The sequence below is a fragment of the Andrographis paniculata genome, unplaced genomic scaffold (assembly GCF_009805555.1).
Source record: "Andrographis paniculata isolate CXL003 unplaced genomic scaffold, ASM980555v1 Contig35END, whole genome shotgun sequence".
NCBI classification, from domain to species: domain Eukaryota; kingdom Viridiplantae; phylum Streptophyta; class Magnoliopsida; order Lamiales; family Acanthaceae; genus Andrographis; species Andrographis paniculata.
The window spans coordinates 5,611,488-5,683,576 of NW_026137568.1; the positions used below are offsets into that span (position 1 = coordinate 5,611,488).

General features: G+C 35.7%; 2 protein-coding genes and 1 long non-coding RNA gene across 7 annotated transcripts; 1 reads left to right on the forward strand and 2 right to left on the reverse strand.

Annotated features, from left to right (window-relative positions):
- The first annotated feature begins 31,471 nt into the window (after nt 1–31,471).
- Nucleotides 31,472–31,954, forward strand: LOC127249176 (uncharacterized). The gene is made up of 3 exons (XM_051271872.1): nt 31,472–31,522; nt 31,610–31,766; nt 31,830–31,954. Exons 1-3 carry the CDS (start codon nt 31,472–31,474, stop codon nt 31,952–31,954), a joined length of 333 nt encoding a protein of 110 aa, XP_051127829.1.
- Nucleotides 31,955–38,453: 6,499 nt separating this feature from the next.
- LOC127249017 (uncharacterized) lies at nt 38,454–46,382 on the reverse strand. 5 transcript variants are annotated; one of them, XR_007838235.1, is made up of 6 exons: nt 46,072–46,382; nt 44,096–45,965; nt 41,319–41,387; nt 41,135–41,248; nt 40,586–40,634; nt 38,454–40,402 (listed from the first exon to the last, which is right to left on the reverse strand). It is a non-coding gene; the product is annotated as an uncharacterized LOC127249017 (long non-coding RNA). The 5 variants fall into 5 exon arrangements; XR_007838231.1 differs by having other exon boundaries at nt 44,096–44,242; nt 44,317–46,382; XR_007838234.1 differs by having other exon boundaries at nt 38,454–39,546; nt 40,278–40,402; nt 44,096–46,382.
- A 1,178-nt stretch (nt 46,383–47,560) lies between these two features.
- On the reverse strand, nt 47,561–49,304 carry LOC127249177 (uncharacterized). Its single transcript, XM_051271873.1, has 5 exons — nt 48,783–49,304; nt 48,605–48,736; nt 48,310–48,548; nt 48,048–48,240; nt 47,561–47,764 (listed from the first exon to the last, which is right to left on the reverse strand). The coding sequence occupies exons 1-5, from the start codon at nt 49,302–49,304 to the stop codon at nt 47,561–47,563; spliced, it is 1,290 nt and encodes a 429-aa protein (XP_051127830.1).
- Nucleotides 49,305–72,089: the final 22,785 nt, after the last annotated feature.

Below are 72,089 nucleotides of genomic sequence, written 5' to 3' on the forward strand. Positions count from 1 at the left end.
AATCATTAATGTAGTAATTTTTTCGTTTGTATGTCCGCCTTATTTCTAAAGGTAAAATACCTAAAGTGTCTCCCAAAACAACATTGCAATCGAAGGCGACGAAAAATAGAGAGAGAATACGATTGTTGGCAGAAAGAAAATTAAAAAAAAAAAATGCTCTATATTTATGTGTGGAAATGAATGTGCAGATTCTTATAAAACTTTTATAGTTATGATTTACGATTTCTCATAAAAGAAACAATTGTAAAAAAGTAAAGGAGAAAATAATTATAATTAAATTTCTATAAAAAAAATTCCTCAAAATAAAGTATTCATGCATATAATAATGATTATTCATTCAATATATGTGACATTCAGCCCACAAGTCACGTAAAGTTAGGCGTATCGGGATCGGAGACTAGTCTCACAGGTTAATACGAGTCTTTCCAATATATTTCTCTCCTCACTCACGCGCATCCTAGGAGACTTTCCAGAAGGTTACCCATTCTCAAATTACTCTAGGGTAAGCACACTTAACTCTAGTGTTGGATTTTAAGTCCAATTAGATCCACCCCATTGTAAACACAATTAAACCAACACAGCAACCCACATTAACCTTGGCCCTGGCCCATGTATCTGCGACCCAGTCTCATGACCCGAACCCGCCACTAGATCCGCATCCTTCAGTTGAGACTCAATCTAGCCCATCCGATCTAGGTGTTCCATCATGGCCATCCTTTCGTTTGTGCCCTAGATATAAAAAGAGGGTGAAGGGGTGGAGCCGTCATGACATGGTATCGGGTGGCCCGAACCCGAATATCGGCAGACCAATCGCGACCCGTACCCGATCAAAGACATTACTTTGTTTAGAGGTTGTGAGCCGTTGATTTTTAGATTAGTGTATAACCTAGATTAGATTAGGTCTTCTTAGCATATATTCCTTATATTCTACTTGTAAAACATGCATTCCATACATTTTCAGAGAAAGTAACTACCACTTTGAAGAAATTTCCTTCTTTTCGAAGAGATTCCAACAATCCATTAGAGTGATTCCAATCAACCGAGAGGGTTAATTTTTGAGTCTTCGGAATGCAGTTTACGTGAGGGATGGAAGAAGCATTCACAAGCCTCAAACATTTCGTTTGGATTCATGAAGGTGTTTGCTCGAGAAGAGTATTCATCGATTGATTCCAAATTATCCGCCGGTTCGTTATTCGATTCCGTAGTTGATTCTTCTCTTGAATTGAGATTAGATGTCATGGATTTGATCCTATCCAAATGATGGCGATGGTGATGGAGATGGTGATGACGTAGTGGTTGCTGAAAATAATGATGATGTTGTTGAGGAAGTTTGTGATGAAGATCCTTTAAGTTTAGTGGTGATGCGAGCCTTGGCATCTCTACCACATGAAGATGCAAACCGTAGGGAAGACGAACAACGAGAAAATTTGTTCCATTGTCATTGTAAGGTAGCGGGGCATACCACATCCATGATAGTTGATTTGGGTAGCTGCTCTAATGTTGTTAGTTCGTATATTGTAGAGAAGTTGTGTTTAAATACTACTGCTCATCCGAAGCCATATAGTTCATATTGAATGAGTGACAAAGGAGCTGTTCGTGTGGATAAGCAAGCAAGAGTGACGTTTTCCATTGGTGGATTCAGCGATGATGTGTTTTGTGACGTGTGTCCCATGACCGCATATCATCTTCTCTTGGGACGTCCTTGGCAATATGATCGGCGTGTCTTGTACAATGGGTATAAAAATCAAATATCCTTTTCTAAGAATGGTAAGAAGCGGAGCATTTCTTCCCTACCACCTGAGGTCGTACGTCGTGATGCTGAATACTTGCGTAGATCTATGCGTGATGTGGTGAAACAAAAGGGGGCTGCCACTACAGTTTCGGCGAAATCTTCGAGGGGAGACGACGGCAAAATATTGCTTAGTCTCAAAGAGCTCAACAAGAAAATTCGCCAAAACAGTAGCCAAGATGAGGGAAGTTATTTTATATTCTTTTACTAAAAGATATACTTGTGATAGATTTTGATTCATTTGCTCACTTGTCTCCTCCTTTTGTAGACTTGCTTAAGGAGTTTGAGGATGTCTTTCCGGATGATATACCGCCTGGATTACCACCGTTGCGAGACATCGAACATCGTGTTGATTTTGTACCAGGTGAATCAATTCCTAATAGGCCAGCTTAGAGGTGTAACTCGAAAGAAAGTGAAAAAATTCGGAGACAAGTCTAAGGGCTTCTTGATAAGCGATGGGTTCGAGAGTCTTTATCTCCTTGTGCTGTCCCTGTTCTTCTTGTTCCTAGAAAGGATAACTCATGGCGTATGTGTGTTGATTGCAGGGCTATCAATGCGATTACCGTAAAATACCGGTATCCAATCCCTCGATTGGATTATATGCTTGACGAATTACATGGAGCACAGGTGTTCACAAAGATTGATTTAAAAGGTGGCTACCACCAAATTCGTATGCAGCCGGGAGATGAGTGAAAAACAGCTTATAAAACCAAGTTTGGATTATACGAGTGGCTAGTCATGCCATTCGGATTGACAAATGCACCCAGCACTTTCATGCGATTGATGAACCATGTTTTGAGAGAATATATTGGAAAGTTTGTTATGGTATACTTTGATGACATACTTGTCTATAGTATGTGTTTTTGATGCATTAAGAAATGCTAAATTGTATGGTACATTAAAGAAATGCATATTCTGCACTAATGAAATTATTTTCCTCGGTTTTGCTGTAGGTGAAAATGGTCTTAAGATTGATGAAGCTAAGGTTGCAGCGATTCAAGAATGGGAAAAATCCGTGTAGCTGAAGTTCAGAGATTTCTTGGAATGTGCGGATTCTTTAGGCGTTTTGTCCCATATTTTAGTATGATAGCAGCCCCACTAACCTCCCTTTTGAAGAAGAATGTTCCGTTTAAGTGGGAGGCAAGTCATATGGCCGTTTTTTAGAAGCTTCAGGACAGCTTGATACATGCTCCAGCTTTGGCATTACCAAACTTTCAGCGGGCTTTTGAAGTACAGTGTGATGCTAGTGGAGTTGCAATAGGTGCCGTGTTGTTGCAAGAAGGACGCCCAATTGCATACTATAGTGAGAAGTTCCATGGGGCAGCTCTTAACTATTCGACATACGACAAGAAATTATATGCGGTTGTGCAGCCTTGAGAGTTTGGCAACATTACTTGCTGCCAAAGGAGTTTGTAATTCACACAGATCATGAGACCCTTAAGCATTTGCGTGCGCAACAACAACTCAGTAAGCGCCATGCTCAGTGGGTAAGCTTTATTGAACAATTTCTGTATGTTATTAAGTATAAAGAAGGGAAGGAGAACGTAGTTGCTGATGCACTCTCTCGGAGGTATGTTTTACTTAATCATACTCGTGCACATTTAGTTGGATTTGCCCATATCCGTGAGTTGTATGAGCATGATGTAGATTTTGGTGATATATTTAGGAGATGTGAAAAGCATGATTTTGATGATTATTATATGCATGATGGCTATTTGTTTTGTGGTGGTAAGTTGTGCATTCCCATATGTAGCATTAGGGATGTTTTGATTGAGGAGAGTCATGGTAGTCATATGCTTGGACATTTTGGAAGACATGCTACTTTTGATGTTCTTAGTGTTCATTTTTATTGGCCACATATACGTAAACATGTTGATTCTTTTGTGAATAAGTCTCTTGCTTGTAGAGTGGCAAAGAGTACTTTGAAGCCACATGGTATGTATACTCCTCTTCACACTCCGGAGGGACCTTGGTTGGACTTTTCTATGGATTTTATTCTTGGTTTACCTCGGACACCACATGCGAAAGATTTAATTTTTGTAGTGGTTGACAGGTTTTCCAAAACGGCGCACTTTATACCTTGTGCGAAGACAACGGATGCGAGTCATCTGGCGAAGTTGTTCTTCGGGGAGATTGTGAGATTACATGGGGTTCCAAAAACCATTGTTTCGAATCAGGATGTGAATTTTTATCCTATTTCTGGAAGAGTCTTTGGCATGAAATTGGGACGCGCTTACTTTTCTCTACCATATGTCAACCCCAAACGGATGGCCAAACGGAAGCTGTGAATCGCACGTTAGGTAATTTGTTACGTGCTATGGTAAATGATAGTGGGCGGACATGGGATGAATGCATTCCCATGTTGAATTTTCTTATAATAGACATGTTAGATCTACTACTCATTTGTCTCCATTTGAGGTTGTTTATGGTTTTAACCCCTTAACTCCTACGGATTTATTGCCACTACCTAGTAGTGAGCATTTGAATTATAGTGGCAGGGATCGTGCTACATCAATTAAGGAGCTTCATGCCAAAGTACGGAAGAATATTGACAAGGCGGCCGCGACATATGCACGATATGCTAATCGAGGAAGGAAGCATGTGATATTTGAACCCGGTGATTGGGTGTGGGTGCACTTGCTTAAAGAACGTTTCCCGGGGCTGCGGCATGGGAAACTTTCCCCTCATGGATCTGGACCATATCGTGTATTGGAGCACATTTATGACAATGCCTACCACATTGCACTTCCGGAGAGTTTGGTGTGAACGCAACCTTCAATGTTGCCGACTTGAGTCTATTTGATCATGCCGATGATATTTCTACTGTGGTGGAGCCTAGCCTTGAGGACAAGGCAGCCGAAGGGGGAGAGGATGACATGGTATCGGGTGACCCGAACCTGAATATCGGCGGACCAATCGCGACCCGTACCCGATCAAAGACATTACTTTGTTTAGAGGTTGTGGGCCATTGATTTTTAGATTAGATGTATGGCCCAGATTAGATTAGGCCTTCTTAGCACATATTCCTTATATTCTACTTGTAAAACATGCATTCCATACATTTTCAGAGAAAGTAGCTACCACTTTGAAGAAGTTTCCTTCTTTTCGGAGAGATTCCAACCATCCATTGGAGTGATTCCAATCAACTGAGAGGGTTAATTTTTGAGCCTTTGGAATGCAGCTTACGTGAGAGATGGAAGAAGCATTCACAAGCCTCAAACAGTTCGTGTGGATTCATGAAGGTTTTTGCTCGAGAGGAGTATTCGTCGATTGATTCCAAATTATCCGCCGGTTCGTTTATTTGATTCCGTAGTTGATTCTTCTCTTGAATTGGGATTAGATGTTATTGATTTGATCATATCCATGTCACGTCATTGGAAAATATATACATTCACACTCTTCACTATAATTTCTCTCACTACGCTCTCATCTCTCTCGCCCTTTCTCCTCCTCTGCGACAACTGTTCCAGCGATCCTTTCCGGTGGTGCCTTCCTCCTGTATATGTAGAGCCCCTTGGCGTGTTCTTCTTACCCCTGTGTTGTTTCGAGCTGCAAAGGGCTCGTCCTAACGTTGTAGGCTTTTGATTGGTTCCGGTTTGTGTCGATCTGCCTTGTTCTTGATTGTGAGAGAATTTTGTCATAATTGTTAGGGTTTCGGGCTGGTTTGTGTGTGTTCGTCGCATGTTGGTTGTTATTGTGTGTCGATTTTTTATTTTTTGAGAAAGCTGGGGGCTGAGCCAACAAACTAAATCTCAGTCTAAGATTTTTTACAGTTTTTCGTTAATAAAATCTCATTTCCGATCCTTAAATTTCATTACAAGTGGTATCACAGCTTTTGGTGAAGATTCTCTTTACAAAGTTATCTTTATTTTGTTTTTGTAAATATTTAGGTTTAAATCTTTAAGATCTAAAAGGATACGGTAGAATCGGCCTATTTTTTAAGTGTATGATTCTTTTCCTTTTAGATCTTTGTCAAAATCGGCTCATTGTGTTTCGTTCCTTGTTTTTAGCCTTGGTTGAGTTTTTTCTTTCATGAAATCGGCTTTACTCTTTAATTTCGTAAGGATCTGCTCAAAACCAAAGCGATCCGTAAAAAATCGAAAGGATCCGGTTTAATCGAACTTGTTATATTGTGTTTGGTTCTTTTCCTTTGATTTTGTGTCTAAATCAGCCCGTTGAGTTTCAATCTGTGCTGATATAGGCGCGGTTGTACTGTTAATGTTGGATTTGGACTTAATCGCTACTGTTTTGTGTAGATCGGTTAAGTTTGAGTCCATTTCGGTTAGAACGGTTCAAAATTGTTTTTGATTTGGTAAAAACCGATTTTGTCCGTTGTTATTTAAAAAAAATAAACCGTAAAAATTTTTGTTTCGCCTTATTTTTGTTTAGATATGTGCTTGTTGGGTTAAAATCTAAAAGTTTTTCCAAAATCTTTAAAGTTTTGTTAAAACTGTTCAAGATCTTGAAAATCGAAACTATTTTTTGGGTTAAAATATTTAAATCCAAAATTTCTTTTCAATGATATTGTGATGCGAACTTGCCAAGGATGACAGTTCGGATTGAATTCCACAGGAATAAGTAATACAATATTGAAGATTTGGATAGAATAAGGGATGGATGGATATATATATATATCTATATTAATGGGGATAAACTAGATTTTCTTGAATTGAAAGGTAGTCGGGAAGGCAATACGAGAGATCAAGCTCACGTCTCACAATCCTTTAAACAAGCTGACAATACAAGGTAAGGCAAGAATAGTTCCAGTACTATTCGAGAGGTTACGAGTTGTTTCAAATAACTCGAAAAAACTCGATTTTGGGATATGAAGATGTAACCAAATCACTCAAGATTACACTTCAAAATGCACAAGAATCGCTCTTGAAATAAAAACCAGTTTATAAAATATCTTTGTTGAATGAATAATTCTTACAATGATAATCATGGGACCTTTTATAGGGGAACCATGGAAATTTAAAATAAGAAAGTACACTCTTAAAGGAAATAAAATTATATAGGGGATATTTATTATAATTAGCCTTATTTAGTATTATTGACCCATAATTCATGGCAATCCCATGATTATTGGTAATCCCTTGATCTATGGAATTCCTTCATTTAGGGGATATTGATTCATGGTATCCTTCCAATTAGGGATAGTAATTTAGGGGAGGTCCAATGCCTTGTAAGGTGTTCCTAGCCTTATGGTCCTTGGGACTTGTGGTCCAATTCCAGAAGAATACATAGTATATTTTGATCATCGGTGTAGAGTTCAGCAGTGGCATCCATTTGAAGTTTGGCACACTTTGTAATTGCCAATTGAAATTTACGGGCTCGGCTCCTAGTGATTGGTCCAGGAGGAATTATGATTGGGTCTGATTCCATCATGATGGTCACATCATCCCCCCTCTCTTGAAAAGGTTGTTTCATCAACCTCTCGTCACCTATATCAAACGGAGACAGGTCAGCAACATTAAATGTAGCATGGACATTATAATCACCTAGGAGGTCTAGTTTGTAGGCATTATCGTTGATGCGTTCAACCAATTGAAAAGGACCATCGCCTCGTGGGGACAACTTAGACTTCCGTTGTGCCAAAAATCTCTCTTTTCGTAAGTGAAGCCACACCCAATCACCGGGTTGGAAGACAATCTTCTTGTGATAACGCAGTTTTGGCATTCCGCGCATTGGTGGCGTCAATTTCCTTTTGTATTGTCTTGTGAAGCGACTGAATCTTCTGTGCCTGATCCCTGAAATTAACATTTTGTCGCTCACTACAAGGTAGTGGCAATAGGTCAACTGGAGAAAGTGGATTGAAGCTGTACACTACTTCAAAAGGGGGCATGTTAGTAACACTATGAATAGCTCGATTATATGCAAACTCAATATGAGGGAGACAACTTTCGCAACTACGCAAATTCTTTTTGATAATACACCTAAGGAGGGTGCCTAGGGTGCGATTTGTTACTTCCATTTGACCATCTGTTTGTGGGTGATATGAGGTAGCAAAGAGAAGTTTCGTCCCTAATTTTCCCCAAAATTTTTCCAGAAAAAGCTCAAGAATTTAGTGTCCTTATTAGATACAATCGTACGGGGAATTCCATACATTCTAACTGCTTCTTTGAAAAACAAATTAGCAATATACATTGTGTCATTCGTTTTATTGCAAGGAATAAAATGGGACATTTTTGAAAAGATTTCAACAACAACCATGATAGAGTCCTTACCTCTTTTTGTACGAGGTAGCCCCAAAATGAAGTCTAGACTCAAATCTACCCAAGGTGTGTCGGGTATAGGCATGGGCGTATATAAACCATGTGGTAGCATTGTGGATTTGGCTTGTCTATATGTAATGCAACGTGTAATTTGTTTATCCACGTCTGCACGCATCCCTGGCCAATAAAATTTTTCCTGAAAAAGTTTAAGACTTTTGGTGGCTCCAAAATGCCCCATGAGTCCACCTTTATGGATTTCGTGAGTTAAACAGTCCGAATAGAACCTTGTGGAATACACAACTGGTTAGCCTTATACAAATAGCCTTCATGAAAATAGAAATTTTTAAATCCAGTGTTGGCACACTTATTGAAGATGTAATAAAAATCTTTATCCTTTGTATACAATGATTTTACATATGAAAACCCTAGCAATTGAGAAGTCAAAATAGTAAGAATGTGAGTGCACCTAGAGAGTGCGTCAGCTACGACATTATTCTTTCCCTTCTTATATTTTATCACATAAAGGAATGTATCAACAAAAGCAATCCATCTGGCATGCCTCTTATTTAGTTTAGCCTGAGTTTTTATATGCTTAAGGGACTTATGATCTGAGTGGATAACAAATTCCTTTGGCAAAAGATAATATTGCCATACCTGAAGTGCACGAACCAAGGCATATAACTCCTTGCCGTAAGTTTGTTAGTTCAAGGCAGCGCCACCTAGCTTCTCGCTGAAGTATGCAATAGGTTGGCGATTTTGCATTAGAACGGCTCCAATACCCATACCTGAAGCATCACATTCAAGTTCAAATATTAGTTCAAAGTTCGGGAGTTTAAGAATTGGAGCATGAGTTAACAAATATTTCAGCTTGTCGAAGGCTTGTTGTTGCGCTTCTCCCCAACTAAACAGTTCATCCTTGCGAATAACAACAGTGAGAGGGGCTGCAATAGTGCTGAAATCACGAATAAACCTTTGGTAGAATCCTACAAAGCCATGGAAATTACGAACTTCACGAACAGTAGTAGGGACAGGCCACTCCTGGATGGCTCTGATCTTCTCCTCATCGACTTGTATTCCCTATGCGCTAACAACATAGCCAAGGAATAAACAACTAAAAACACAAAATGCACATTTTTTAACATTTGCATATAGTTTGTTTTGCAGCAATAAAGTGAAAATTTCTCTCACATGATTAATGTATGCAGACAAGTCCTTACTATAGATCAAGATGTCATCAAAGTAAACAACCACAAACTTTCCTATACAAGATCTAAGAACATGATTCATCAATCTCATAAAGGTACTAGGGGCATTAATTAAGCCAAAAGGCATGACAGTCCACTCATACAACCCTAGCTTAGTTTTGAAAGCAGTTTTCCACTCATCTCTTTCTCTCATCCTTATCTGATGGTAACCACTTTTAAGATCAATTTTTGTAAAAAGAGTAGCACCTTGAAGTTCATCAAGCATATCATCTAATCTAGGAATATGATGTCTATACTTAATGGTAATCGCATTTATTGCTCTACAATCTACACACATACGCCACTGGCTATCCTTCTTTGGAACGAGGAGTACCGGTACAGAACATGGACTAAGGCTCTCACGCACCCAACCTTTATCTAACAAGTTTTGGATTTGCCTTTGGATCTCTTTGGTCTCATCTGGGTTGGCCCTATATGCCGGCCTATTAGGCAATTGAGCGCCAGGTATGAAATCAATCTGATGTTCAATACCACGGACTGGAGGCAACTCGCTTGGTAGTTCCTTGGGTAATACATCAGAAAATTCCTGCAAAATAGGATAGAACTCTAGAGGCAGGTTAGATTGCAAATCATAAGCTGTAAAGAAATTAAACTTACAAAGAAAAATGTAAATCCTATCACTCTCATCCTCTCCAATGGATCTAATATCCTTTCGAGTGAGAAATATGGCCTAGTCAATGTTCCTCCCCATTTGGGAAAGGGTATCTTTGGTAGGTACTCCCTTACTTTTCTCTCATTTTTCTAAGGGGATCACTCTTGGAACTTGCAATGAGGCGGTTGTAGACGAACTTGCCATGGAATTTATGTCTGCCTCTTGTACGGGGTTTTGAGTTCCTGCTGTTTTTGAGACGTTCTTCATAGCCATCATTTCTTGAACATGGTTTCTTTGTATCACTTCCTGATCCATATGGGCTTCTTGTGGGGTAAGGGGAGTCAAAGTGATCTTTTTGCCTCCATGTGTGAGTGTAAAAGTATTTTCCTTCCCAAAGTAGGTGACACTTCAATCGAATTGCCAAGGCCGTCAAAGTAGTATGTGGCAAGCCTGCATCGACACAACATCGCAGACAACTTGGTCCATATAACCACAAATTTGGAAGGTTACCTCAACTTGTTTATTTATTTGTAGTTCCCCATTATTGGTCAACCACTGCAATCGATAAGGTCGCGGATGGGGCTTGGTGACAAGGTTGGAATTTTTGACCAATGTCTCACTAATCACATTGGTGCAGCTTCCGTTATCAATTATCATCCTGCAAATCTTGCCTTCGGTTTTGCAACGATAGTGGAAGATATTCTCCCTTTGCATTTGGGTTGGTTCCTCCTTTTGAAATGTACTAAGAGACCGCAGAGTTACCACCGTGATTTTGGAACATTCATCATCTTCTGCAGCAGTACTTTCCTCACATTCAAGAATTTTCTCACCGTCTACATATCCTTCATCATCGGTGATGACTTCACCCGCACCGTCAAGATCATGGTCTTCTTGTTCGGACACTCAGAGGCATAGTGCCCTTTCCCTTGACACCAAAAATAGGTAATTTCACGGTTTCGGGGATTCTTGCCATTGACATATTCCTTTTGGGGGTTTCGAGTTGTGCCAGCATGCGCAACACCTTTTCCTCTGTCAACATTAGAAAATTTATTGAAATTAGTATTGGGAATACCTCGGGGCTCCAGGATAGTTTGGGTGGACCGGGGTGGTGGTCGATCGAAAGAATCAGCTCGCCCCCTTCACTTGCGGTGTTTCTCCAATAAAATCAAAGGTTTGAGCAATTCCAACAAGTCAACATACGGGTGTAGCTCTAGAGTATCCCTCAAATCTCGGTTGATTCCACTCATGAATCGAGCCATGGTTGCTTCAGGGTCCTCCACAATATCAGCCCGCATCATGGCTGTTTCAAGCTCTTGTAATACTCCTTTACACTTCTATTACCTTGAGACATTTTTTGAACTCGTTCATGCAGCTCCCTCCTATACCAGGATGGTACGAATCATTTTCTTATAGCCTTTTTTAGCCCATCCCATGTGATGATCCGGGCCTTCCCTTCTCGCCTTCGTTTCGTACTCAGTTGTTCCCACCAATTAAGGGCATAGTCGGTGAACTCCATTACAACAATTCTCGTCCATTGCTCATCATCATATGTAGAGCAATCTCAAATCAACTCCATCTTTCTCTCCCAATAATGATAAACATCCAGGTCATAATTCTCATTCAAAGAAGGGATGTTGATCTTCAAGTTCCTCATAGGATCTTGATTTCGGTTGTCTCTATTATGAGGGGGTGGCTCCCATTCTTTATCAAAATTTTCAGAAGAGTCTTCCCTACTTCGGTGTATAGATTCCGCCTTGCAGATCGACTAGCATCAAAAGCGGGTCAGCCTGCTGACACTCAGTTGTCAAGTCCCAAATAGATTGAGCAAGATCAGCCAACATCGAGTATACGGTGTGCATCTCGTCAGTAAGTCGCTACGTGAATCATGCTTCCAATGCTTTGGATAGCGTTGCGATTTGAGGATTAGGGCGCTCGTCTGGGTGTCCTTCACCTGCCGTCAAAGAAAAAATGTAAACTAACAAGGGTATATCCTCACACAGGTTTCTCTTCTCTTGAATCGCGCTCTCCGGTATGTAATGATCTCACCACAAACACTCTTTCACTCCGCTCGTGTTTCACTCATTTAAATAAAACTGGTAACGACCCAATGCAATTCCCAAATCAAGAAATTTCAAGTAAAAATCACAAGTAATTAGACCTTTAGATAATCAAATAGAAATAGGAGAAATATTATAAACATTAATTTTTTTTTTTTTGGAAAGAAGTAGCAATGGATAAGAATGAAAATAAAAATATTAAATAAAGAAAATTAAGAAAAAATGAATGGACAAAGAGAAAAGGGATAAGAATATATGGAAATATATATTAATGTTATGTAGAAAAGGAAACAAAATATTCTCAAGCCATTTTTTTTCAACTTTTTTTTTCTACATCTTTTTTTTTTTTTTCGGAATTTCTTTTTTCTTTCAGATTTTTTTTTGCCTTTTTTTTTTTTTTTTTGTTTTTCAAATATGAACCGTGATATCAATCAAGAGATTGTATCAACTAGCTCTAATACCAGATGATGTGAACTTGCCAAGGATGACAGTTTGGATCGAATTCCACAGGAATAAGTAATAACAATATTGGAGATTTGGATAGAACAAGGGATGGATGGATAGATATATATATCTACATTAATGGGGATAAGCTGGACTTTCTTGAATTGAGAGGTAGTCAAGAAGACAACACGAGAGATCAAGTTCACGTCTCACAATCCTCTAAACAAGATGACAATACAAGCTAAGGCAAGAATAGTTCCAGTACTATTCGAGAGGCCGCAACTTGTTTCAAATCACTCGAAACAACTCGATTTGGGGATATGAAGATGTAACTGAATCACTCAAGATTAAACTTCAAAATGCACAAGAATCGCTCTTAAAATAAAAACCAGTTTATAAAATATCTTTGTTGAATGAATAATTCTTACAATGATAATCATGGGACCTTTTATAGGGGAACCATGGAAGTTTAAAACAAGAAAGTACACTCTTAAAGGAAATAAAATCATATATGGGATATTTATTATAATTAGCCTTATTTAGTATTATTGACCCATAATTCATGGCAATCCCATGATTATTGGTAATCCCTTGATCTATGGAATTCCTTCATTTAGGGGATATTGATTCATAAGATCCCTTCAATTAGGGATAGTAATTTAGGGGAGGTCCAATACCTTGTAAGGTGCTCCTGGCCTTATGGTCTTTGGGACTTGTGGTCCAATTCCAGAAGAATGCATGGTCTATTTTGATCCTCGGTGTAGAGTTCAACAGTGACATCCATTTGAAGTTTGGCACACTTTGTAATTGCCAATTGAAATTTACGGGCTCGGCTTCTAGTGATTGATTCAGGAGGAATTATGATTGGGTCCGATTCCATCATGATGGTCACATCATCTTGTTAAAAATGTTTATGTGGCCTTTTATTGTCTCTCTTCATGAGTTTCGGCGACTCTAACTTTGGTTAGAGGAGAAACATTATCTCTGTTTTGTTATTTTTTGGCTAACCCCTGTTCTTGAAAAAAATAGGTTATTTGTATATTTTCTAGTATTGTTGTAGGAAATATATTATTGTTCTGCTTCGAGGGTAAACTATATAACCCTAACTATTATATTATTTTTCTTTAGTTTAATATCCGTATTTAAATTCCGTCCAATCAATTGTAAAGGCTATTGTGATACCAAGGTTGCAAAACTCCGATCCTTACTCTTGTGAGTGATTCTCGAGTACCTTCGGTGGCATAATCACGAATGAATGTTGTAACATATAGACTTTACCTTGAGTTTTATATTTGTCTGTGATTGCAATATTTTGTGATATATTTGTTATTGTGTTTGATTGCTATGTTTGTTTTATGTGAATTGATGTTGATGTGTTGTGAGTTTGGTGTTTGTTTGGTTCTCAATTTGTTTTAAAATAATCTGTAATTTTTTATAAACTGTTGTTTACAATACTGTTTTTTTTTTCAAAAAAAAAAACAAATAGTTTTTGCCAAACAAATTGTGTTTTTTGAATTTCTTTAATAAAACTGTTTTTGAAATTGATAATCATGGCTGGGCAAACATTTTTTAATATCCAACCATTTGATGAAAAAATTGATTTTGCTATTTGGAAACAAAAAATGAGAGGTATACTTGTTACTAAAAAATTAATCAAGGTTGTGGAGCCGGATCAAGCAACTTCAGTCCCTCTCGAAAAGAGGACTGGGTTGGATGAAATGACTTTGTCTTGTATAATTCTAAATTTAGCTGATCATGTAATTCGTAAGGTTGATAAACAAGAATCTACTGTGGAATTGTGGAATAAATTGGATGAATTATATACTCAAACTTCTTTACCTAGTAGTCTTTATTTGTTAGAAAAGTTCTTTAGTTTTAAACTTGATCAATCTAAAACTATTGATGAAAATCTTGATATTTTTCAAAAATTAATTCAAGATATTAAGCTTACTGGTGATAAGAATATAGATTATTATAATGCTATAACTCTTTTGAATGTTATTCCAAATGCATATTCTTATGTAAAACCAGCAATTAAATATGAGCGTGATTTTGTGACGTTATATGTGGTTATTAATGATTTGAAAAGTAAATAATAAGATTTGAATGTAAATAAATCTAATAAATCTGGTGAGGTTATGTTTATCAGGAGTAGGTCTTCTTTTAGATATAATAGGAAATATAATTCTGGAAATTCCGATAATAAAATAAAAAATCAGAATAATAATAATAAAAATCGAAATAGATCTAAAAATCCTAATAAAAAATAAAAGAGATGTTATAATTGTGGTAATATTTCACACTTTATTAGAAATTGCCCTAAGAAACGTAATAATAATAATAATAATAATAATAATAATAATAATAATAATAATAATAATAACGGTAATAAAAATAATAGTAATGCAGCATGTGAGCTAGCCAATATGATTGTTATTTATAATGATTTAGGGAACGTGTTTGTTGTTTGTCCAGATTTAAATTTAAATTTTTTGAGTGCTATTGAATGGATAGTTGATTCTGCTTGCACATGTCATATGACACATCTGAAGAATATTTTTTCTAAATTTAAGATTTAACACATTGTTATGTGACTATGGCTAATAAACGTGTGTGTAAAGTTGAAGGAATTGGTGTTGTTAATTTGAAATTTAAATATGAAAATGTACTAAAATTGCATTATGTGAGATATGTGCCTGGATTGTCTAATAATTTGTTGTAATGTGTTAGATTATCTACTTTAGGTTTAGAAGAAAAGTGGGGTTTAAATTGCATGAAAATAACAAAAGGTCTTTAATGATTTTTAGGGCAGAATTGAAAAATGACTTATATGTAACCTCTGTTGTACCTGGGAATGTATGTTTTGAAATTGATAATTTTGAATTATGGCATTAGAGGTTAGGTCATCTTAGCAATAATGGCTTGAAAATTCTGCATGAATCTGGTTATTTGGAAAATAAGAAATTTTATGTTGTTATTTTTTGTAGTATATGCAAACTTGAAAAAGTAAATAAAATTCAATTTTCGTAAAAAATCCCTGAAAATGTTATTTCTTCAAAAAGAATTATGGAATGTATACATATAGGTATATGTGAACCTTCTAATGAACCTACTCATGGTGGGAGTAGATATATCTTAATCGTAGTTAACGATTTTTCTATAAAAAATTGGATTTTCTTATTAAAAAATAAATTGGATTTGTTCAAAACTTTCAAGAATTGGAAAATTCAAATTGAAGTTGAAACTGGCAGAAAAATTAAATGCATTAAAATTGATAATAGTTTGAATTTTTTTAACACCTAGTTCAATAAATTTTGTGTGCAAAATTGTATGAAATTTGAGTTTGTCCCCATAACACCTCAATCTATTGGGGTGGTTGAGAGGCTAAACCGGACTCTTTTGGAGAAAGTTAGAAGTGTTTTGATTTTATCCGGTTTATCTAGAAAATTTTGGGGTGAAGCCGTTGTAACGGCAACTTATCTTTTAAATTGAACAACCTCTATCCCCCTTAATGGTGAAATTCCTGAAAGTAAGTGGTTGGGTAGATTAGTCGACATATCTAATGTTCGTATGTTTGGGTGTCTTGTTGTGATACATATTTGCATTGATGAATTTGAAATGAAAACTGAAAATTGTGTTTTCTTAGGTTATGGTGTTACGGGGTATAGATTGTGGTTAAGTTCTAGACTCGGTTTTAAAACTATTATTAGTAATAATGTGACATTTAATGAATGTTGCATGCCATGTTTGAATATTGGGGAATCTAAATTGGTTGATTCTGAAACTGTTGAAATCAATACAGATTTTTGAATATAGGAAATAAGGTGGAACGTAATTTGATTTAGATAGAAAATGGAGAAATCAAAACTGTAAAATCTGATTTTAGTTTTGAATGTACTGATATTCAACATGTTTTCTGTGAATCCAAAAATGTGCAATTTGTTGACATTGGAATTGCTAAGACTGATTCTGTAATTAACTGTAGTGTTGCTGAAAATATGTCTGTTCTAAGAAACGAAAATTCAGTGGTTGAGAGAGTGAGAGATTGTGATTTTAATTGTGATGATATTAATTCTATTTCTGATGAAAATTGTTTTCAATCTGCTGAAATTGTGCAAATTGATGTTGAAACTGAAAATATCAAATTTGAGAGAGAAATTAATACTGTTTTTTATAGTGTTCAAAATGAGTTGGAGTTTGCTTTATACAGTGAAACTGATATTTTCGTTGGTGATTTTTTACTTTTATCTGTTGCTAGCCAGCCTATTGTGAGTAAATCTGAAAATACAGTTTCTGAAATTAAAAGTAATGTTGGACTTGTTTCAAATAATAGTAATAAAATTGAAAATTACCTATTGGTAATTTTGATTCATCTTCTTTACCTAGAGGTATGTTTGAGAACTTAGATGTGGATAAATCTATGAGTGATAGGAAATTATTTAATCCCGAAATTAAGTCTAAATATTTAGTGTTAAAAGAAGATAAGAGCTCATTAGTCAATAATAATTGTTTGAAAACAATTCCTAAAGTTTGCTATTGGCTTCTTTGTGTTATGTTATCATTGGTTGTGAATGATATGAAACTTGTAAAGGTTGCTATTGTTTTGTTTGTATATTGTGTGCTACATGTTTTGCTTATATAACACATTTACAATGTAATGTAGTTCTGTCAATGTTTGGATTTGAATGTATTCCTGCTGTTGTAGATAAAATATTGAAAAATTAATAAATTTGTATCTTGTTGAAAAATAATATGTTTTGATACGTTTGATTAGCTATTTTCTACATGTGTGTAGATGGTAGACTAAATTAATGTATCTTAGAGTAACTCGGTTTAATATATATATATATTTTTTTGCAGGTAAGTAATTCAAATCCATGGGTGATGATAAACCCAGCTACTCAAACTGAAAATCAGGTGGAGAATTTGTTGGATTTTAAGTCCAATTAGATCCACCCCATTATAAACACAATTAAACCAACACTGCAACCCACATTAACCTTGGCTCTGGCCAATGTATCTGAAACCACCACTGGATCTGCGACCCGGTCTCATGACCCGAACCCGTCACTGGATCCGCATCCTTTCTTTGAGACTTAATCCAGTCCGTCCAATCTAGGTGTCCATCGTGGTTGTCCATTCGTTTGTGCCCTAGATATAAAAGGAGGGTGAAGGGGTGGAGCTGTCATTGGAAGATATATACATTCTGTAATGCTCCGATTTCGGAGTGTATAATATAATATTATTATAATAAATAAATATTTTTATAATATTTTTGGATCAAGAAATTAATATTCTGGAATAAATTTTATTTCTATTTTTGTATATTGGTTATAATTATAGAGATTGTTAAACAGATACATATTGATAAAAATAAAGATAAATATAAATGAGAATAAATATAAAATATAATATATAATTTAATAATATAATATAATATAATAAATAAAGAAGATAAAGATTGTTTATAAAATAATAATAATAATAATAATAATATAATATAATATAATATAAATATATTTATTAAGGAAGAAACAAGCAAAGTTTACCTGCGAAGAAAAGCAGAAGAAAGAAACGCAGAGGATAAATGAAAGAAAAAAGGAAACAAAAGATAGAAAAAAAATCTATCTGTTCGATTTTGATTTCGACTTCGGTATTGTATTTCTTGTTATACGTAGAATTTAGTTATGGATTTTAATATGAACTTAAATATTGAAGATAGTAAATTAGAAATTCTTCAAAACTTCATAATTGGCTATTTTGTTATTTATTCGACTAATTTCTTTAGCTAATAGTCTATTCGTAGTCCTAGCATTATATTTTGAGAATTTCGTATTGATCTGAGCTGAATTGAAAATGGCTGTGCTGCACCTGCCTGTTTATTCATATCTTTAACTATTTTTAATTTAATAATTGGACGATATAAATATTATGAGGTATAAGAGTTTTATAGCTAGAATATTGTATTCTACTAAATATAAAAGTTTAAAGTCCAACGAGCTAATTATATAAATTAGCTTTTGAATAAGCAGGTAGCTCCTATCAATAAACATATAGCTCATCTAATTTGAGTAAAAAATAGAGCAGTTGTACGTTGGAGGAGATTTGGGTGAGATTGCAAAAGTTAGGGAGTGTCGATGAGAGGTAAGCAGTAAGAAATTAAATCTAATTTTAAGAAATTAGGTATGGATGTTGCATGCGATTCTGATTAATATGTTAATGTGATATTGTGTGAATCATTTTGTCAGTGCATGTATATATTTATATATATATATATGAGCGTATGCATGTGGGAGACTTCACGGTTTATGATATTTGATATACGTATTTGATCGCGTTGGTGAATTTATGAAAAGGAGGATAGGTGAGCTGTCTCACCAGCCCTTTTCGGTAAATTCACTTATTTGACATGTTGCACACATATTGCACGGTTTATCGGATATATTTTATGGATCTATCATTTAGTCACCGTGTGCAGTAGTGGTAGGCGAGGGCATCATCTGGGGTTAGGATATTCGACCGTGATGTACCGTAACACTTTGATGATAGTGGACGATAGTAGTCGGATAATTGGGTGACTTAGTCGCACGGTCATTCAGGGATTAGACCCATTGTAGTTGAAATGTATTTGGTCTAATCATTTGTGCCGGTGTTGTTCCACTCATTACAGTAGCTACTAGTGAGATCTACCGGTAGTTTAGGATCATATGCCATACTCCAAACGTGATCCCGTTAGGGTGCGCGAGGAGGAGTAGAGTTTCAGGGTTTCCTTTGAGTGATTCCAGGTTGCACAGATTCTACTACATTACACGGGATAGCGCTAGTCAGTGGGGGTCCTATCTTCGTTATCACAGACTATGGGACGTCTTATGGTTAATAGCGACAACATTCTGCTATCCATGTATTGATTGTGGGAGTCGTATGGTGGGTATATGGAAGTGACCGGATGACCGTTATATTGTTATGGGTTTATCAGGTCCTTCCTTGAGCCGAGGATTTTTCGGCTATTTATTGATGATGGTTTAGTGAGCTTGTTATTATGGGGCCGAGGTTATTCCGGCTGCTCACTTAGACAGATGTAGTAAGCCTATTATTATGGAGCCAAGGTTATTCCGGCTGCTCACTTCGATGGATGTATATATATGCATGTGCATTGTTGTTGAGTTTGATATCGTTGTTGCATCATTTCACTATTGGCATGTCATGGCACGTATTTTATGATTGACGGAGATTAGACTTTATTTTAAAAGGTATGACATGACATATTTATGTTAGTTCTTAAAATGGATTTAATACTAGACTGCTTTTAAGAAAAATATTTGGTTCAGGTATGCATGGCACCTCCGGGACAGGGGACGTATCGGGATATAGAAAGACGGACTGAGTGGGTGAACTTACATCTATTACAGTATATGTAAATTTCTAACCGGAAAAACCTCTTTTTTAGAAGTGTGTTTTGTAAATATTCATAAATCAAATTTTGTTATATAATAATGTGCTTTTATGGTTAATTTTGGCCTTAACACTATATTGTGGGCCCCGAAGTAGGAGGTGACGACCTCATAATGCGGTGTGGCGGTAGCATTTCCAGTATAAGCCAACTAGGGGTGTTACACATTCACACTCTTCACTATAATTTCTCTCACTACGCTCTACGCTCTCTTGCCCTTTCTCCTCCTCTGCGATAACTGTTCCGGCAATCCTTTCCGGTGGTGCCTTCCTCATGTATTTGTGGAGTCCCTTGGTGTGTTCTTCTTCCTCATGTGTTGTTTCGAGCTGCAAATGGCTCGTCCCAACGTTGTAGGCTTTCGATTGGTTCCGTTTTGTGTCGATCTGCCTTGTTTTTGCTTGTGGGGGAATTTTGTTGTAATCGTTAGGGTTTCGGGCCGGTTTATGTGTGTTCATCACGTGTTGGTTGTTATTGTGTGTCGATTTTGTATTTTCTGAGAAAGTTGGGGGCTGAGCCTACAAACTAAATCTCAGTCTAAGATTTTTTACAGTTTTTTTTTAATAAAATCTCATTTCCGATCCTTAAATTTCATTACATCTAGAATTATTTCAACGGGGTTTCCGAAAAGGAATGTGTACATTGTTGACATAAATTGTCTATTCAATCAATTTAAGCTATATTCAAACTTGGATAACTCGGGGGGTATTACATCCTCCCCCACTCAAGAATGTAACGTTCACGTTGCACCCCAATGATCGCCAACTGCTAGGCCCGTCCAACTGTGACACCCCGACCACAAGCCACGCGAAGCCGAGCGTGTCAGGATCGTAGACTGGCCCCATAGGTCAACACGAGTCCTTCCTGTGCACTTCTGTCCACACTCACGTGCACCCCAATCTACGATCCCGACACGCTTGGCTTCGCGTGGCTTGCGGATCGGGGTATCACAATATAAATAAGGTTTTATACGAATTTTCTATCCAACCCATAAGTCCATAGCTCAAGCCCAGCACTTGATTCAATAACTCAAATGACAAATTCTAGAATAAAACTCTAGTTTCAATTCAATTCAATCCAACCCAATCCAAGACAAGATAGGACATAGCTCAAGTCAGTATGTTACAATGCGACATAGTTTGATCCGATGTGCGTGTGCATGCATGGGATTATCACAAGTTACCATTTAACTCATCTATTTTCTTTTTGAATGACTGGAATTGTATTTTGAGAAGATAATTGTTAATCTACACAATCCATAAATTTAGTCTCCATTATTTAATTTATAAGAATCAATATATTTCGTTTAATATTTTATTTTTCGAATTCCCTCAAAATAGAAATTTTGACAATGTCGTATATGAGTGAAAATAGTCGGTGCGATTGAATGCAAAAATACGCTTCTTCTCAGTTAGATGTTATTGTATAGAAAAACTTAATTTATGACTTTGAATCAATCCTTTTCAATACAATGGAATATGCAGATGAACTAGTAAACTTTTATTTTTAAACTATTCCACCACAATATATATCAAGACAATATTATTGATTAATAATACTCCACTTCTCGCACGTTTTCATGTTTATTTCTATGTTAGGCCATCAATAACACATATCTTTACAAGTGTTTCATTGAAGCTACACTTACTTAACAGTTGTATAGGCAACCTCTGCTCGCCTGTCGCACAGCTGCAAAATAAAATATCAATTCCTACGTCCCACAATATGCAGTATAGCAGTAGTGAGTAGGGTCGTCTCCGCAGAGAAACAGTAATAATATTGAATATTCGGCTATTTATAATTATACTATATATATTGGGGGGGAATTTGATTATCACACTAAATAAGGAAGAATAAAATTTACTCAATAAACACAAGTTAACTAGAATGCAAAATTAGCGGTTTACCAAATATAATTAAACTCTAGCATAGGCATGAATTTTTTTATTCGGGATATGAAATTTGATCATCGACTAAAAGTCAAATTCATCGATTAGTTGGATAAATTGGTTATAGTTGATCTACACACATTCACAACCAATATTTCCTTACTTTTTCGATAGCTAAGGTACGACCGTTAGCTATTTCTCTAATCGGGAAAAAAGCCTAAGTACGACCGTAGTTTTCTAACTCGACAGTAGTAAAAACTAGAAAAGCCCAATTCAATTTAACAAGTTCCTACGAGGATTTTTTTAAAATTGATTTTAATTCTTCCCTAGAGTGTTCTTCTCTAGGTTGCTACGCCAATTGGAAAATTATACAATTACGTATGCCAATCCTCAATATAGCTATGAAATCCTAAATTGATACGTGCGCAATAATCAATTCAAGATTTCTAAACTCATCAATTAGAAGAATTAAAAATACCCAACATCGATGAACACCAATTTTAATCGAAACCAAGTCTCACAATTTCAATCCCGAACATCAATTCATACCTACACTAGAAATGAAACTACTCGCAATCCATAGCAATTAAAAACATAAAATAAATCAAAGAGTTCATCAAGCCTTCAAGTTTAAAAATCGGCAACAAACCAATTCTAGAAATGAAGAAAAAAGTGCACGGAAGTTCTTCTGCGTTGCTCTCCAAAGTTCCCGTACGTAGTATTCTTCCTTCGCTTCTCTTCTCTTTCAGAAATGGGTTGTAGGTTAGATCGTGGTAGAGAACGTGGTAGTCCTCTTCTTTTCTCCTCTTCAATTGACAAAATCGTGTCTGTTCAAGTCCATCCCAAGATCCCCTTTGCACTTTAAACCAAACAATTCTAAAATTGTTAATTAATCCCGGAGGACCTCTTTGTAATTTTTATTTTTTCTGCATCACGCCTAAGGACTTCCTGCATTCTGCTTTTCTCTCCAATATGCCCAAAATTTGTCAACTCCACAACGTCTTGTAGAAAGTTGAAAAACACATCATTAGGAGCATATATACAAAATTTGCATCCAAAAACCGTCTAAAATATAGCAAAATATTTATTTAATATCACATATATCAACCTCCTTTAAGTATCTTGTTATATTATATCATCGAATGGTTATGAGTCATCAGAAGTCCAAAATCTAAGTCTACATCATATAAAGGTTTATAAACCTTAAGGCTGTGTTCCTTTGGCCATTTTTTTTCCCACTCTCACTGTTGAGTGACTGTGAAAATGAAATGTGGCGCCAAACATACTCTACGGAGCAATTTCTGCATGTTGGGGAATAGGTTTGACCCACTTTTTTCTCTCTCCTAATTTTATTCACCACGTCCATCCAATATCTCTACATTCATCATTTTCTCTCTCTTAGTTTTATTAATCACACATTCATCCGCATTATCATGTTTTGGTGGCTCTATTTCTCTGTCAGTGATATAATTTTTCGTCCAAAAATAATCATAAGTTGTAATATTATTTTATTATTTTTATATAATTAATAATATTGATAATTTTAAAATAAATTTAATAATATAATGATTAAAAATTTATTATATATATTTAAATTTTTAAATATTATATAGTTATAAAAAATAGATGCTAACATTTTATAGAGAATAAAATTATTTATAATACAAATAAATAAATTTTATAATTAACCGTAAATTAATTTTACAAAAGAAGTAAAGTTTTAAATATAGATAAGATTATTTATATTTTTAAGAAGAGAGATAGAAATAAAAGAAGTTTGAGTGAGTCCTTGATTTTATAATATTATATGTTATTTAGGTAATTAAGTTGATTTATAAGAATGTTTTAATTTAGTAGATTCTACCGAAAATATAAATGTGTTAATTATTATTGACATTCGAAAATGAAAATGATGTCAAATGTGATAGGACGGATGGATGGAGTAATCTATTAAAAATTATTATATATTTATAAAAAGATATACTACTAATATTAATAAATAATTATTTATAATACATCAAAATAATAATAATAGTATTATTTTTTATATTCATATTTGAACTTTTGTAATTTTTTATTATTTAATTATATATAATTTACTATGTCAATATTTGTTATTTTAATTCAAATTTTAATTTAACTATTTATTAAATTTAATTAAAAAATTTTGCATTATTATTTTTCTCTTTCTATTTAATTGAAATTATTTTTTATTAAATTATAAATTTACGTAAATCAATCATTACATATCAAATCATTATTTATCAAAACTCCTCAAACTCAAATAAAATTTACTAAGACAAAGTAACGGAACTTTCCAAAATTACAAAAAAATTCAAACTCAAACCAAAACCAAAACCAAATCAAATCTTCTCAAACCAACCCCAAAGAAATACGCCGTCGTATGTATTGCAATACAATTCGTATAGTATTTCATTTTCCACTCAATGAATGATAGATATATCGTTTTTGTATAGTATTTTTATCATTTTCCAGTCAATGAAATGATAGATATATCTTCCAAGCAGTGCAATACAATTCGTTAGTATTTGTTAAAAATATAAGACTTCCTATTAGTTTTGCATATTTTTCTTGAGTCACAAAGTCACCTATATTTTTGTTGAATTTGACACTCGGGTCAAATTGAGTTTTTATTAATTAGATTAGAGACCATCATAGACATTGAATTAGATTACAGATGTAGTAGCTTAAATTACATAATACTATATCTTCATATTTTATTAAAAATACAAAGAACATTAGTTTTTTCTCTTATATAAAATAGATTTGTGTAATCATAAAATTTGCATAATATAGTTTTTTATTCAAAAGTAAAGATAACTAAGAATTGAATAACCATAACCATTGTGAGATTCGTAATATAATCTTCACTAAAAAAAAATCGTATAATTAACTGCAATATTTTTAACTACAAAATATGTTTGTAGTTAAAACATGTTATTCAGCAATAAAAATTATTTTCGTCGCTAAAAATAAATTGTGTCTACAAAATTAATTTTGTCGGTAAAATTCTTTTACTATAAAATCCTATTTTCATATAAAAAGAGTTTTAACTACAAAATCATCTTTTATAGCTAATTTTGTTTTACTAAAACAATCATGCATATTTTGTTTCAAATATTCTTTTGTTATGAATTTATTTTCAAAACAAAAGAGCTTTAGTGATGAAATTATATTTTTGTAACTACATCTCTCTTTTTTTTTTTTTTTTTTTTTTTTTAACTTTCATTGCAAAAAATTTATTTTTCATTATGAAAGGCAAATTATCACCAAACACCTTTACCAACATGATATAGACAATGAAACTCATTTAGTTGCAAATACCTTTTTACTACGAATTCATTTACCTTTTACTATAAAATGTTTTGTAAGTAAGTTTTTACTTTTTTGTAATGTCTATTAATAAAAATCAATAAATAAAAAACTATTGACAATTTTTTCTCCAATTTCATTTAAGAAACTAAGGGGCTGTTTGGTTAATGGACTTTTTTGGTGGGATTGAGATTTCACAGTAGGATTTATATGTGATGTGATTTATTATATTTAGGATTTGGAATCTCATATTATGTTTGGTTGGTAAAATGTGGTGGGATTTATATTTCGTGGATTTCGATTTTTTGTATTCTAAATGACATAATTGTCCTCTTATGAATTTTATTTATTTTGACAAATTAAAACCTCTAATTCATTATTAATATAAATTGAAAAGATATCAATAATTTTATAGGATGACAATAGATTCGCGTAAACTCGAGACCCGACCGAGCCCGACCTATTTATTTGAAGTTGAGTTCAATTATTTGAATATTAGGCCTGGATCGGGATCATGATCAGGGTAATATAATAATAATATATTAACCATACATATCAAAAAATAATTTCGAATAATATAATTATATTGAAAATATATTTTTTTGAGTTTAACGTATTCATTATTTTATTATAATATTTTTCTAATAAAATATATAAATTTTAATATACTATACATTGGATTCAGTACATGTGTAATTTTAAATTAAAATTTAAGAATTGTAAAAAAAATAATAGATTTTTCGGATCCATCAAGTCTTACCAGGTATATTCTCGGTCGGATCTAATATAAACGGATCCAATTTGAATCTCGTATTTAACAATATATATTTGGGATGAATATCAGTTCCGACTGAACCCGACTTATGGTCGTCCCTATAATTTTATAATTCAAATAAAATCTATAATAAATAATAATTTAAACAATAAATTTATTAATTTATTTAAAAAATATTGTACAATAAAAAATAATATAAATTTAATTAAGTATATAATTCAAATAATAATTAATGTTAAAATTATTTAATTTTTTATATAAATATAATACTATTATTTTTTTTATAAGAGGATATAAATATAAAATTTAAAATTTCAAGAATAGGATTTAAAAGTAACAGGGTATCCCCATTACACAAAAAAAAATCCCTTATTTGTAGGATTTTAGACCCCTTTTTCAAATCCCATCATTTTAAATTCCACCCTTTTTTTCTTAACCAAACATGAATTTTATAGGATTTTAAAATCCAAATCCCATCAAATCCCATCAAATCCTTGACCCAAACAGTCCCTAAGTGATTTTTTTCATTTAACAACTTTATATTTGCGTACAAATTAATATTTAAAATTTTTAATATATTTTTCTATTCGCAAAAGTAAATGAAATAGATAATATCGAAGTCTTTTTCTCAATCTTGTCTAAAAAAAAGCATGATGATCTTCGAAACGTATATGTATAATAGACTGGACAAAATGAGTATTCAACATAAATTTTATGTTAATATAATAAAATTTTATTAAAAAAAAATAAAAAATAGATGTTATGTACATTCAATTTATTTACTATACAGTTTTACAATTACCGATAAAAATATATCATTTTTTCTATCAACTGATATACAATAGTTATAATATTTATAAAGCTAAAACACAAAAAATAAATAAATAAAGGTGAAGTAAACAAACCTTATATATTGGCCTTATAAAATATATTCGGATTACATTTATCTTGGACTCTTTAGGGTGTAGAAATTTAAAAATGAAAAATAAAGAAGTAGAAAGCAACATGGTTACGTTAAGTTATTGATGAGGTGTAATGCAAATTGCAAAGCAGTGCATGTCAATCTATCCGTCTGTCTGATAATTCTTTATTATGATATTCTATGCATACTAATTAAATAATTTGACGTGTAGAACATGAAGCTTCAAGGATTCAACATTTCAGTATGGTAGCAGGTAATAATCTCACTTTCATGCTGTCTTGTAAAAAAGGTGTTTGGTTCAAATACATATACCTTTTTCTTGTTCCGGTTACCATAGTGATTGATTCGATTAACAAATATTTATATAAAATAATAGCAAATATTGATATAATATATAACATATATTAAAATAGCACATTATATAATTACATACAATAAAATATATCTTGAATTCGGAAAATTATATTATGAATTCAGCACAATTGCAATTTAATACAATCATAAAAAATCTATAACAAGAAGTAGCAAATACTAATACAATACACATTAGATAATACAACATATGCTATATCCCTTGTGAAGATTTGCCAATTATGATATATGCGATATTAGACAAATATTTTGTTATATTTTAGACGGTTTTTGGATGCAAATTTTGTATATATGCTCCTAATAATGTGTTTTTGAACTTTCTACTAGACGTTGAGGAGTTGGCAAATTTTGGGCATATTGGAGAGAAAAGCACAACGTAAGAAGTCCTTAAGCGTGATCACGAGCAGAAAAAAATAAAAATTGCAAAAAGGTCCTCCGGGGTTAATTAGCAATTTTACAATTGTTTGGTTTAAAGTGCAAAGGGGATCTTAGGTGGACTTGAAGAGACACGATTTTCAATTGAAGAGGAGAAGAGAGGAGACTACTACGTTCACTACCACGATCTCAGCTACAATCCATTTTTCTGAAGGGGAAGAGAAGCGAAGGAAAAACACTACGGAAGGGGAACTTTGGAGAGCAACGCAGAAGAACTTCCGGGCACCCTTTTTCTTCATTTCTAGAATTGGTTTGTTGTCGATTTTTAAACTTGAAGGCATGATGAACTCTTTAATTTATTTTATATTTTTAATTGCTATGGATTGCGAGTAGTTTCATTTCTAGTGTAGGTATGAATTGATTTTCGGGATTGAAATTGTGAGACTTGGTTTCGATTAAAATTGGGGTTCATCGATGTTGGTATTTTTAATTCTTCTAATTGATGAGTTTAGAAATCTTGAATTGATTATTGCGCACGTATCAATTTAGGATTTCATGGCTATATTGGGGATTGGTATACGTAATTGTGTAATTTTCCAATTGGCGTAGCAACCTAGAGAAGAACACTCTAGGGAAGAATTAAGATCAATTTTAGACAAATCCTCGTAGGAGCTTGTTAAATTGAATTGGGCCTTTCTAGTTTTTACTGCTGTCGAGTTAGAAAACTACGGTCGTACCTAGGATTCTTTCCCGATTAGAGAAATAGCTAACGGTCGTACCTTAGCTATCGAAAAAATAAGGAAAGGTTGGTTGTGAACACGTGTAGATCAACTTTAACCAATTTATCCGACTAGTCGATGAATTTGAATTTTAGTCGATGATCAAATTTCATATCCCGAATGAAAAATTCATGCCTATGCTAGAGTTTAATCATCTTTGGTAATCTACCGTGCATTTTATTTTATTTTATTTGGTTAAGGGAATTTATTTTCTTTTATTTTAGTATGATGAATTTAACCCCCCCCCCCCATTATATGTATATAGTATAATTTTAGATAACCGAATATTCAATATTATTATTGTTCCCTGCGGAGACGACCCTACTCATCGAACTACTACATTTTGCAAGTTTTTTTTGTGGTGTAGGAACTGATACTTTATTTTGCAGCTTTGACGAGGCTAGCAATTTTGGCGCCGTTGCCGGGGAATAGTAATTTGATTTTTGATATTTGGTTGTTTCTTTTATTTATTTAGCTATAATTTTTGCTTAATGGTTTATGCCTCGAACTAGTCGTACAGGTCAATTAATCTTTGATTCAGAGATTGAAAGAACTGCACGTCGTTTGCGGAAAGAAGCTAAAGAGCGAAAGAGGGCCGAGAAAGAAGTTGAGTCACTGGGACTTAACTTTGCTATCCAACTAGCGGATAGCTCTAGTTCCGACGAGGGTGAAGAGCATAAGGAAGTTGAAGAAGTTTTGATAAATCCAATGACACAAAGAACCTTGAGGGAGCTAGCTGCTTCCGACTTAATTCAACATCCTTTGTGTATTACTTTTCCTGCTATAGCCGATAATACGGCATTTGAACTTAATTATGGACTAATTCATTTATTGTTGTCTTTTCATGGCTTGGCAGGGGAGGAACCACACAAGCACTTGCAGGAATTCGATGTGGTATGTACGAGTATGAAACCTCCGAGAGTCACTGAGGATCAAATAAAGCTCCAGGCTTTTCCATTCTCTTTGAAGGATGCAGCTAAAGATTGGTTGTTTAACTTGCCGATCACATGGATGGATATGAAGCGGCAAATTTCTTGAGAAGTTCTTTCCGGCATCCCAAGCTGCGAATTTTTGAAAAGAGATTTGTGGCATCAAACAAGCATCAGGGCAGTCCTTATACGGGTATTGGGATAGATTCAATAAATGAATTGCTCGATGTCCCCAACATCAAATTTCTGAACAACTTTTAATCCAATATTTCTATGAAGGACTAACTTCTATTGAGAGGAGGATCATCGATGCTGCCAGTGGAGGCGCTTTAATGAATAAGACTCCGAGAGAAGCTTGGGAATTGTTGAATGATATGGCCATGAACTCTCAACAATTTGGGCCGAGGGATGTCGTGGGAGTGAAAGAAGCTGTTGAGGTAAGTTCTCCTATGCAACAACAATTGAATAAGCTAACTGCTTTTGTGAGGAAACTTGCTGTAGGTAATGCTCAAGTGAATCCGTGTGGAATTTGTGGGAGTGTTGAGCATCCCACGGATGCTTGTCCCACACTAAGAGAAGAAGTGGAAGTGAATGTTGCAGGTTTTGCACCAAGAAGGGCCTATGATCCATATTCAAACACATACAATCCGAGATGGCGAGACCACCCCAATTTTCGATATGGGAATCAGAATCAGCAATCCTTTGGTCAACCACAACCACTGGTTTTTCAACCACAAGCACAGCAGCAGCAACAAAGGACTATGCACCAAGCTCCCGTTCCTGGTAACTCTTTGCATGATATGGTGAAAAAAATTGCCTCTAATGTTTTGCAATTTCAGCAAGAGACGAGAACAAGCATAAAGAACTTGGAAGATCAGATGTCTCAAGTCGTGAAAGAGGTCCATGAGATGAAAGAAAAGGAAAAAGGCAAGCTGCCAGCTCAAACCCACATGAACCCGAGCAATGTTAGTTCAATGATCTTGCGGAGTGGTAAAGAACTGAAGGGTTCGAAGGTGATTACTGAAAAAGAGAGAGTTTTGAAGAGGAGATTGAGAAGGAGATTGAGCATGAAGTGAACAAGACTACTGATCAGGTAATTTCTGATCCTCCTATTCAATCAAATGCTAATGTTGCTTCATTTCCTCACATGTTAGCAAAATCGGCTAAAAGCGATAAAGATAAGGTGATCATGGAGATGTTTAAGAAAGTGGAGCTAAGCATTCCTTTGCTTGACGCAATTAAGCAAGTCCCCCGTTATGCTAAATTTCTGAAGGAGTTGTGTACTAAGAAGCAGAAGTTGAGAGGGGACGAAAAGGTGCTAGCTGAAGAGACTGTGTCCGCTGTGCTGCAAAGGAAATTGCCACAAAAGTGCGGAGATCCAGGTATGTTTGTAGTCCCGTGCAAAATAGGTAAGATGGAAATTAAAAGGGCTATGTTAGATTAGGAGCAGCTATAAATGTTATGCCTAAGTCTATTTTTAAATCTTTGAACATTGGGCCTTTGAAAGAAACGGGGATAATAATTCAACTTGCCGATAGAACCAATGCTTACCCTGAAGGGATAATTGAGGATGTTCTTATGCAAGTGAATGAGTTAATATTCCCTGTTGATTTCTGTGTTCTAGATATGCATGATGACAATTCACCTAATCCCTCCCCCATTTTGCTTGGACGGCCTTTTATGTGCACCTCACAAACAAAGATTGATGTTAAAACAGGGACACTGACTATGGAGTTCGAAGGTGTAAAAGTTCATTTTAATATTTTTTATGCAATAGGATATCCTGTGGAGCGTAATACTTTGTGTTGTGTAGATTTTCTTACTCAAAATGTGCAGGAAGTCTTTGACTTGACTGGAAAGGATGAATTGGAGGTTGCACTCACAAACTGCTTGGACATGAACTATATGGATGAATTTCCCATAAGTGGTGCAAATGATTCTAGCTTTGCAATCTCTGCCGCATGAACCATTAAGGTATGTTGTTGTTAATTCAGTTTTAGCAAAATCTGATAAGGGGTTGTTGCCATCTGTTGTGCAGGCACCGGTTTTGGAGATGAAACCATTGCCCTCGAACTTGAAATATGCCTTTTTAGGAGTTGGAGAGACATTACCGGTGATCATATCTGCTGCACTGTCTCCTAGTCAAGAGAAGAAGTTGATCCGAATATTGAGAGAGCACAAGGAGGCTATTGAATGGACATTAGCTGAGATCAAGGGCATTAGCCCATTTTGGAGAAAATGGTGAGGCCGGATAGGAAGGATTGGAGTTTACGCTTAGAGAATGCGTTATGGGCATACAGAACTGCATACAAAACTCCACTGGGGATGTCGCCCTACAGGTTAGTCTTTGGTAAGGCTTGCCATTTACCTGTTGAACTTGAACATAGGGCTTTTTGGGCGATTAAACAGTGTAACATGAATTACAGTTGCAAGAGTTTGAGGAGATTCGAAACGAAGCTTACGAGAATGCTATGATTTATAAAGAGAAAAGTAAGAAATTTCATGATCATAATATTTTGAGGAAAGAATTCAAAGTTGACCAAAAAGTTTTGCTCTATCATTCTCGACTTAAATTGTTTCCAGGTAAGCTTCGCTCTCGATGGATAGGTCCATTTTTTATTAATAACGTTTTTCGGTATGGTGCAGTTGAGATTCAAAGTCTAAGCACGGAAAAGAGGTTTGTTGTGAATGGGCATTGTCTTAAACTTTACTATGAGGGGTTCCAGAGCAAAGAAGTGGAGTGCGTAGTTCTCTTTGAGCCGCGTGACTAGCTTAAAAGATGTTGTGTCGAGCCAACGACAATAAACAAAGGCGCTTCTTGGGAGGCAACCCAAGTGTTTTAATTTTATTTTGTGTTTTTAGTTTTGTTGTGTTTCGGAGTCAATTTCATGCCTTGTTTTTGGTGTTTTGATGACAGGTGAAATTTTTGTGGTTGAGTGGAGCAGAATGGGAATGATTCTTAGGCGTGGCCACGCATCCAGTGTGTTGTGATTGACGAGAGGGAGAAATTTTTAAAGAAATCAGAAAGTACAACTTCTTTAGGCGTGATCACGCCTAATGAAGTCTTATATTCTGAAAAATTGTGCAAAGAGGATTTATTTTTGGGGAAACTATAATTATTATTATATTTATTATTATTATTATTAAATTTAATATTACTATATTTATTTTTATTTCTGTAATAAATATTATAATAGCTATTAATTTTATTTTATTTTTATATATATATACTCGTTATATTTTTATAAATATTTATTATTATTATTATTATTTTTTTGTTTAATTTTATTTATTTATTTATATATTTTGTTTCTATATTTATTTTTATTATAGTTAGTATATTTATTTTTATTATTATATTTATTACTATATCTATAATTATAATTATTATGATATTTATTACTATATTTATTATTGTTTCAATAATTTCAATTATTATTTTTAGTAATAAAGTCCTAATTATTTTTTTTCATTTCCATATTGCTATAATAGTTATACGTTATTGCTATATTTATTATTATTATTATTATTATTATTTTTATTATTATTATATTTATTATTATTATTATTACACCCAATTAACCCTAATTCTTTATTCTCTTTACTCTCACCCTCTCGATTCAAACCTCATTCCCTTATTCTCTCGCAGAAGCCGCAGCCGTTGCTCCTCCGCCAGTCGAGACGTCGGTCCGTGAAGTCGCAGTTCGCCACCCCTAAGCCGTTGCCCAGCCGCTGTCCATCTGTCCGATTCCGGTCAGCCAATCCAGCGCGCCTCCTTCGCCAAGTCGACGCGCTGAAGCCGCCTGCCAGTAGCAGTTTCCTCCGTCGTGCGCTGCTCCCAATCTCAAACTACTGCTATACGGTTGTTCTACGCTGTCGCTGACGATCAGCCGCGAGTCACCGGTGAAAATTTCAGGGAAGTCATTTACTCTTAATCGCATTCTCTTGAGAAACCTCTATCGATTATTGCCTAGATATGATATAAAATAAGTTGATGATATAAAATTTTAAAATTTGGGCAATTTTCGTAGAGGTTGTTTGATGCAATGGATAAATTGATGCATATCGATTATTGGGTGATTGATATTGCCAAATAATGTTTGAATGTTTTTGTGAAATTGTTTTTGGTGTTGGGGTTAATTGAGGACTTGTTATTTAGTTGTTGAATTTTTTGACGTGCAGGCATTATGACTAAATTGCGGGCATCGGATTCGGTTCCCGCAAAGGTTCCAATAGCTACGAGGTCGTCGACTATTTCAAAGACGAGAGGATGCAAAAGAACAAAGGAACAGGCATTGAGGGAACGGACATCTTCTCAGTTGCAGGGTAGAGATGCGGGTAATACAATGCCCACAATTCCAGTCGATTTTCCTACTTCTGCACCCACCAATGCACGGGCACGAAAAGGTAACTCAGTTCAAGTGTTGCCTTCAACTCAAGTTGGGGACCATTTACATTCTTTCACACCCGAGGAACAGACAAGGTACGAATTTTTGTGCGCTAAGAGCATTTTCTCGGGTAAGTGCATTCACGTTGAAACACTTGAGAAGTTAGGCATTAAAGATGTTGTTTTTTATTATATATCTAGCATTGGTTGGAGTTTTTTATTTACTTATCAACAACTTGGTTTCATTGAACTTGCCCTCAGGTTCTTCTCTACATTTGTGTTGGACTTGCCTAAACAATTTGATGTAATGCAACCTGATGAATTAGATTCCGTTTGCTTGGTAAAGTGTTTAAGCTTTCTTTAACAGAATTTAATTTACATTTAGGTTTTGTGACTTCCGAGGAGCTTGAGGATGATTCTTTCAGTACCGCTGCATGTGCATTTGTTGAGCCCTTTTCTCTTTCAGTCGAGAAATTATGGAGTGAATTTTCTTTGGATGGAAAAATTTGTTTTAAAAAAATATGTCTGCCCGTAGACTGAAGGACCCCACCCTTCGTTATATTCAGCGTTTCATTGCTTCATTTATATCCGGGCGTAGGGGTACCTCCAGTATTGTTACTAAAATTGAATTTTTCTTTCTATGGTGCATGACTAGTGGCATTCGGGTTAATCTTGGGTACTGGTTGGCTGTGCAGTTTAGTGAAGTTTTTAAGAAAAAAAGAGATTTGATTGGTGCCTCGTTTATAACTACTCTTGCTATTAGTTTGGGTGTTCTCCCTAGTATTGATGCTTCTGTTATTTCTAGGAGGCGCCTCCATAAAGTGGGACCAATCGAGTACTTGGATATGGTGGTATTGTTCCGCATGGGTATGGTAGTGAAAGATGATGCTGGATATCGCCTTGTTAATCGGTGGCATCGGCCGTCCCATCGGGATGTAGTCCAGTTTGATGATGACCGAGAGGAACTCCCTATCGCTACTGCTACTGAGGATGGTGCTCTTGCGGGCTCTGCCACTTGCTCTACTTTACAGGCGTTGGCATCTTATGTTAAAATACTGAAGGAGGATAATAATGACCTTCGTGGCAAGCTTGATGAGATTTTAGCCGGACAAGCGACTCTAAAATGACAGTTAGACTCCATTGAAAAGCTTTTGCGCGCCCGTCACCGGTCCTAAGCGGGCCGGTCGCCCCCACCTATTCCAGGAAAGTTTCTTTTCTCCTTTCTTTTATTTCATCTTTGTTCTTGCAATAGGGACATTGCCTCAATTAAGTGTGGGGGGAGATTAGAACTTTTGATGCTCTATAATGCTTTATTTTGATATACTTCCCTGCATGTCCTCTTGTGTATGTCGAGCTGAGATTGTTGTGCTTTACTTAGTTCATTAGGATCTTGCCATGTTTGTTGATGAAGTTAGATGACGAGTGTGCTTAACCTTATAACAAAGAACCCTTAAGTGAGTTATTTGAGCCTTATTTGAGAAAATTCACTCATACATATCATATATGCTCAAATATTTTTTGATTGTGTGAACATATGTTGTATTTGACTACCTAGAACTTGCTTGCTTATGCTTATTGACTCCGCGTTTATTGAGAATTAATGGGATTATAATGATAAGGCACTAGGTTTACCCTTGTTGGCCTTAATTTTATACTTCCACCCCTATTATCCCCTAGTGAACCAAAGTTTGAGCTTAATGTTATTATCCTATTTTTCTTGGTTTATATTTAACCCGAGCCGATATGCCTTTTTCTTGGAATAAGCCGAATGTTTACTTGAACCCATGGGAATTCGAGGGATTGTTCTTTGATTCATTACATTAGATTATTTAGAGTTGCATATCATCAGTATATTATTCGATAGTTGCGTTTGAAAATTCTCATATATGTGGCACAATTATAAATTTATATATGTTTTTGCCAAAAGTATTTCATTGACCAACCTCCTATTAAAAAAAACACTAAAAAAAAAGGAGGTTGTGTAAAAAAAAAAAGGAAAAAAAAATATTCCGAGTCCTAAAAAAAACAAAAAAAGGACTCGTGAAAAGAAAAGTGAGTATGATGTAGTCTTGCATTGATCAAATCTTGGGAAGTATTGTGTTGTTCTTGTTATGTTGTTCTTATATCATACGTGTGTGCGACTTGCGTTCATTTTGATGTGATGAATTGATAGATTAATTCCTCGGTCCCATTAGCCACTAATATTCCTTTTCCTACCCGAACCAAAGCCCCATTACAACCCTTTTATTAAGACCTTTGATTATGAACATTGATTTCTTGATGAATTGTGGAGTTGATTTGATTTGCTTGCAAGCCTATGGGGTTCGTCGTTTACTTCATGTGGATTGAGTGAATATAGCCTAAACACTTGAGGATGAGAGCTTTTACTTATATACATTCCTCATTTAGTGAGGTTAGTTGGTTCTTGCATGCTTTGAATTCGACGTAGTTGGCGGCATGGTTGAGTGACTTTTGCGCTAGTGAGTATTTCAATTCTTAGTTTGGATATATGCTTGAGGACAAGCATGGGATAGGTGTGGGGGAGTTGATATATACGATATTAGACAAATATTTTGTTATATTTTAGACGGTTTTTGGATGCGAATTTTGTATATATGCTCCTAATAATATGTTTTTGAACTTTCTACTAGGCGTTGAGGAGTTGGAAAATTTTGGGCATATTGGAGAGAAAAGCAGAACGCAAGAAGTCCTTAAGCGTGATCACGAAGCAGAAAAAATGAAAATTGCAAAAAGGTCCTCCGGGGTTAATTAGCAATTTTACAATTGTTTGGTTTAAAGTGCAAAGGGGATCTTAGGTGGACTTGAAGAGACACGATTTTCAATTGAAGAGGAGAAGAGAGGGGACTACCACGTTCACTACCACGATCTCACCTACAACCCATTTTTCTGAAGGAGAAGAGAAGCGAAGGAAAAACACTACGGAAAGGGGAACTTTAGAGAGCAACACAGAAGAACTTCCGGGCACCCTTTTTCTTCATTTCTAGAATTGGTTTGTTGTCGATTTTTAAACGTGAAGGCATGATGAAATCTTTGATTTATTTTATATTTTTAATTGCTATGGATTGCGAGTAGTTTAATTTCTAGTGTATGTATGAATTGATTTTCGGGATTGAAATTGTGAGACTTGGTTTCGATTAAAATTGGTGTTCATCGATGTTGGGTATTTTTAATTTTTCTAATTGATGAGTTTAGAAATCTTGAATTGATTATTGCGCACGTATCAATTTAGGATTTCATAGCTATATTGGGGATTGGCATACATAATTGTGTAATTTTCCAATTGGTGTAGCAACCTAGAGAAGAACACTCTAGGGAAGAATTAAGATCAATTTTAGACAAATCCTCGTAGGAACTTGTTAAATTGAATTGGGTCTTTCTAGTTTTTACTGCTGTCGAGTTAGAAAACTACGGTCGTACCTAAGATTCTTTCCCGATTAGAGAAATAGCTAACGGTCGTACCTTAGCTATCGAAAAAGTAAAGAAAGGTTGGTTGTGAACGCGTGTAGATCAACTTTAACCAATTTATCCAACTAGTCGATGAATTTGACTTTTAGTCGATGATCAAATTTCATATCCCAAATGAAAAATTCATGCCTATGTTAGAGTTTAATCATTTTGGTAATCTACCGTGCATTTTATTTTATTTTATTTAGTTGAGCGAATTTATTTTCTCTTATTTTAGTGTGATGAATTCATCCCCCCCCCCATTATATGTATATAGTATAATTTTAGATAACCGAATATTCAATATTATTATTGTTCCCTGCGGAGACGACCCTACTCACCGAACCACTGCATTTTGCAAGTTTTTTTTGTGGTGTAGGAACTGATACTTTATTTTGCAGCTTTGACGAGGCTAGCAAATTTTGTCAAACTATAATGTCTTAACTTGGTAATATCATACACTACTAAAAAAATGACTATTTCTAGCGGTTTGAATTCGCTACAAATGCCCATTTTTTGTAACAAAGCTATTTTTGACGATTTTGTTGCGGATTTGTGTCGGTATATTTACTCGAGTAACGGAAGGTTTGTCTCGCAACAAATGTCGTAACAAAAAATTGGTGGTCAACGCGCGTGAGGAGGCTTTTCGTTGCGGTTTTTTGTGCGTGACAAAAACTAGAATTCTTTTTGTAACGAAAAATAGCCGTAACAAATAATGCGGTCCAAATATTTTCTAACAATTACATTATTTTTTTGTAACGGTATTTGTTATGGTTTCTTATTTGAGACAAAAATAAAATTATATTTGTAACGAAACATAATCATGACAAATGATGTAGTGCAAATATTTTCTGGCATTCACAATTTGTTTTGTAGCGATATTTGTAACATCTTTCTGCAACAAAAAATATACCGCCCTGTAGTTAACATAATTTTTTGTTACAACATCTATTTCATGACAATTAATATACAATTTGTTTTTCCATATTCCCTCCGAAAATCAGTATTAAACCTATAAAACGAGAATGATCCAACCAAATTCGAAGATATCTCATAATCAGTTACGCTAACAATCGTGTCAACTACACATAGGACTACATAAAATGCAAACAAGGAAAAACTTATACACAAAATGATCAATCTAGTAAGCCCGAAAGGCATAGTATAGAAAATATGCAAGACATCAATCCATGTCCAAACATATACATGATAAGCGGATGCTTATGCAGGGAAAAAAGTATAGGGGGGAACTTGGATATGACGAACTAGCTGCAATTAATAAATAAGTTCTATAGGAATTTAATTATGAAATAAATTATGAATATATAAACAAGTGAATCTTAGAAAGAAAGCATAAAATAAACACACAAACAAAGGGTAACGGAAGAAATCTAAATACAGTAGATAAATATGTGTTATGCCCCACAATTATACAAACAACAATACACATTAAACATTATGCAAAAACTTAAAATTTCATGGCTATTACGTATTAAAAATGCAAACGAATCTAGGTTGGGGACGAAAAGCATGATCTCTCACCATGTTTTTTCAAGCCACGAGACCCAATCTACATAAAAGTGTTTGCAACTATTAACAACATTCTTATGGGTTAAAGATGTATAAGCAAAGACCATGCTAATTTACAGAATTTTAAATATTACTTTAAAACCCCATCACATATTCATGTAAACTAATCATAAGTGGTTCATGGACCTTACTCCTCGGCATCTCTAACCTTCTTTCGGTGCGGCTAATTCCCTACAATGCATGGAACAATTAATTGCATAAAGTACAGCAGCAGACAACATGACAATTATAGTATTGATTACATATATAGCTAAGCTAGGCTAAGGATTAAAACTGAAGCTAAAATGACAAAGCTGAATCGTAATATACGAAGACAACGACAGGTAAGCTAATCTAAACTAAACTTATCTTTAAAATCTACCATAGTAATCTAATCCCATATTGCAATGCTAATGCTAGCAGGAATTCACATTACACTAAGAAAAGCAGCCCGGAAACAAATTAACTTAAATAAAATTAATGATGAAATCACAACAAACTTCCCTTATATTTTGTTCATCCTCGAACAACTTCGCCCAACATCAAGGACGAGCTACAATTAACCCAAACAGCAAATCGTTACTAGATTTTAGTTCTTCCCGAAGAAAAATGCAACCAGCAGCAGCCAAAAGGCCATTTAACCGAAAGAGGAAAAAAAAATCAGCGCAAGACAGCAGCTAAAGCTAATTCCAACATCAACCTAAGTAAAGCACATCTCAATCGTTAGGCCTAGCATAATCTACACTAATCGCAGATAAGAACAAGCTGGAAACCAATATATTACACAACAATTCAAAATGCATGTAAAAAATATCAAAGACTCATTAGGATAATTGTTAAGAACACAAACCAACGAAATATTAAGTTAAGGAATCAAGAAATTCAATAAGGCGAACTTCCCTGGCTCCATAACAACGACCATATTGATAGCATCCTAGGCTCCTGAAAATTCTCAAGTTAGCAACAAAATTTGGAATAGCAAATATCTCTCCTCACACTTAGTAAGAAATTAACAAAGCATATATACTATGAACATGCAATCAAATTGTATCAAAGTTCAATAGCAACTACAATAATTAACCTTCTTTTATGTCAAGCAACCAAAACAAGAGAAAATTTATAGATCAATCAAGACTTTACCAAGCAAGGAGTTGAAACCACAAGGAATTCTATCAAAGGCAAGCACTATACATAACTGGAATATAAGCTAAATGATCTAACTAGGCGTTGCTCACTACTTCGATAAAAGTTAAAAAGCAAAGCTGACATCCTTAATCACTGGCTCGATCTCAGAGATGGCAGCACAACTTAGAAGAAAATGATAAGGAAGACGGGAAGGATAAGAAGAAAAATAAAAAAGAAAGAAGAAAAAAAGTGGACATAAATTTGAAAAATATAACCAAGATGTAGTAAGAAAAAGGATATTCCATCCAACATCCTTAATCACAGGCTCGATCTCCGAATACATAAAAGCTATCATCTGACAATTCAAAAACTCAAAATTTTGAAATCATTCACAGAAAATAGAGAATTGATTCATTTCTAGCCTTATTGGTATGGGAATAGCATCAAATTAAAGGATATTTAGATATCTTGTTTATAGGGTTTTTTATTTTTCTATAAGAAATGATAAATAACCAATTATAAGTCTCTAACCCTAGATAAATACTCACCTCATCACTCCATACCCGAGCTGTTAAGTTCTGAACTATCTGTGGGAGTCCAAGGTCCACGATCTGAGCACCAAATGTCCTTCGTGTTGCAAATTCATAAGAGTTAAGATGACCACCCTAACAACCTGCAGTTCAACATTCAAGTTATTCAGTTCCCAGTGGAAGATTAGTAATATGTATAGTCCATACTCAAAATACAGCTGATATCAAAAGTCTTTCAAGATTGGGAGATTTTTTTTAATTAAATTGAACCATGAAAAAAACAACCTTAAAACTATAAGTTCACCATAACAAACACTATAGCTTACTTTTTCCTTCGTGGAACCTTTAACCACTTCAATCAACTGTGGAAAGCACCTAGAAGTAGCCATACAAGAACAAATGAGTTCATTATTTATGTGTTTAATTGCTACTTACAATCAAACACCATGATACAAAAACATGTGCAATAGTGGTGGCTACGGTTTGATTTATCCCATGCACATTGGTTATTTGGGCACAAGATTTTGCATCATAACATGATCAACAAAGGGGCATGGCATTAAATGTTCATCAATAAGTAGTTACCAATGCTCTAGAGAACATATATTTCTTGATCTTTATTTTCTAAGAAATTCAATAGTACGTTCTGTCAAATGAAGCCTTTGAGGTCTCGGTTCTAGTAAAACTAATACCATACAAGAAAATAACACCATATATAAGCCTCACTTGAACTTCACTTGGTTCTAGTAAAACTAAAACTATACAAGAAAATAAGACCATATATAAGCCTCCTTTGAACTTTAGAATATAAATACAATATGCCATTTCTGATCTCATAGAAGAGAACTAATACATTTAAGAGCACAAAAACAAACCTATGAACATAAACATTCAACCAATCGTTTCAAAACATCATCTATAGTTTGATCTTCTTCTTTGAACCTGATGCCTCATTAGCAATGGCACCATCATGAGCTTTGGGTCTTCCACTGGAAATGTAGAAACAAGAATGGTATGTAAATCATATCTAACTAATAAGATATAAATAGAGAGACATACCTCGCTATTAAAAAAAAAAGTATTTTACAGCTCTTCTCTTGTATAAACCAATTACCTTTAGAGATCAACCTGCAGAGTAAAAAGGATGAGCATGCAATGGTTATTATACGAAAGAAAAACACCTTAACACACACAAAAAAAAATGCCAATTTGCTGATCATCCTTAAATGTACAAAATTACTTAAAATTTGAGATATTGAAATGCAAGTTGAATGCATATCAACTATAATAACTCAAACATATTTATAATATTTATTTGTTGTCTATAATCGATAATTTGTGGCCCTAATATAGTGTGCTGATTTGGGAAAGTACATCTAAGAGACCTGAATGAACAACAATAGATATAACATGCAACAATAAGTTAATGAAGATCATTGGCTTAGGAAAAGGCTCATATATGTCCTTATCAACAATGGTCTTATCATGAAAAAACATAGCTCTTTTAGAGTTTGCTGCCATTGAAAAAGCACAAGAAACGAAAGACATTAGTCACTTGAAATGTAAAAGCAAATGAAAATTAAATCCAAATTTGAAAGTTGTATGGTATGAATACGGGTGAGTTGTGAGATTACATTCTAATAGTAAAAGCAACAACAGAAGGCAAGCATGTTGGTGTCCCTATTGAGAGTTGACATTTATGTACCACCTATCATCTATATTTTTTTGATTTTATTTCTAATTGGTGAACAACTTTTGAATTTTTGAACTTCTACTTTCTTACTACTACAATTATTTTGTGCAGTCCCTTACTCCTAGTGTAGTAAAAATATGGAAATGGTATAAGAGTTGTCTCTCTCCCATTCCCAGGACAAGAATACAAACTTTACAATCAGGGTGTTGTCACACATCAATAATTTATCTTACTTTATTAAATCACCCCAACAAAATAAATAAAGAAATAAATTAGTATTCCTCAATTCTAGCAACTCTGTAAATACTTAGAATGCAAATCTTTTTCGCTGCAATTGAAAATGTGTTATGGCACAATGTGAGATCACCATTAACATATGCGTAAATAGTACACCGCTTTAGCAATATGGAATTGGTTTTCTCATCTGATTTTTCCTTAAGCCTCTAGATGAATGGAAACATTATCACGATCATAGTTCTTCTATGGTTATTCCAAGATACAAAGGCTGTCAAAATATGGCCAGCAACCTAACTTTGCTATGTTTACATACACATTTATTTTAATTTTGACGCTATTCGTAAACATTAACTTTATCTCTATGAAATGACTATCTCTTTTCACAAAACATCACATTAAATATAAAAAGTTTCCAAATGTTCAAAATTCTAACAATTTCTATCTAAGATAGCCAAATATTTGATGAATAGAATTGATTTCAATATAAGAATAAAAGCAGCATATATGTAACTAACTTCTAATGGTCAAAAGAATGAATAAAAAATAATAAGAAGGTATACATGTAGAACAACATGGAATCAAACAATTCCAGTGCAAATCAAAACAATATTCATAAATGAATCAACAACCACATCGGACTCTAAGATCACCACATTCCTTCCACATCAAAAAGCATCAGACAATCGAAAATTCAGTCAAATAAACTAAAAATAAAATCATAGCAAAAAGCCCCAACTACCATAAGAAAATGAATTCGATTTTAAAGTCTTTGTAGTTCATTCTTTACCTCTTCAAATTAAGCTGAAGCCTGGAATTAATCCACGCAAGAAGTTTATTTTTCCTCAGAAAATGCGCACTATCCATCATACCATTATTCAACGCCATTATTCAGAATTTGGACCATAAAGCTAAGTTGTACAAATGAAATTTCCCTGTGCAGATTCAATAATCTGTTTCCACAATATCAAAATTTAAGATTATGGTGAAAATCCAAATATTATCAAAATTGCACGCGTGTCGCACTGCTGCAAAATAAAGTATCATTTCCTACGCCACAAAAGTTTTGAAAATGCAGTAGTTCGGTGAGTAGAGTCATGTCCGCAGGAAACATAAATGATTTGAACACTTGGTTGAATATAGTTATACTAATATATATATATAATGGGGGGGGTTTTGATTTATCACACTAAATAAGAAGAAAATAAATTCACTCAACTAAATAAAATAAAATAAAATTCAAGGTTGATTACCAAAGATGATTGAACTCTAGCATAGACATGAATTTTCTGTTCGAGATATAAATTTTGTTTATCGACTAAAAATCAAGTTCATTGACTAGTTGGATAAATTTGTTATAGTTTATCTACACGCGTTCACAATCAACCTTTCCTAACTTTGTCGATAGCTAAGGTACGACCGTTAGCTATTTCCCTAATCGAGTGAGAATCCTAGGAAAAAACCGTAGTTTTATTGACTTGACAGCTTTAAGTACTAGAAAAGCCTAATCCAATTTAACAAAATTCCTACGTGGATTTGTTTAAAATTAATTCTAATTCTTCCCTAGAGTACTCCTCTAGGTTGCTACACCAATTGGAAAATTACACAATTACGGGTGTCAATCTCCAACTTAGCTACGAAATCTCAAATCAATATGTGCGCAATAATCAATTTAAGATTTCTAAACTTATAAATTACAAGAATTAGAAATACCCAATATCGATGAACACGAAATTAAACAAAATCAAGTCTCACAAATTCAATCCCAAACATCAATTCACACCTACGCTAAAAATGAAATTACTCAGAATTCATAGAAATTGAAAATATAAAACAATTGAAACAGTTCATCATGTCTTCAATTCTTTAGAAATAGATAAAGAAGAACAATACAATAATAGAAGAGCACCCCGAAAAGTCGTCTGCAATCCTCTTCCAAGTTCTCCTCTCTTCCGTGCTCTTTTTTCTTCCCTTCAAGAAAAATAATGTCGTGGTAAAATGTGGTAGTCCCCTCCTCTTCCCCTCTTCAATTGTAAATCATGTGTCTCTTGATTCTCTATCCCAAGATCCTCTTTTAAATAGATCCCCTTTGCAATTAAATCTCAAATACTTTTTATATTGCCAATTTACCTCGGAGGGCCTTTTTGCAAATTCCACATTTCCCACATTGTGTTATGTGATCACGCCTACAGTCTTCGTGCGTTATGCTCATTGTCTCCCAAATACACCCCAAAACTTGTCAACTCCATGAAACCTATTACGCAATCAAAAATACACCATGAATAGCATATATACAAAATTCTGCATTAAAAGAGTTGCCCAAAATATAGCAAAATAGTATCATATATAGCACATATCAATTCCCCCACACCTATTCCATGCTTGTGCTCAAGCATATGTCCAAACCAAGAATTGAGATACTCACTAGCGCAAAAGTCACTTAGTTGTGTCATCAATTACATCAGATTCAAAGCATGAAAGAACCAACTAACCTCACCAAAATGTGGAATGTATACAATGTAAAGCTCTCATCCTCATGTGTTTAGGCTATATTCACTCAATGCACATGAAGTAAATGAAGAATCACATAGGCTTGCAAGCAAATCAAATCAACTCCACAATTCATCAAGAAATTAACGTTCATATCAAAGTTCTTAATTAAAGGTTGTGATGGGGCCATGATTGGGGTAGGAAAGAGGATATTAACGGGTAATGGGACCGAGTAATTAATCTATCAATTCATCACATCACAATGAGTGCAAGTCGCATATATGAATGAACAAGAACAACAAAATATTTCACAAGTGATGATCAATGCAATACAAGAACATACTTTCTTTCTTTTACACGAGTCTTTTTTTTTTAAGGACTCGTAATATTTCATTTTTTTCCTTTCATTTTTTTCTTTTTTCAGCCCCTTTTCATTATTTTTTCTTTAAGGGGCTAGATAATGAGATACTTTTGGAAAAAATATATATGAATTTATAACCGTGCCACAATATGAATACTCTCAAATACAACTTCGGAATAATATCGTATAATGAATGCAACTCTAAATAATCTAATGTAATGAATCAAAGAACAATTCCTCAAGTTCCCATGGGTTCAAGTAAGTGTTTAGCTTAATCTAATAAAAGGGCTTATCGGCTTGGGGTTAAATATAAACCAAGAAAAATAAGATAATAACATTAAGCTCAAACTTGGTTCACTAAGGGATAATATAGGTGAAGATATGAAATTAAGGCCAACACGGGCTAGTGCCTTATCATTTTAATCCCATCAATTCTCAAGAAATGCGGAGTAAATAAACATAAGCAAGCAAGTTCTAGGTAGTCAAATACAACATATGTTCACACAATCCAAGAAAAATTGAGCATATATGATATGTATGAGTGAATTTGCTCAAATAAGGCCCAAATAACTCACTTAAGGGTTCTTTGTTAAAACGCTAAACACATTCGTCATCTAACTTCATCAACAAACACGGAAAGATCCTAATGAACTAAGTAAGCACAACAACCTCGACTCAAAATACACAAGAGGACATGTAGGGAAGTTATCAAAATAAAGCATTATATTGCATCAAAAGTTCTAATCTCCCCACCACACCTAATTCAGGAAATGTCCTTATTGCAAGAAATAAAGATTAAACAAAAGGGGCAGAGAAAATAAACTTTCCTGGAATAGGTTGGGGTGACCGGCCACTGAGAAAGAGACCCAAGACTCGCATTGGTCGGGGCAGTAGGAGGGATCCGACTTTTGCACCTTCCCCATCGCGCCTTTACACAAAATAATTCACAATCAAATTACAATTCCTCAATAAATTCCAACACCAAAAACAATTTCACAAGAAACATTCAAATGTTAGTCGAAAATCTCAATCACCCAATAATCTCTCCCAATAATCTATATGCATCCATTTATCGATTCCATCAAAGAACCTCTACAAAAATCGCCCAAATTAAAATTCTTCATCATCAACTGATTTTATATAATATCTAGGCAATAATCGATAGAGGCTACTCAAGAGAATGCAATATAGATTAAGAGTAGAAGAAGAACTCCCTGAAGAATCAATCCGAAGGAGAATCTCGGTTGTGGAGGGAGTTCGCGGACCGGCGGCGGTTCAGAAAAGGCGGGGCAGCTGCGATTGCGATTGAAACGGGGAGAGAGAAAGAAGGAGAGGATGCGGCTAATTGTTAGTGAGTGGGGGAAAGAGAAAAAAGAATTAGAGTTTAAAGGGTATAATAATAATTATAATAATAACTATAATAATAATAATAATAAATATAGTAATAATAATAATAACATAATAGTAATAATAAATATGTAATAAATATGGAAATAAAAAAATAAAATTTAATTACTATAATAATAATTATAATTATAGAAACAATAATAAATATAGTAATAATAAATTTAATAATTATAGTAATAAATATCATAATAATTATAATTATAGACGTAGTAATAAATATAATAATAATAAAAATAAATATAGTAACTATAATAATAATAAATATAGAAACAAAAATATATATATATAATAAACAAAAGATTTAATAGCTATAATAATAATTATTATTATAGAAATATAGTAATATTAAATTTAATAATAATAATAATAATAATTATTATAATAATAATAAATATAGCAATTCCAAGTAAACCCTCTTTTTGTGCAATTTCAGAATGTAAGGCTTGATTAGGCATGAGCACGCCCAATAAAATTTTACGTTCTGATTTTTTTATAAATTTTTCCCTCTCATCAATCACAACACACTGGATGTGTGGTCACGCCTAAGAACTTTGTCCATTCTGCTCATACAACCATGAATTTGTTACCTTCATCAAAAAACCAAAAATCAAGGCACGAGGCTGACTCACAAACACAACAAAACTCAAAGCACACAAAATAAAATTAAAACACTTGGGTTGCCTCCCAAGAAGCGTCTTTGTTTTTTGTCGTTGGCTCGACACGACATCTCTTAAGCTAATCACGCGGCTCAAAAAGAGCTACGCACTCCATTTTCTTACTCTGGAACCCCTCATAGTAAAGTTTAAGACGATGTTTATTCACAACAAGCTTTTTATCAGTGCTCAAACTTTATATCTTAACTGCACCACACGGAAACACATTAGTAACCACAAATGGACCTTTCCAACGGGAACGAAACTTACTCAGAAAAATATTAAGATGAGAATGACGAAGCAAAACCTTTTTGCCAACCTTAAAATCTTTCCTCAAAATATTTGAATTATGAATTTTCTTACTATCTCTTTTATAAATCCTAGCATTCTCGAAAGCCTTGTATAGAATCTCCTCCAACTCTTGCAATTGCAATTTTCTTTTTTCTCCAACTTCAAAGACTTCCTACACATTTTCATCAAGGACATCTACACAATACAAAACGTAAGGTTCCACGGGATCATTCGATTCATCAAAAATATTGATATGAACCATTACACCTTCGAATTCCATGGTAAGTGTCCCTGTTCTAACATCAATTTTGTGTGTGCATAAAAGGGCATCCAACCAAAATTGGTGAAAGATTAGGAGAATTTTCATCATGCATATCTAAAACATAGAAATCAACAGGGAATATTAACTCATTCACTTGCACAAGAACAACCTCAATTATCCCTTCGGGGTAAGCGTAAGTTCTATCAATTATTTGAATCACTATTCATGTTTCTTTCTAAGGCTCTATGTTCAAAGAGTTAAAAATAGATTTATGCATAATATTTATAGCAGCACCCAAATCTAGCATAGCTCTTTTAATATTCATCTTTCCTATTTTGCAAGGGACTACAAACATACATGGATCTCCATATTTTTGTGGCAATTTCCTTTGCAACACCGCAGACACAATCTCTCCAGCTAGCAACTTTTCATCCCCTCTCAACTTTTTCTTCTTAGTACACAGCTTCTTTAGGAATTTTGCATAATGGGGGACTTGCTTAATTGCGTCAAGCAAAGGAATGCTTAGCTGCACTTTCTTAAACATCTCCATGATCTCCTTGTCCTTGCCACTCTTAGCCAGTTTTGCTAACCTGTGAGAAAATGAAGCAATATTAGAATTTGATTGAATAGGAGGTTTAGAATTCAGCTAATCAGTTAACTTGTTCGCTTCTTGCTCGATCTCCTTCTCAATCTCCTCTTCGGCTTTCTCTTTTTGTGCAACAACCTTCGGACCCTCCAACTCCTTACCACTATGCAAGATCATTGAACTAACATTTTTCGGGTTGATATGGGTTTGAGCGGGTAGCTTGCCTCTCTCCCTTTCTTTCATTTCACGCACTTCTTTCACGACTTGAGACATCTGATCTTCCAAGCTTTTTATACTATTTCTCGTCTCTTGCTGAAATTGCAAAAAATTAGAGGTAATTGATTTCACTATATCATGCAAAGAGTTACCAGGACTAGGAGCTTGGGGCATGGTCCATTGTTGCTGCTGCTGCATAGGTGGTTGGAATCCCGGTGGTTGCTACTGTCCAAAGGATTGCTGATTCTGATTTCTATATTGAAAATCGGGGTGGTCTCGCCATCCTGGATTGTATGTGTTGGAATAAGGGTCATAAGCTCTTCTTTGTACAAATCTTGCAACATTCATTTCCACCTCTCGTGTCAATGTAGGACAAGCATCTGTATGATGCTCAACACTCGCACAAATCCCACATGGTTTCACTTGAGCGTTCCCTACTGCAAGTTTTCTCACATAAGCAGTTGACTCATTCAGTTGTTGTTGTGTAGGAGAACTTACCCCGATAACTTCTTTCACTCCCACGGCATCCCTTGGCCCAAATTGTTGAGAGTTCATAGCCATGTCATTCAGCAATTCCCAAGCTTCTCTCGGAGTCTTGTTCATGAGAGCTCCTCCACTAGCAGCATCGATTATCCTCATGTCAATAGAAGTTAGTCCTTCATAGAAATATTGGATTATAAGTTGCTCAGAAATCTGATGTTGCGGACATCTAGAAATTAACTTATTAAATCGATTCCAATACTCGTATAAAGACTCCCCTGACCCTTGTTTGATGCCACAGATGTCTTTTCGCAAATTCGCAGCCCAGGATACAGAAAAGAACCTTTCGAGGAACTTGCGCTTCATATCCATCAAAGTGGTCACACTCCTGGCTAGCAAGTTGAACAACCAATCTTTGGTTGCATCTTTCAAGGAGAATGGAAAATCTCAGAGTTTTATCTGCTCCTCAGTGATTCCTGGTGGTTTCATCGTACACACCACATCAAACTCCTACAAGTGCTTGTGTGGTTCCTCCCCTGCCAAGCCATGAAAAGACGGAAATAAATGTATTAGTCCAGATTTAAGCTCAAATGCCATATTATCAACTATAGCAGAAAAAGTAACACACAAGGGATGCTGAATTAAATCGGGAGTAGCAAGCTCCCTTAAAGTTCTCTGTCGTTCAATTGAATGTATCACAACTTCTTCAACTTCCTTGGCCTCTTCACTCTAGTCGGAACTAGAACTGTCTGCCAGTTGAGTAGCTAAGTCAGGTGCCGGCGCTCAATCTCTTTTTCAACCCTCTTTCGCTATCTAGCTTCTTTCCTCAAACGGCGTGCAGTCCTTTCAATTTCTGAATAAAAACCTAATTCACGTATACGACTAGTTCGAGGCATAAACCATTAAGCAAGAATTAAAGCTAAAAAAAAAGAAACAACCAAATATCAAAAATCCTTAAATTGTTCCCCGGGAACGGAGCCAAAATTGCATACGTGTCGCACAGCTGAAAAATAAAGTATCAGTTCCTACGCCACAAAAAATTTTGAAAATGCAGTAGTTCGTGAGTAGGGTCATCTCCGCCGGGAACATAAATGATTTGAACACTTGGTCGAATATAATTATACTAATATATATATATAATTGGGGGGTTTTGATCTATCACACTAAATAAGAAGAAAATAAATTCGCTCAACTAAATAAAATAAAATAAAATGCAAGGCAGATTACCAAAGATGATTGAACTCTAGCATAGACAAGAATTTTCTGTTCGAGGTATAAATTTTGTTCATCGACTAAAAATCAAGTTCATTGACTAGTTGGATAAATTTTTTATAGTTTATCTACACGTATTCACAACCAACCTTTCCTAACTTTGTTGATAGCTAAGGTACGACCGTTAGCTATTTCCCTAATCGAGTGAGAATCCTAGGTACGACCGTAGTTTTACTGACTCGACAGCTTTAAGTACTAGAAAGGACCAATTCAATTTAATAAAATTCCTACACAAATTTGTTTAAAATTAATTATAATTCTTTCCTAAAGTACTTCTTTAGGTTGCTACACCAATTGGAAAATTACACAATTACGGGTGTCAATCTCCAATTTAGCTACGAAATCTTAAATCAATATGTGCGCAATAATCAATATAAGATTTCTAAACTTATAAATTAGAAGAATTATATATACCCAATATCGATGAACATGAAATTAAACAAAATCAAGTCTCACAAATTCAATCCCAAACATCAATTCACACCTACGCTAAAAATGAAATTACTCGGAATTCATAGAAATTAAAAACACAAAACAATTGAAAAAGTTTATCATGCCTTCAATGAAATAGATAAGGAAGGACAATACAAGAATAGATAAGGTCGTCTGCAATCCTCTTCCAAGTTCTTCTCTCTTCCTTGCTCTTTTTTTCCCTTTCAAGAAAAATGATGTTGTGGTAGAACGTGGTGATCCTCTTCTCTTCCCCTCTTCAATTGTAAATCGTATGTCTCTTGATTCTTCATCCCAAGATCCCCTTTTAAATAGATCTCTTTCGCAATTAAATCTCAAATACTCTTTATATTGTCAATTTACCCCGCAGGGCCTTTTTTAAATTCCTCATTTCCCACATTGTGTTGGGCAATTACGCCTAAAGCCTTCGTGCGTTATGCTCATTATCTCTCAAATGCACCCCAAAACTTGCCAACTCCATGAAACCTATTACGCAATCAAAAACACACCATGAGGAGCATATATACAAAATTCCGCATCAAGAAGTTGCCCAAAATATAGCAAACTATTATCATATATAGCACATATCATTAGTGGTCACAGTTAAACCCAAATACATCTCCAAACACAAATCCAAATAAAAATTCACAAATTAATTATTCTCTGATTCATTGTCTTTTTCCCCAAATAAGGTATGAACATAAATTGAACACAAGTTTTGGTTCTAAACCCCAGCCCTGTGGATGGACAAAATGAAAAGCAGTGGTTAAGGAAAGCTTCAGGTGACATTTGTCTAAACTTGCTATTTACCCATTAAATATGTGAACAAGATTATCAAAAACCCAGAACACTCAAAACCTAAAAATCGATTTTCATAGCTACACCAAAGAATACCTAGGTTTTAACTAAATTTTCAATTTCGTGAAAATAGCACCGCGACCAGGAAGATTCACACCATCAATAATGACGAGCTTCGAACCGATGATGGATAGAGCAGAGGATGTCGACCAGATCTTCCTTGCAGATCGGGACTTGATTTAGTGAAAATGGAAATAGAAGGTGAATTTTGTATTGGGTAAAATATACGTACGTTGGGAAAGTTTTAAAACGATTTTAAATTTTTATTATTTTTTAATTATTTTTTAAAAATAATTTTATATAATTTTTTAAATCTTTATTTATAATTATAATACTAACTTTTTGTTACGGTTTCAAATACGTAACAAACATATATAGAACTACGTCTCGTTATATTTGTAATTGTTACGGATAAACTATCAAAAGAAATAAGAAAAAAGGTTGACCAATACAAATTTGTTTTTGTTCCGACAAAAAGTGTAAGAAAAGACACTTTTTGTGACGAAACTATTGCAGCGGATTCAATTTCGCTAGAAAATGACATTTTTTTGGTAGTGATATATGTAGTGTGATAATTTACTAATTATTTCAGGCTAGTTTGCTAATTTGGTCAAATCAGCACGATTATGAATTGAGCATATCAGTCCTCTAACCGCCGCCATTATATATATAGTAACATCGGATATTAGCTTAATTAGTTTACAAAAATACTTCATCAAATTCGGGATTACTAAATTTTTAAAAACTATTTCATCAAATATATATTTACTCTCACAAAAATAGTATCAAATACCAAAAAAAAATTAGTATTTTAAATTAAAATTTCAAGTTTTTTAATTACCCATAATTTTTTGGTGACACGATTTTCAATTAACATTACCAAAAACTACAATATATTTACTATATATACTTTTCTTAAAAAATTAGTAGTTCAATACAAATATTGTACCCGAATTTTCTCTTCCGAACGGCCAGTGTGTTATAGGCCTAACTCAAGAAAACTTTTGTGGTAGTCTTGCATTGAATAAAAATACTAACAAAAATAAAGTAAAATCAACTTAAAAGATGGAAGAAATGCAAGTAAAGATGGAGGGATTCAACAAAAACGGGATGAAAATAAGAAATAAGAAAATAAACAAATAAACAAAAAATTATAAAAATAAAAAAATACAAGAGGATTGAATTTTGGGTGTATCTGGGTGTTCCACTTCTCTTTCATTTAGTCATTTCAACAATCGATCACTTACTTCATTATTTCATTATTTTCCCTTTTTAAAACTTTGTTAACTTTCCTTGTAACTTCATTATCAATTTCCTTTTCATCAATGTTTCTTCAAGTTACATTATTGCCCCTTGAGTAACTCCCATGTAATCTCCGCCATTACTCCCCCTCCATTAAAACTCTTCTTGGTTCCATCATAATCTTTTTTTTTTGTATTTCATGTAATTTCCACTACTATAACCTCTTCAAATATTGTATTTTTTTTTTTTTATAAGAACCTCTTCAACTATTGTTGTCCCCTTGTTTTCTAGTTCTGATATTGTCTTCCATCCATCAATAATTTGGACCCCTCAGATGCATGATTCTTCTCTTTACCATTGGACAAATTATTACTTCTCATTGGGCCAACTTCAACCATTTTTTCCTACACTTATTTTTTAAGTCCAACAATATGTCTCCGATAAAAATATTTGGATGAATTGGACTTTCAAGAACATCCAATATTTTTGTCATTTTCCTTAAAGAAGTTTATCATTGGATCATCTTCTAGAGGCGGAACGGAATGCCAAGAAACCTTATTGAGAGCATGATTTATTTTCACTATTCTTAAAAACTTATATTAATATTGTTTTCGCCGCTTATGGACTCGACAGAGTAGCTTTGTGTACACTCTTACATCTAGTACCACTTGATGATCCAACTTTTAGTTGTCTTACCTTCATAACTTTTTTTTCTTATTCTCCAGTCTTAAGTCCGCATCTTTCATTTCATTTCACTTAACATTTCCTTCTGCACCAAGATCACAATTTATGCAAGACGATAACCCAACCGGAGATTTCTCCACCAATCTTAAAGATTATTCTCTTCCAAATTAATATCTTTTAGAGGATCATGTGCTTCAGGGGAGAGGGACCACCATTCGGATTAGTGACACTAGCTTCTCATCTTCTTGCGACAGAAAAGCCTCCAAACTAATTTACCCCAAATAAATATAGATGGTTAATCCCTTGTTAGGACACATACCCTCCTGAGGCAATCCTCCCACTCATGCATGAGTTGATTATCTTTAAACATCAACACTTTTAAGAGGATTAAGTCGTAGGTTGGCTTTCACTCATATTTCAAACCCCTTATAGTAAGGGTTCATTCTTTGTATCTTTTAAAATCCTATAATGTCATGGAAAATGAAAACATATTAAAAGAATAATATATAGCTTTGAGTGCACAAACCTCAACAAGATGATCTATTTCCGCCTCAATAATCTCCATTTTATCGTCGTTTTTAATCTTTCTCATCTTTTGGAGTGTCGACATCGTGGTTGTCGAGTATGTTATGATGTAATTAGAATCAAAATGTATCTTGGCGGCCTTTGCCCTACCCAAGATTTTTGAGAACCAACAGAAAAGTAATTTTGATATTTAATCAACCACTAGTGAGGAAGTTCAACAAGTGGATAGTGAGGAAATCTAATAGAAAGACTGGATTCATGTTTAGAAGTCCTCTAAGATTTCATTGGAGGTCCACCGGGAAGACAATATAGAAATCCGCCCGAATTGAAAAATAAAAAATTCACAGAAAGTTAGTGTGCGAGTTTCTCTAGAAGACAATGTTGAAATCAGGCTGGATTATAAAGCGGAAGTCTAGCGGAATGGCCGATTCCAAGAGTTTTTGCTTCGGCCTCCACTCTTTATGGGTTCAAAATTGATGTTGCATGCCATCCCTTTCCATATATGATTTTATCCTAAAAAATGAATGGTAAAAATCACTACTTTACTTTCTTTTGGAGCCAGAATTCATATTTTATTCTTACTATCAGGAATTGATGTTGTATCCGTTGACTTTGTGTCCTTGTCAAGGAAATCTATTTCTCTTTCTACTTGTTCAGCACCCATTCTCCGTTCGCTGGAGGGTGTCTAGGCTTTCGAGTAGGCTCAGGAGTGATCACCACTTGGTCCACCAATGTGACTCGCCATACCTTCCCATACTTCTTGAAACTTGTGTTCACTACTAAATTGTGGTATGATACTCGCTCCAAAGTTGGTTTTTGCTTTTGAAGCTTGAACAATTGCCCGAGACCTTCAAATATGGTATCCCAAAGACTCTTCCAACTTTTTTGACCTACATATGGGGCTGGTGTTTGGATTTTATTCAATTGAATTCTAATGGTATTGATATATGTTGGCAATAGATTCGTATGAAGCTTTTTGGCCAGATAGAGGCAGTTTTCTTGTCCATTACCTGAATTTGAATTTTCTTTTTTTCTTTTACTAGAATAATGTGAGAGACCATATGGCACTTTTAGCCCATATTTTATATGATTTTTTCAAGGTTCTTTTCACCACTAATAGTCTTGGAAGACAATTTCGGAAGGAAATGACTTCTAAGCTTCTTTTTTTGTTGATCCTTCTTATTTTTTCCACTGTTAAGCCTTGGGAGAAGGACTTCTGGTGTTGGAAAGTCACCGGTGACTAACATAAGTATGTTTTGGAATCTGTTTCCTGTGCTGATAGCTGGTAATGGAATTCTATTTTGTACTTGAGGTTGCAGCAATTTCAAGCCAGAGAAGGGAGACGGTTCTTTTCGAAAAGTCAGCCTAATATCAATAAATTGAGAGAAACCTATCAAGAGTTGAGAATACAATGGCTTACCTTAGAAAATGTATGATTGAATGCCTTTCAATATCCTTTCATTCCGGGGAAGAGGGTGTTCTTTCACAATTACTTCTGGAAAAGGCCATTGGTATTACGGCCTTGCAAACATTATGAAAGCATCATTATAAGCTCTTAGAACCGCTTCCTCCAGTGTATTTGAATATCCAGGAAGATTCATTGATATGCTCATATGTTGTCCTTAATTGGCCACTAGTGGAATTTGTTGTACTACTTCTGCAGCAAGGCGATTTTCTCGCGCAAGAGAAACACTTGAAAATTCATATCCTCAGTTGCTTAAGGTGGCATATTTTCTACTGGGAGTAAAGGTACATGATTCAATGGTCCCCTTATGGGCAGCTACAGTCATGGCCCTTCGGGAATTACCATAAATGGTATTTTGCCTGAACAATTAGCTAAGACCAACTAATCCGCCGAAATCCCCATGGTGGATTCGGGCCAACATCTTTTAATGTGTTTGGTCTGTTGTTAACCCATCAATGGCCACGTCTTATCCCCTTTCCGAATAGAGGATTGTAAGCACTTGGGCGAAAGATCCCCAGTGGGTTTCATAGTAGGATGACATAATGAGAGGTTGTTGAACGCATAGCATCCAAGTTTCCCATGGTCCCAAGAGGGATAATATTAAAGTATCTCTGCCTGAGACACTTGGTTTTTCAGCCGGATTATACGACCAACCTACCCCTTAAGATGATTGAGCAATTTGAGGGCAGCATTAGTACACTATCCGGCTCCTCCAAATGAAGGAATGATTAATTTCTTAAGTTTCAATTCTCTAATTCAAACAAACAAGATATATGACAATATTCATTTGTCTATTCCCATTTTTTTGTGCCAAACAAACCCTTAATTTCGATGAGACTATAAGGTTGGAAATTTCAAAACGGTTCTAGAAACTTCTATATTTGATAACTAAGGAGTTTCCAAAAATTGTAAAATTTTTAATTTTAGATGTTTCCAAAACTCCTACATTTTATGATTATAAGAGTTCTCTAAATTCTTCTGAGAAAAAAAAAAACTTGTTTAATATAATATTTTTAAAAAAATTACGTATAAACAGTGCCAAAATTTTCAAAAAAGAAAGGCAAAATAGCACAAAACCCTACTGTGGTTTTCGTAATTTGCTGAAAAACCTCGTTGATTCTAAAATTCCATATTACCTACTCGTGGTTTTGAAAATATTGCAAAAAATACCTCCACCGTTAATATTTAACAGAAATTGTATTGCGTGTGCGATGACTGCGTCTATTATTGAAAATTCAAATAATAGAATAAAGAAAATTACAAAATTACTATTCTTTCTCCATTTCATCTTCCGTTACCTTTTCGCCATGGTTGTATCTGCTTCACGGTCCTCTCAATCGCTTTCTTTTTCTTTGATAAAAGTCCGGTACGGAAATTAGACGCGGAGGCTGCCAGGCAATTAGGGCCTTGATTACTTTGCTGGCAATGACGGCGGGAAGGGGCACTTCAGGAACCAGAGAGGGGTAGAAGGGACATTGCCGGCGCCGGAATTATTAGTAGGGTTTATTGGGGGTTTTCCATCACAGATTCCCATAGAAGGCGGGGCGAGGAATTAGAGAAAATCTGAGGATTTTTTCAAATTTCAAAGATTTCTGAAATTAACACACAATTCTGCCCCAATTTTTCAAAATTGAATCCTCGAAAAAGGCTAGTTGTAGCTGGTGCGATCAATGGGGCCAAAAAGAGTGCAATGCAGGTAGAGTAAAAACTGACAACATAGAAATCAAGTAAGTCGAAGAAGAAAGAACCTGGAGAAGAAGGAGCAGAGCATAGGGGGTGGGGACAAAAATGGAGAATTAAAGTGAGGGACAAAGATGCTTGATAGAGGGAACAAGTAAGAAAGAAAAAAAGCACTTCTTCAACAAATCAAAGCTTTTAGAGCAATTAATCAATTGAGGAATTGATTTGTGGGTGATTGGATTGGATTAGGCACCATTGATTGATGATTGATGATATTTGTGGTGGAGTTAGGGTTTGGATTGATACATTACAGATTGTTCTTATTCGGACATCGCGAGAGAGATAGGGGGAGAAATGAGTGTGTATCTATATGAGTTTGTGTGAGTCTGTGTGTATCTATATGTTTGTATGAGTGTATTTGTGAGTCTATTTTTGTTTGTTTATATGTGTGTATGATTGAAAAAAAAAATTGATAAATTCATACTGTTCGAATTCATAGCTCTAAGTGTATAAAGGTCCAAACATATAAAATATTAACACCGTCAATATAATTTTGAAGGGAGGGGCGAGTGTGCAACAGTGCAGAAACCACGAGTAGGTATTGAATTTTAGAACGAGATGGGGGTTTTCAGAAAATTTGTGAAACCACAGAGGAATTTTATGCTATTTTTCCAAAAAATTATATCTATTTAAAATCGACCATATCATTAACTTGTGTAGGAGAGAGAATTCGGATATCAAAATCCAAGCCAATCTAAAAATCTGATATTTTTTAGAAAAACAATCCGAATCGAAAGAAAATCGTAAAATTCAAAATTCAAAGTTTAAAATAAAAAAATTTTGATATATATATGCATATATATTTAGAATAATGTTCAAATAAAATAACCACAAAATCATGTACATAAAATGTGGCACAAATGAATTTAGTAATATCACAAACAAACCAAGCATATTCATTCATTCATATAAACTTTGTAGGAATTCTCGTTATGAGAATTTAGGAAATCAAATTATGATTAAATGTTTAACTTATTCTCATAATCGAATTATGGTGAGTGAGAAATAGATAAGATAATATGATTATCCATGTATAATAATTATGTGCCAAACCAAATTGCGAATTCATATCGGGATACACTAGAGCGCTACCGGCTGTATTTCGCAATGCGAGAAAATGTCATCCTCGACTCAGCTTCATTCCTTCTATCTTATTATCGCCCCTATATTTTCCCAACAGTGGCAGAGCGAAATATACGTGATAATAAACCATATTTATTAATGGATAACCTTTTCGCCACTAAGACCTCTGAAGCCGTTGCCGCTGCCATCACCGGAGATTTCTCCATAACCGCCGCTGTTGCCATAGCCGCCACTGCCATCACCGGAGATTTCTCCATAACCGCCGGCGCCACCTCCAACAAAAGATAAAAGGAAAAAGGAGAATTTCCATCAAAGTCTGCGTAGCCTTGGAAAAATGATGATTCTCGCTTCATTAAGCATTAGATCAAGCTAAATTATTTCGGGAATATTTATGACTCATTATTCTTCCAATCCAACGGTGAGATTTTTTATCATATACTTTTACCTCCACCAAAAAATTACAGAACTCGGATGTGAGTTCCTGCTCATTGTCGTCAGTAGACTTGGTCTAAAGTTGAATGAACGACCAAAATTCTCTCTTTCGCTTTAAAACAAACATGAACAAGAAAGTTCTCTTGTATCTTAGCTTCTTTTAAAATTTCTTTTTTGTTTTTTTAATTTTAATCCCTAGGTTTTAAACTACATATATTTCCGTTTTGATTCAATATTATTAATTTGGGATTTATGTTTTCATTTATTAACTCGTATAAAATCATTTTTCAAAAGATCCGATCCTGGAATGAAAACACAATAGTGTTGCCAAAGCTTGAGAACTAAAATGATTGCAAAATTAAAAGAAATTTTATCGTTTGAGTTTGATAAGACTCGATCCATAGGTAAAATGTTAAACTTTTCGCTCTTGAATTTCTTGATGTATCTTTCTTGTGAAATTGTTGATAACATGCTGAAAATTTTGAGTCGATTGGCTATATAACCTTTCTTCTTAATTAGATAAATTCCTTGGAATTGATTGTGATTTTCTTGAATTTTCTTGTTGAATTTCTTATAAATATTTGTTGGTTCCTTGATTGATTTCTTGATATGTCTTTTGGGTTATTTTGTTAGTCTTATGAGTTTTGGTTGCTATAGTCAATCGTGAGATGCATAATGATCAATGGAAATCATCTGTTGTTGTCGATTTGTGAATCGTTAGGGAGATGCACACAGATTGGTTCTCTTGAGAAGACACTATTCTTTAGAGAAGACATCCTATCCAAACAAGTTGGATGCAATCGATGAAAACAAGGATAAGAGCCTGACTAAGGCTGATGAGGGCAAAAGGAGGAGAGTCTAACTAAGGCTAATGAGAGCAAAAAAGAATGAGCCCAAGGTTGCCAGAACAAAAATCGGGGTTGTCAAACTTATGAGCGCAAAACACTTGCACTGAAAGACATAATGAATGTCTTACTGATAAGTTCTAGTGTATCTTAGAACATGTGAGGAGAAGCCTATTGACAGAGAGTAATTCCCGTAAAAATAAAGATGTAATTCCTTATTTGTTGTAGAAAGGTCTTGAACCTTCTACCAATTGTCTTAGACATGTGAGGGAAAGGCGTATTGACGGTAAAATTATAATTTCCCCAAAAGATAGAAATATAATTACTTATGAGTTGTGGAAAGGTTGTAAGCCTTTCCAACAAGTTACTTAGGGCATGCAAGAGCCGTATTGACGATGAGTAAAATTTTTAATTAAATTCCCTTAAAGAGTAAGAATGTAACCCCTTATGAGTTATGAAAAGGCCATGCGCCTTTCTACAGATACCCCAAAGTGTGGGGTGTTCGGCTAAGGTAAAAGTACCTTTGCAAAAGAAAATCACCATCAGTCCAAAGATGGTTGACTATGTATTATGAGGCTACGCCTTTTACAGTAGCACATACAATTTTCTTATTTATAAGTCAAAAATCTCTGGCATTAGTGAAGATATAACGATGAAATCAAGGAATGCGAGTTTTTTGAATATATAATCCCTTATAAAATAAGGATGGCATTCATGAATGTTCTCGGAAGAGAACACGAGAGATGAGTACCAGATCTAATTTCTCGGAAAAAGAACCGAGATGTAGTTAGATGATGAAAATATTCAAGGACTTTGGTCGGATTACATCATCTATATGTTGGATGATGAGCCAAGGACGATGAAAGAAGCATTTTCGGAGCCAGATACTGAATTATGATAGGAAAGGATAAATGACAAAATTGATTCGATCATGCGAAATCACACTTGGATCTTGACCGATCTCTCAAATGGTTGCAAGCCCCTAGGATGCAAGTGGGTCTAAAAAAAAATACAAAGCCGATGACGCGATTGAGAATTTTAAACCCAATTGGTTGTTAAGGGTTTTAATCAAAAGGAGGAAGATAACTTATTTGACACATATTCTCCCATGTCTAGGATCACCTTAATTAGGGTGCTTCTCGCGATTGTTGCCCTACAAAATCTAGAGATTCATCAAATGGATCTCAAAACAGCATTCCTTTTTGGTGACCTAGAGGAAGAAATCTATATGAAACAACCAGAAGAATTTGCAGTACTTGGCCAAGATGGTAAGGTATTTAGATTGGTCAAGTCCCTATATGGACTTAAGCAAGCTCCGAAGTAATGGCACTTGAAATTTGACAACACCATACTGTCAAATTGATTTAGATACAGTGAGTGTGATGTGTTTACTATAAAGGGGATTCCAATAACTTTGTGTTGGTCTGCCTCTATGTAGACGATATGCTGATCATGGGGAATGATCTAAAATTCATTGTAAGGACGAAACAAATGTTTAAAGGAAATTTTAAAAAAACAAAAAATATCTAGGGTTGGTTGATATGATCTTTGGGATAAAAATAGTCAGGCATCCAGAATGAATCGTCCTGACACATATTGAATAAGTTTGGCAACAATGATGAGCTAACAAAAAAAATCTCGCTTCACCCAAGCGTAAAGTTCGACAATTCTAAAGCAGACGAAATCTTCGATATTTTACTAGAAGATGGACAAATTCGAATTCCTAAAGGCCAACGGCTAGCCACGAAAGAAAAGATCAAAGAAAGGTCGTATTGCAAATGGGACAATTCATTTACCCACAGTACGGGTCAATGTACGCACTTCCGGAAAGAAATTCAAAGGGCCATTAAAGCAGGGCGTTTCAAATATGTCATTTTGGGAGTGGAAAAACAACTATTACCAAAGGTGACGATGGCCACAATAGGGGTTGTCCCGAACAAGGGGGTAAAGGAAGGAGCGCCCCCAGAAGAGAACCAGAAGAAAAAATTCAAGGTATATGAAGACTGAGTTGCAGAAAAATAAGACCACCCTGACGGAACTTACAAGGTGGAACTTAAAGACCGGGTGTTAGTCCAAGATCGTCCTACTAGGAAGCCTTGTTCAATCAGTAGCAAATGGAGTCGAAATAGGAAGCCGTTGTCAGTCGATGTTGACCCTCGATTCCCTCGTCCTACTAGGAAGCCTTGTTCAATCAGCAGCAAATGGAGTCGAAATAGGAAGCCGTTGTCAGTCGATGTTGACCCTCGATTCCCAGGTATGAATCGTACTCAGATTCGTAATACTAAATTTAGGTATGCTTCGAGGCATGGTGGTCATTCGAAAAATAAAATTTTTTTTGCATCGGGGCCTGAAACCGGAAATTGAGTATCTCTTGATACCATTACGGATTACAGAACTTTTAGAAGGAAAATCAAAAAAAGCCTAGTAAGAAAGAAAAGTGTTACATGTGTCAGTATTGTAACCGAATTAATATAGATCCAGTCACAAAGGAGATCAACGAAGATCGCCGAGAAGTTCGGTTTGGGTCATTCTCACCGACTGAAGTTTAGTCACTTATGAAAAATCAGGCAGACCATGTCAACAGGCAATACCGTTTTGAAGTCAGGATGTCAGGAATACACGGGCAACAAAAGGAGCCGATATGGGCTAGTTCAACGAACAAGTATTTGGAAGAACCTGAATGGGAAAAGATAACAAACCTGAATTTTGCAACTGATACCCCTTCACCAATGATTTTTTCTCCCCTCCCTGAGGGGATGGTTCCTCATCTGAAGCTCCCTTATGTCAATGCTCATATTTGTGGTAATCCGATCAGTTAAGTATTTATTGATAATGGGGCGGTCTTTAATGTTATGTCTTCAAAGACTCTTAGAAGATTGGGCAAATGAGTCGTTGATTTATCACCTGTGAATATTGAAATGACAAGTATTACTGAGTAGCCAACCAAACCAGAAGGCATGATGGTGGCCCCAATAGAGCTGGGGCCAAAATTGATATCTACAGTTTTCTTTGTGGTAGATGTGGATACCACCTATTCAGTGTTATTGGGGAGAGACTGGATTCATACGACTCAATGCGTACCTTCATCATTACATTAGCAATTAATGTTCTGGGAAAGAAATCAAGTTTTCAAAATAGAAGCTAGTGATATTCCGTTTGGTGTTTCAAAAACTGTGGAGGAGTTTGTATTGTACTCAGGGCATATTCCTCCAATTTTGCAAACTGCTTTATTTAGGGACTAACCGTGGCAGAGCTGTAAACACCAGCCAAAGGTAAGTGTTCTTTTGATAGAACAACTCTTTCATCGATTTTATGGCTCATTGGTAGCCAGAACATTATTATTGTTCTAGTTTGAATTATTATGGAAGGTGCCATTAGAAACGAATGTAGTATGGTTATAAATCAACATAATTTAGGGACATTATTAAATATGTTGCAAGACGTCAGAGTTATAGCAGATGTCGAAGATGGACAATTTCGTTGGCCAGATTCGTTCGAGAAGATAGATCCATCATTTACATCACAAGATCCTCTTATTGAGTATAATGTTAGAACCGACCGGGTTCCAAGGATAGTCAAGATAAGCTGTCTGTTGTCTAAACAACAACAAGAGCATATGGTCCATTTGAAATGAGATAACGTGGACTGTTTAGCATGGGATTATTTAGAAATTTCAGGACCGGAGAGGGGTTTGATCAAACATAGATTGTCTATCAAAGCCGACTTCTGGCCATACAAGCAGCCGCCCCGGTGTATCAGTCTTGAATTGATGCCACAAATTAAATAAGAGATCGAGAAGCTCTTGAAAGTTGGGTTTATTCCGCCATGTTGATGCGTTGAATGGTTGGAGAATATAGTACCAGTGGCCAAGAAGAATGGGAATATTTGAATTTGTATTGATTTTTGCAATTTCAGTTTAGCAACCCCTAATGATGAGTATGTGATGCCTATGGCTAACATGTTAATTGACTCAGCTGCAGGACTCTGGATCTTTACTCTTATGGATGGGTATGCTGGTTATAATCAAATCTTTCTGGCAGACGAAGTTATTCCCAAATTCAATTTTTGATACCCTGGGGCGCTAGGGATTTACAAATGGACAGTCATGCCTTTTTGGTTAAAAAATGCGGGAACGACAGATCAAAGGGAAATGAATGCAATTTTCCATGATTTGATCAGTGAGTTTACGGAGGTTTATATTGATGATGTGGTTGTCAAATCAGATGATTTCGAATGTCACTTAGATTATTTGAAGGTGGCATTCCGGCGGATGAGAAATTACAACCTAAAGATGAATCCGACTAAGTGTGTTGTCGGAGTGTCTGCGGGAAACTTCCTGGGTTTTTGGGTGCAGAAAAGAGGGATAGAGATTGATGCAAACAAGCCAAGGCGATTCTGACAATTCATTCCCCTAAGTCGGTCAAAGAGGTTCAAAGTCTACTTGGGAAGGTAAATTATTTGATAAGGTTTATCACCAATGGTGCTGGGAAAATGAAGCCCATAACAAAATTATTACGGATGAAAGCATCAGACTTTGTTTGGGGAGCCGAACAACAAGAGGATTTGGAAGCAATCAAAATGGCTTTGGCCGAACCACCCGTCTAGATGCCTCCAAAGGGAGTCCGACTCCTTAAGTTATATTTGTCAAACACTTGATGTGGTAAGTTTTTTGTTGCCAGAGGAATAGAAAGATGGTAACAAAAGGGCTATTTATTACTTGAGCAAGACTCACGTCGGGCCTGAACTGAATTACACCATGCCTGAAAAGATGTGTTACTCACTGGTATTTGCATGTACCAAGTTGGAACATTACATCCTCCCCAGAGAAACAGAAGTCATATCCTAGGTAGATTTGATCAAGTTAATCCTGAAAGACCTACCATGCAGGGAAGATTAATGAAATGGCCCATTACGTTAGCTCCATTTTCATTAAGATACAAACCTCTGAAGGTTGTGAAGGGACAGACAGTTGCTAATCTTCTGGTGGAATTTACCGAGAATAGGCAAGGGGGTACGAGGCCTTTGTCATACATGGGTACTCGGACTTGGTATATGTTTCTTGTTGGATCAAGTGCGGGCTAAAGTTCGGGAGCAAGAGTAATTCTGGAAGGACCCGATGGTCAAAAGATTAAATTGCAACTACAGTTTGAAGCAATGGCATATAATTCTACATAATATGAAACTTTGATTTTGGGACTTGAGGCTTTGGTTGCGAAGAGGGTCCAGTCGGTTGTAATTCAATGAGATTCTCAATTAGTGAGCAATCAGGTAACAAGATTATATGCTTGCAATTTTCCTTATTTACGATGGTATAGGGATTTGGTGTATCGATTGTTGTCAAGAATCTCAGAAGTCATTATTAAATATATTCCGAGGATACAGAACCATCATGCAGATGATTGGGCTCAGAATGCTTGTAGACGAGTGTCAAATGCGGCCATTTGTAACGTCAATATGTGGGTGGAAATCTCGACCGACTGGATGACAGATATCATTGCATGTCTAAAAGAGCCAAGTTCAATCATACCCGTGGGCGTTCGGTTGAAGGCGTTCTCAACTCATTAAAGGAATCATGTACAAAAGGACTTTTGAAGGTATATTACTGAGATTTTTAGGGCCAGAAGAGTCACTAAAAGTTATGCAGGAAGTTCATAATGGAGTGTGCGGGGTCCACCGAGCAGGTTTGAATATGAGATGGGTCATTCATCGTATGGTGTTCTTTTGGCCAATAATATTTGAGGATTGTATTAAGTTTGCCAAAGGATATCAAGAATATAAAAGGCATAGGCCATTAAATCATCTACCATCTTATGACCTCCAAACGTCAGTCAAACCCTGGTCATTCAAGGCCTAGGCAATAGATTTTATTAGTAAGATTCATCCAGCTTTTTTGAAGCATCATTGCTTCATTTTGGTCACAACAAATTATTTCACTAAGTAGGTTGAGGTTATTTCTTTGAAGAATGTGATACAAAAAGAGGTAATTGAATTTGTTTTAAATCAAATTATTTACTGATTTGGGGTGCCGCACACTATTATCACAGGACAGGGTTTAGCTTTTACCGGGGAAAAGTTTTTCGAATTCTTGTACGGTCTTAATATTCGATTACATCATTCCTTCCTTTACTATTCGCAAGAAAATGGTCAGGCAGAAGCGGCGAATAAAATTATTTCATATTATCAAGAAGATGATCGGTGAGAATACAAGGAAGTGGTATACGTTGTTGCCTCAAGCTCTCTGGGCACATCGCAATAGCATAAATTAGCCACGGGGTTTTCGCCATATCAGCACACGTTTGGGCAAGATGCGGTGTGATAAATGATATTTTGATGTTTTAATCACATGGAATTTGTATTGAAAATAGTGTGAAGTGTGCTATTGTGGATGATCAAATATAGGCTAAAACATGTAATTGTAGACCCCGAATCGTTTATCACAATTATTTATACTCTTTAACTTATGAGTTTCTAGGTTGAACCCAGGGATTTTAAGTCAAAAAAATTCATCAAGAAACAACTAGAGAAAAGCAGCAAAAAAAGCATAAAGGGCTCGCTCAAGAGCGAGCCAAACGGCCGATTTAAACCAAGGCAGAATTAAATAAAGCAATTAAAAGCTCGCGATGGGATGAGCGGAGCGAGGCTGGTGAGCGGTGGGGGACAGTGAGAATGGCTTGTGAGCGGAGGTAAGCGAGGAAGATGAGCGCGGTATACATATATATATAGTGAGCGAAAGGGCAACCAGAGGATGTTGTGTGTGATCTGTGCGTTCCTTAATGGCTAATTTTTCATGGATGAAATGAGCGAATGATGCTAGTGCATAAGTGGAGATTATATGTATAACACGTAACCGATAGAAGAGGTGAATGTAATCATATAAGCATATTTACACAGAATTTGAACCGTTGTTACTTAACCTTAAGAGATTTACATCAATACTTCATTGACACCTAGAATTAAAACATTATAAGCAAGAAATGCTACTGTCACTAGACATTTCTGTGACCTGATAGACAAGTGCCTATGCCTCTTTAATTTTCTAATTTTTGTATTATTAGTAGCTTTACCCTTCTATTACCTCTCTTTAATCAAAATTGAATTCATGACAGTAATTAAGCAGGTCGAAAAGGCTCCCGCGTACTTAACTACGTTGAACTACCTAGAATTTGTTAATGAATACGATGCGAAACTAGGCTTAGATAATCGATTCTTCTCTGTTCTTTCTTAGCAACTCAGAATTCTATACTAATCATGCTTATACAAATCTGACAAGGGGAAAGGAGCGATGATGAAGAAATTGTGATATTTCATTACTTACTAAGGAAAACAGTTAGGATCTACATAAAAAAACTACAAAAGCAGGAAAGCAAAATTGTAAACTTAAACTAAAAAGCAGTAAAGTGAACGGCTAGAGGAGGAGAAAATCTCAACTCTCTGGCCATTCCTGCTGAGAACTTACTTACCGGGTTAGAGCTCTCGGAAGGCAGGAAGGAAGTAGGAAAATTACAAAAGTTGCAAGTGTATACTCCTATCAAAGTATATATTACAAGAGATATTTGACCCTATTTATAGCTAAAAGGGACAGCAGTTGCGAGCAGTTAGGAAGTTGTTTCAACTGCTGAGCAGTTAGGCAGTTGCTATGGTATGTAAAGGCGCAAACCTTCTTCGCTTGCCAAGATGGTTGGAGGTCATCAGTGCAGCTAAGCGGAGCTATCATTGCTGGCTGGTATCAGAATGGCTTTACCGCTGCGAGTTGAACTCTTAGGTACTTACCTGGGGTGGTTCACTCTCGCTTCGCTGTGGTGGATGTCTGGTCGCTGGCACTGGCTCAAGCGGAAAGAGCGTCGCTTGTTGAGCGGATAGCACCTTCACTTGAATTTCAAGACTTAGCTTTTATGGACCAGAAACATTGTTTAAAGAGGCCAAAAACGTTATTAATCTCGACAAACCAAATCTGGATCATGCCAAACGGAATAAATCAACAAAGTATGCTATAAATCAAATATTGTGATGGTTCTCACACAAAAGTTCAAGTAATACACAGTTTTTCAAGCAAAGAATATGTTAATATTTGGAGTTATCACGGTGTTTCTAGTTGAGCTTCAGGTACCGTCAGTACATATGGCTTATACTATGTTTGATATTGACGAATAATGTCAGCAGGGTATGATACAGCAGTTGGAGGATCTTGATATTACCCGATTAAAGGTGATCGACCGGATGGTGAAACAAAGCAAAATGTAAGCCAGATATTATGGTAAAAGTGTTCTTTACAAGACTTTTAAGGAATGAGATTTGGTTTGGAAAATCATTTTGCCAACTTATAAAAAGGTTGATCAGTTTGGGAAATGGTCCCCTAATTTGGGGGGGGGGGGGGGGGGGGCTTTTGTGGTTTGCAAGAAAATCGGAAATAGAGCATTTATTATTACGGATCAAGAAGGGAAGGTGGTACATGATAGTATTAACGCGAAGTATTTGAAAAGGTATTATCCTGTCTTTTCATGTTACAATAAATAGTTATCCGGTAAAATTATTTTGGAACCCGTCAAGGGTTCAAATCCTTTGAAGGGTTTATTCATCATCTGAGAGGGTAATGCAAAGGTGGTTTTCCTTTCTCGATCCAGAATCTTCATCCCAGCCGGTGGACACAAATTTTGGTTCCTCATCCAAGAGATCTTCAAGGTCCGGTTGATATCGGTCCCCATTGTTCGTGCATTTCTTTCAGATCTTGTTAAGTATGGATTTTCATGTCTTGTAAAGATTGGCGTTCTCAGTCCACAAGAACACGTAATCGTGCGAATGATGCTCTTTGTTGGGAAAACACATTTTTCAAACTGAGATCAGGTAGAATCGCCATAACATGATGTTCTATCAGGTCCATGTGATGATCGAGGTCACAGATGCGACTAAGGATATCACTTAGAGTTTCATACCCAATGGAGACACGTTCCATTAGATGAATCACACGATGTATTGTCCTTCTGCCTCTTGGGGAAATTTTGAATTTAAAATCCAATTGTTTGAGCACTTGTATTAGGTCTTCAGCATGGCCGCCAATAGGATGTTGCTCTACGAAGAAGGGTTGCAGGAAAATTTCCCAATTGTTGGATGGAACATGGATGCGTGGGGAAGTCATTTTGCTTGGGGAAATTGAAGAATGTTTGGTAAATTGCCTTTGGATAGGTTTAATTTATTTATAGGTGAAAATTTTGAAGTTCAGATTTGGTTTTATGGTGATTAATTGTGCAAATTATGTTTTGATCCATGAAGATAAGCATGTTTGTTAGGCCAAAAAAATGTTATTTCGTTAAGTAAAAAGTTACAGACGAGATAACAAGGCATCGAAGGCAATTCAGAGGTCAGTCCATTTCCGTTTGAACCAAGCCGCCCGTCGTTGTTTTGGAGACGCTCTAGTTCTTTTTGCCTCTTATCGATGTTTTCGGTCAGGAAGCTTTGAGCTTGAAGGAGGCTGCTCAGTCTCGCGTTGGCTTGTTTGAGGTCTTCATTTGTTTTTTACAAGGTTTCCTCCATTTCATTCGAGTCGGCCAAGATGGAGGCTGAGATGGCCTGGGTGCTAAAGTACGGATCACTTGAAGGTCGGCTTAAAGCTCAGTAATCCATTCTATAAGTCAGTGAAGAATTGGAGTGGCCGCCGACTCAGTAGTATGTTGAATCAACAAGTTGATTGTGACTTAGTCCAAAGCTGGATGGTCTTCAGGATTCAGGTCGACAAAGGACAACGTGGCGCAATGGGTCACCACTGGTCGGGCGGTTGTTGGATCCGATATTCTGGAGAGGAATGACAAATTGAGATTGTTTTGTCAGATTGAAAAATGGTGAATGAGGATTGAAATTTGGTAAACAAATTGGGAGGTTTGGGAAATGTTTACCTGACTTTGGATGGCGGTCGCTTCGGAATGGGCCGAGACCGGGGAAATTCGTTGGGGGACCCGTGGGGGTGGACCCCAGAGTTCTCAAGCTCATTGGGGCCCCCATATGTGTTGAAAATTAAGGGCCATGAGACTTTTGGAAATTATAAATTCAAAGGTATAGGTTAACTCACTACTTTTTCCAAGTTTTGATTGATGGAAACTTCCCCTGATTCGGAATAGGATAGTTCTTCAATGACAACCTCAGGGCAGTCAGCTGCGGGTGGACCCATCGCTGGTTGGCCGATCGCAGGAGGGTCGACCACAAGGGGGTCCGTAGCCGGAGGGTCGACCACGGGCAGGGCGAACGGAGGAGAGCCGACCACATGAGGTTCGGCTGCTCGATGTGGGTCATCCATTGTTTACTGTTGTTGAATTGGTTCAGAAGGAGCTGTCAATGTTTGTTCAATTCATCATTCAGGGTGATTGACATTAGCAGTTTTTCAGGCGACCGTAGTATCAGGGACGTTCTGGGTCTATAAGACGTTGCCAACAAATTGAATAGAAAAATTCGAAAGATTGGGATTAAGAATTAAAGTAATACTTACTGGGTTCGGCGGCATGAAAATTGGGGTTTCAGGATTCATCAACATAAGAGGAGTCTGCCTCCCGATCGGTTCCTCTACCCAACCAATCATTGGTGATTCTCCCTGAGAAAGAGCATGAGTTAATTCCAATACGTTAGTTTGGATTATCAGCATAGGTATCTACAGAATAAAATTGTGAGAACGGATCTGGATTTTTGAAGATCCTGTGGAGGAAAGGCATAAATTACCAGTGGTTCAGGATTAGCAGGTGGATTGTTGGTTGTTCCGATTGGTGGGACAGGTGGTGGAATAGTTGGGTGAGGAGGCAAAGACGGGCCAACTGCAAAGACGGTTTGTCAGACAAAAATAACATAATTGTACAAACAAATGAAAGTGGGACTTACTAAAGCCGCTTCAGATATAGGGGGCATCCAATGTGTATCAATAGGCAAAGAGACCTGATAGTCTTCCACTGTCCGAAGATACGTTGGTTCAGATTGCTTGGTTTGGGCGGTTGCTTTGGTCTTCTTCTTTTTTGGGATACTGGGGTTGGCTTCGGCGGACCGCCCATTTTTTTCGTGGTGCTAGCACAGGGCGGGATGCGCCTAAGGCTAGCGCCAGTGCGGGTATCAAAGCCATCAGCATCTGGTCGGATAAAGGGACAAGCAGAGCCCTTGTGGTCGACCACCATTCTCTGAAAGGTTTGACGGTTTGATGATGTGTTTTGAAAGGGGGATAGGAATTAGAACTGATATTGGTAGAGAGTTGGGTCAGGTACGGTTGTTTGAGTTCGGGGATGATGTGGCCGTCTGGGCTTTGGCTTATCAGATGAGGACGGGCAAGAGGACCAGGAAGACCTTGGCAACAGCAGAACTGGCATGTCAAGTATTGAGGTTGGTAGGTAAAGGTATAGAAACACTTGTTTCCTTTTTTGTCCATTCTTTTACTGGAGAAGAGATCTCGATTTTAAGGCTGCATCCCAGGAGAAAGGGTAGGTCAGATAAGGTAGTGGATCTAGGTATAGCAAAGGATAATTAGTGTTTGGATATGGCCAAAAGAGTTTGGTAGCATATTGCACAAAACTTTAATAACCATAAAAGCGAGAGTTGTTATGACCGTCGAAAGTAATTTGTTGGATAATTGGGTCGGAAGGTTTTAAGTCGGATCTTTTTAGGGACATGGAGGCAAGGGTCAGGCCAGTGAACTTTCGAGTCCTGGATTTACGGGCGGATGGCCATGGAAGGCGGTTGGGAAATATAGACGGAACCAAAGTTTGAGAAACCAAAAGTAGCTTGAGGTGGTATATCTAATTTGTTGACATCAAAAAGACGGGTGCTGACTCAGGATAGATCTTCAAAAAGGTTGGCAAGGAAAAGGATTCCGATCGAGAAGAGCTGACCAGAAGCAATGTGGATAGCTAGGTCCAAATGAGAAAGAAGAATGCATTTGGAGTAAGAGAGAATGACATACCTACACAGCCATAATAGTATGATGGCAGTATCTTCGTGGTCGGTCACAGGAGTGTTAGATTCACCCTGGTAGTTGGTTATGAAGTTGGTTCATCCTTTGTCTTGAAGGTTAGACAGTGACCAGCCAGCATGGTCGGATGCAGGTTCCTGACTGTTGAGGGAGCCGACCACTGGGTCTTCACCCACGATTGGGAGATGGGCGATCATAGCCACATCCATCAATGTCGGACCTATGGGACCGGTTGGTAAGAGAAAAGTGCCAATTTCTTGATTCCAGAAGGCAACCATGGCTAGCAAAACTTTATCATGGAGGTGAAGTTCTTTGGTGGAAAGAAGAATGGCCTTATCAATCCCCTGGCATTTCCATTGCTCATGGAAATGGGGTAGTAGCCTAGAATGGCAGGTATGGAAGCTATCCTTGGGGTCGTTTAGATGAGTTTTAATGGTGTCTAACAGGCGATAGGGGTTGAAAGCAGCATTTTTTATGGCTAGGGGTGTTCCATGTATCTCACATTCATGATATATCTTTAGTGGTCGTACAGTAGGGACGATTGGTGGGGGTTAGAGCTCTAGAATAAACGAAAGGGGTTTCCGGATCATTGTCATTGAAAGGAAGAGCAGGAACATATTGGTTGGGCA

Bases quoted from the DNA above. Each gene is read 5' to 3' on its own strand.
- LOC127249177 (XM_051271873.1), bottom strand. From the start codon at position 49,304: ATGGATATGAAGCGCAAGTTCCTCGAAAGGTTCTTTTCTGTATCCTGG. The intron at 48,737-48,782 runs GTACAAAGAAGA...CATACAATCCAG, and splicing joins AAATGAATGTTGCAAGATTT to GATGGCGAGACCACCCCGAT. The intron at 47,765-48,047 runs GTGTTGCAAAGG...TCTATGTTTTAG, and splicing joins CTGGAGAGATTGTGTCTGCG to ATATGCATGATGAAAATTCT.
- LOC127249176 (XM_051271872.1), top strand. From the start codon at position 31,472: ATGGGCATACAGAACTGCATACAAAACTCCACTGGGGATGTCGCCCTA. The intron at 31,523-31,609 runs GTTAGTCTTTGG...CATGAATTACAG, and splicing joins CTGGGGATGTCGCCCTACAG to TTGCAAGAGTTTGAGGAGAT. The intron at 31,767-31,829 runs GTAAGCTTCGCT...GGTATGGTGCAG, and splicing joins TCGACTTAAATTGTTTCCAG to TTGAGATTCAAAGTCTAAGC.